This window comes from Vipera ursinii (genome assembly GCF_947247035.1).
Source record: "Vipera ursinii genome assembly, chromosome: 9".
NCBI lineage: Eukaryota > Metazoa > Chordata > Lepidosauria > Squamata > Viperidae > Vipera > Vipera ursinii.
In genome coordinates this window covers 2,956,054-3,028,142 of record NC_139523.1, presented here as the reverse complement: position 1 = coordinate 3,028,142, position 72,089 = coordinate 2,956,054, and the positions used below count along the sequence as shown (strand labels likewise).

Sequence of the window (72,089 nt, the reverse complement as noted above, 5' to 3'; positions counted from 1 at the left end):
TAAAAATTCTCCTTAAGATGATAATATAATGTGCATTTCAATCCTTTCAACCACATTCTCGGTGTGCATATATTATACCTAAAGTTTTAGCTCATTTTGTCATACATACTTTCCCTTGTTTTTCTTCTGTTTTAAATTTCAATTACGGTTTATACATTTTAGCAGTCACATGTCCATCATTTGTAGACAATTCTGTTTCAAACTCAGTCTTGTTAAATGTTATTTAAGATACTGTTAGTTCTCAATTTACAACCATTCATTTGGTAACCATTCCAAGTTACAACGGCACTGAGAAGGGTGAGATAGGACCATTTTTCACCCTTGTGACTGTTGCAGCATCCCCGTGGTCATGGGATCAACATTCAGCCGCTTGGCAACTGACTCCTATTTATGACGGTTGCGGTGTCCCGGGGTCATGTGATCCCCTTTTGCAACCTTCTGACAAGCAAAGTCTGTGGGGTAGACACTTAACAACCATGTTATTAACAACTGCAGTGATTCACTTAACATCTTTGGCAAGAAAGGTCGTAAAATGGGGCAACATTCTTAACAACTGTCTTGCTTAGCAACAGAAATTTGGGCTCAATTTTGCCCGTAAGTATGGTCACAGGAATGAGAAAATACCTCTCTCAGTCTTCTCCTCCTAAAGTTGAACATTGCCTATAATTTCTTTGTAGAGTTTACTTTCTTGTAGCCCTTCTTTTAGTGCCTTGTTCTTCTTTCTATCTTCTCTGCCCTTTGTTTTCACTTTCTGCCACAGACTAGTTTTCCCTTTCAGCAATTGATTGCAAATGTCTTTTTATCTTCTGTAGCACATTCTCCCTTCTGCAGCTCTTTTCCCATTAACTTATTCTGCCATAGGATCCTGCTCGCCCTGCTGTAGCCAGGCGCGTTAGATCACCTGCGGAAGATAAAGAATTTGTTTGTCGAGAACCATTTGTCAGGCCTTATCTGCCAGGAGTTAGTGATTTCCACATCTTTTCCCCTTCAAAAGATCCATGTTGTAATCTAAGAGATTTTTCTTTAAAACAAACAAACAAACAAACAAACAAAACAGGAGATAGGTTTACAGAAGATTGCCAATCTCTGTACTGATGCTGGAACATGTTCTTTGAACGGAGAGATGAAAAGATGTAGGTGAGTCATGGGACACTTTTGGAAATGCATTACATGGTATATTTTTGGAAGACAGATATAAATACTGATACAAGGAGCATGCAGAAGGGGGACAGAAGGAAGTGGAGAAGGATCCCAAACTCCAACCACTGTGTAGGAGAAGACACAAGGAAACACATGCCTCTGGAGAAATGTGTACACTTTTGCAATAAAGCTAATTCAGACTTTATTATCCTAGGACCAAATTAGTAGATCTATTTGCTCTGTGCATCTAAAATGCTGTGCAAACAAACTCTCTTATGGTGTTCTATCGGTCTGTCTGTTGTGCAAATTCAGCCATTGGTAACGAGATGTAAGATTTTAGGGAAAAGGTTACAGTTTATTGAAGAGGAGAGCCAGACAGAAAGATGGCGCTAGCAGAAAAAAATGGGCTGAGTACATGTAGGGAGTGGGTTTTATACCCTCTGGAGCCTTTTGTTTGGAGTTGTTTCCTGTTTCAGGCTTTGTATTTCCTGTGTCACGTATTCTGACCTGAGTCTGGTTGTGCCTTTCTGGCATTCTTGATAGTTGTGGGTCAATCCTATTATGTCCCAAGGGTCATATCCTGCTTCCCTGGAGCTGTGGCTGATGACTCTTTGATTTTTGTTGATTTGTGATCCCATCTTCCTGATTCCAGCCTTTCTGACAAGATTAACACATCTGTAATTCTGCAGACTTGGTTTCTGTTTGGGACAGAGAGACTTGGGAGCGGGGTTGGTTTCTGCTTTTAAAATCCTTTAGGGAAATATATTCTGCCCTTTTAAATATTTCCAAGAATATTTCTTTCTCGGGGGGCTGACTTCCCACATCAGAGAAGTAACCTGGAATTAAGGAGAAACTACTTGACAGTTAGGACAATTAACCAATGGAACAGCTTACCCCCAAAAATCGTGGGCGCTCCATCACTGGAGGTTTTTAAGAAGAGACTGGACACTCACTTGTCTGAGGTGGTATGGGTTCTCCTGATTGAGTGGGGGGCCAGACTAGACCTCCAAGGTCCCTTCCAGCTGTATTCTATTCTAAACATCAGTTTCACTTATGTTTCCCCATTTCCTCAACCTTATTAACTGATATGCAAAGAGTCCATCCCATTGTTTTGGGCCTGGTGTACCCAAACCGGGCAGTCCAGTGATTCTCTGGGATTTCCCCACAACCAGGGAGATGGACAGCAAGAAGGCCTCATAAGGAAAGCCTTCCTTTTTTTCTCCTGAAAACAGACAAGCACAGTCTAAGCAGGAGCAGACTGACCAGCGTACAATCCCCAAGAGATAAAATGTGCTTAGCACCCACCAAAAGCAGCCTATTTGAAATAGTATTTAATTATTTATTTGAAAACGCTCTGTCAATGCTGCTAAGATCAAATGTTATTGCTTGACAAGAGATGAAGAAATAGCCATTTCATATGTTAAACCTGTGTATTGCTTTAAGAGATTTAGTTTAAGGTTGGGAGGGGGGACAAGTAGGATTGCACCATCAAGGCCATCTCTAACTAAAGAAGATAAGACCTTGGCAGGAAACTGATTCTTTAAATTAATTGGAGAATATGATTAATGACAAAATTACAAAGGTGGAGAATTATGTTTTAATATGTTGTGCAAGGGGCAGAGATTTCAGATTCCAGCTTCCTTCGAGCAAGCATTTGCTGGTATATTAGGCTAATAAAGGACTTTTAAGGTAAACAATGCCTCAGTGTCACTTGAAAAGCCCATACATCAGAAACTTGACATACTCAACAGCAAGGAAAATGTGGGAGAAACTGCTTAGAGCAAAAGTTGAGATGAAGAGCAAATGTAAGCACAGGGACAATGCCCAAGGGTTTGTCTTAAGTGAAGGTGGAGCTTCCCAAATAATAGCTGTGAAACAGTTTAGACACATCCAAATAAAACAGGACTCCCAACACAGGGTGATTCCTTGCCACTCCTGACATCTCAAGGCCTTTGGAACATGAAACAAAAAGTTACACATCCTTATTGCCTCAGTTAATCCTCCCAAGAAAGCAGAAGTCTTGAAACTTGCATTGTCTTAACAGGAACTTTTATTGGAAGGTATTGATAGCAGGATAGTAAGGCAGGATCTGAGGATTTCCCACGGGAAACATTACACTAAAAGAACCTGTTCAAACCCCACCCCAACTGTTTATCCGGCCGGTTTGTATTGAGCCAATCCATAGGTGCTAAGTTGCTGTGGGAAAGAATGGATAAGGCGCCGTTCTCAAGGCTGTCAGGTTTCTCTGCAGCTTCTTCCCTCCGCCAGGAGATAAGGCAGATGGCTGGAGGCATATTCCATTCTCACCCCAAGAAGGATACATCAAAAAGGAAGGAACAAAGCAAAGGAAGTATACTGCTGACCACCCTTAGGTTCCCCCCTCTCCCCATTAGAATGGCAGAACCCAAAAAGGAGGGCATAGGAAAGAAATACAAAATACATTGGGGTTTTGATACTTATTCCCAAACTGCAGAATTGACCTCTCAAAGAATTTGCCTTTCAAAAGCTCTGAATCTTTTAGAATAAAGCAGAAATAGCAGAGTTTGTTGGGGGAATTGATCGATAGAATGATTATAGTTAAAGATTGTTCAGTCACAAATGTGGACATTCTGGTAGGCTTATATTGAGATCTCTTGTTTCTACCCCCCTACTCATCTTTCATTTGGTTTTAAAAAAAACAGATTCAAAGTTAAGCCATTTTACTGCCAAAACAACAAGATTCTTACATCATATTACTGTCTCCAAACTCCAAAGGGCACTAACTTTTGGCTCTAATGTACTTCCACAAGCAGTTTTGGAGGGCCACTATAAATAAATTCCATACAAGCTGAGGCTTTACCCCCCAAAAACAAGGGGCTATTGAAACTACAGTCAGGTCCTACTACACTATACCTTCCATAGGAACTCAGAGATCCATCGCATAACACCTCGCCTGATAAAACACCCAGGAAACAGTTTTTTCCCCATGTACAATTATTGTTATCAGATCAGTACGATGTACTTTCTTTGAACGTAGCTAAATTTTGTTGTTCTAGCTGCAAAATCAGGCAGGCTGCCCACTGACAATCCACCCCTAATTGTAATACATTGTTTTGTCTTTTATTATTACGATTCATTGCACAGTCAACTGGATGTTCAGACTGGATTTGGGGTTTTGTCTACCTGTTGAGTCCTTCCCAAGGACTTGGGATAGGCAGATGTGGTCTGTGACCATAATAAAAATTATTATTATTAGCTCATTTGTGACTTCTGCTTTTCCCCTTGAAAATGCTATCTGCAGTTAATCACCCCACTCTGCACGACCCAGTCAGAGCAGGTATCTCTGCATCCAGCAAGCATCAGTGGACTGACTCAGTGCTGTAAAGCAGTCACTGGTGGACCTGGTGTGTTTGTGTGTCCATATTAATTTGTACAATGAGCTGGAAGTAGCCTCTAGACTAGAGGAGCATTTGAACATCCGCCCGTGCAACTCACACAACAGAGGTAATTTTGCTCTTTGAAATCATCCCCTGCCCGATTACATTTGCAACTGCTGACTCTACAACCTATTTGCACCCCAGGACATCTGTCTCCAAAGCTGCTCAACAAGAAGTGACACCACAAAGCCATTTTGTGGACGATGGCCATTTTTCATCCCAAGCATTAGCGTTCTTAATGTGACATCTCTTCCGTCAAGAAGTCCCTCTCGAGTTCCAACAAACAGCTCCCTGGCTGAGCAATTTTGTCCTCTAATTTGGAGTTTAAGTATATTTACTAGGATATCACCCCTTTACTAAGCTGACAGTCCCCAAATTGAATTTCAACTTCTGCCTCAGTATGTCAGAGAAAGAAGTCAGAATCAACTGGAAAGGCTGCTGAGGCTGCATTCCACTAACCATCCTCATCCAGCAAGGGGTTCAAGTGTCTTTTTTGGGGGGTTTGCAACATACCCATTTACCATTTAGAAAGAATTCCTTGTAGATTTGTAAGTGGTAAAAAAGATCACACCGTAGTGGTGTGCTAGGGCTCACTAGATATCCTAAGCTAGAAAAAAAACGTGAGCCAGAATATGTTCGTCCGCTGAAAGCAATAAATATGGCTACTGATGAATGATAACACCCGAAACAGCCAGATTCCCTTTCTCTACTCAGCAAACTTTCCCTGCTCCTTCATACTGATTTTGCCTTTGACTTTCTGATCACAGATAACTTGAAGGCTCTTAGAACGCAGAATAATCTGATTGGAAGGGACCTTGGAGGTCATCTAGTCCAACCCCCTGCTTGAGTGGGAGACCTTGTACTCTTCCAGACAAATGGTGGTCCAATCTCTTCTTCAAAATCTCCAGTGATGGAGCACACACAGCTTCTGAAAGCAAGCTGCTCTCCCTTTAAAATTCTTCTACTCTTTGCATCTTTTTCATAGGCTAGACATAATTAGTTCCCTTAACGATTCATCGTGCAGTTTAGCCTCCAGCCCCCTAATCATCTTTCTTGCTCTTCTCTGCACACTTTTTAGGATATCAGCATCTTTTCTGTATCATGGTGACCAGAACTGGATACAGTATTCCAAGGGTGGTCTTACCAAGGCCTTATAAAGTGGTACTAGCACTTCACGACTGTGTTGGCTTTTTTGGCAGCTGCAGCACATGGCTGGCTCATACTTAAGGGATGGTCTACTAAGATACCTAACTCCCAATTATTGCTGTTGAGCCAGGTACCACATATTTCATACCTATAGATTTGATTTTTCTTATCTACTTTTCTCACCACTGAATTACATTTTGTTGGCTAGGGCTTAGGATTTAAGTCTGTCAAAGTCCTTCCAGATCTTGAGTCTATTCTCTAAAGGCTTATCCATTCCTCTCAACTTGGTTTCATGCAAGATGCTGGTTGACACGTGTTAACCGTAATTAACTCTGATTTTCCCTTGATTTTGTTTTGCTCTTGTTGCAGAAGCATTATTGTCATTAATTTATTATTCAATATATTTTACAGGAAAGGATACCTGTTGATTCAGTAGCAGGTTATAGTGAGCTGTGTCATGTCATCACATTCTCTAGCTGTACAGGTTATTTTCAGTGTCTCTTACCGCAATAATGTTGCAATGAGCTTTCATTCTTGTACAAATTTATCTCTTCTCTTGAGATGTTTGTATAGCTTGGTTAGAAATGCTGTATTTTGCTATCCTGATTACTCAGAACTGCTCCAGGCTATCCTGCATGGTTGGCTGTAAGCAAGAAACGGTTCTGCAGTCTTGAATTTGGTCAAAAAAGAGAACATGGTTTTATAGTGAAATTAAAGTAGCCAACCAAGCTGGTTGTTTTGCCTGATGGGGAAATGATGGCTCCTTAGATAGATACAAACAAAACAAAACAAAAAAGATTACAATAGCTATCGCAAACACAGTTAAGATTTAGAAAAAGAATGACTAAGAGGCTGGACCACTTAGATGAAAGAATGGACAGCAGGAAGGCAGGTACAGGTTAATGAAGAGGAAATTAATTGACCAGAATAAGCAATATGTAACCAAGGAACTATAGGAGGAAAGAGACAGGGTGGTAATTAGTAATTTTGCAAAGCAGATGACTCCAGGGAATTGTTTTACATAAAGGAGAGTTGTGTGTCTGAAAGGGGAAGATTTTTACATTAAAAAAATTAAATTAAATTAAAATAAGCTTCTTTATATAAAAAAGAATTGCCCATTTGAAAGGAGAAGCAATCCACAAGTTGGAGAAAAATAAAAGAGAACAGCAGAAAGGAATAGGATAAAGGTTACCATACTGAATTTGGAGACAACTGTTCCGGATAATTTTTGAAGGATTGAAATTATATTTTAATGAAGAGGAGTTAAATAACTAGCAACAAATAAACAACAGTACAATTAAATCCAACACCATTTAGCATGACAAGCAGACTGGCAGGCATGTAAAGGGCTGCTGCCGGTTTGGGGGGGGGGAGAAGGGGTGAGAAGTATGTGTGGGGATGTGCACGTGACCAACACAGCATGAGTCTGGCAGAGCTTGCAGTGTCTACAAGAGTACAAGGTGTGGAAACTTACCAGAATGACTTGCAACCTTCCCCACTGGCTTCCCCAATGATTTCCAGACAAGGTCACAAGAGGCAATCACAAGATGTGGGACACTGCAACTGTTCTAAGTGTGAACCTATTGCCAGGTCCCCAGATTAAAATCATGTGACTGTGGTGGTGCTGGGAGGATTAGAACATCAATGAATGGTCTTCAATGTTCCAATTGCCACAAAAAGCTAATACAATCCTGGGTTGTATAAACAGAGGCATAAAATCAAGATCACACGAAGTATAAGTACCGCTCTTTAAAACCCTAGTAAGGCTAACCTGGAATACTGCAGCCAATTTTGGTCACCATACAACATATGAAGAACGTCTGCAGGACGTTTGGCTAGTCTACAAAAAAGAAGAAATAGGGGAGTCATGATAGCAGTATCACAGTATTACAGGGGCTGCCACAAAGAAGAGGGGGCCAGGTTGTTCACCAGAGCACCAGAGGGAAGGAGGAGAAACAATGGTTGGAAACTGATCAAAGAGAGAAGCAACCTGGAATTAAGGAGAAACTTCCTGACAGTGAGGACAATTAACCAGTGGAACAGCTTCCCTTCAGAAATCTTGGGTGCTCCATCACTGGAGGTTTTTAAGAAGAGATTGGACAGTCACTTGTCTGAGATGGTATTCCTGCTTGAGCAGGGGGCTGGACTAGAAGATCTCCAAGATCCCTTCCAGCTCTATTCTATTCTAAATTCTATTTTCCAAAGCACCAGAAGGCAAGACAAGAAACAATTGATAGAAGCTAATCAAGGAGAGAAATAAGGAGAAACTTCCTAAGAGTGAGGACAACTAACCAGTGGAACAGCTTGGTTGGGGAAGGGGTAGAACCAGGGTAGGGACAGGGTTGGGAACAACATTGGGGTTGCCCCCCAATAACATTTTCATGCTTTAGCAAACAGACTATTGTCTGAGTACATATGTTAAGTTAATGCTAATTAATATAACAGTAAATAGCTGTAATGTATATGCTAAACGATAATCATAAACGGTACCAGTTGGTCAATACATATCATTCTCCTTACTAATATATATACAAAATAGCATATCACATTCATTTCTCGCTAGTTCATTTTCCTAACCATTGGTAAAATTTATCCCATGTTTTAAAATAAATTAAATCCTCTTTCTCTTTAATCTCTAAGGTTAATCTATCCATTTCTGCACACACTAAAATTTTCTTGATTAAAATCTCTTCAGTTGGTAAGTTTTCGTTTTTCCAGTCTTGGGCAAATACTATTCTCGCTGCTGTCAATACATGCAATATTAGACACTCATTCTCTTTCTCATATTTAGCTCTTAATATTCCTAACCAAAACAGTTCTGGTTTAAGTTCTGTCTGTATTTTAGTCATCTTTTCCACCCATGTATGTATCTTAAGAGGCTAGACAGTCACTTGTCTGAAATGATATTATAGGGTTTCTTGCTTGAACTGGGGTCTGGACTAGGTCCTCCAAAGTCCCTTTAAACTTTATTATTCTTGTCATAAGTACCACTCAAGGGACGTGGTGGCTCAGTGGGTTAGGATGCTGAGCTTGTCGATCAGAAGGTCGGCAGTTTGGCGAGTCGAATCCCAAGTGCCGCGTAGCAGAGTGAGCGCCTGTTACTCGTCCCAGCTTCTGCCAACCTAGCAGTTCGAAAGCACTTAAAAATGCAAGTAGAAAAATAGGGACCACTACAGTGGGAAGGTAACAGCGTTCCGTGCGCCTTTGGTGTCTAGTCATGCCGGCCACATGACCACGGAGACGTCCTCGGACAAGCGCTGGCTCTTCGGCTTTGAAACGGAGATGAGCACCGGCCCCTAGAGTCGGAAACGACTAGCACGCATGTGCGGGGGAACCTTTACCTTTTAAGTACCACTCATACAGCATCTTCATAACTGAATGAGCAGTTGTAACTTGAGAAATACCTGCTTTAAGGTCAGGAAAGAGAGGGCTTTTAGGGACTTTCCTCTCATCTCTATTCAAATCCCATGTTTAATCATCCAGTCTATGAGAAATATGATATAAATAATATATGACATAAGTAGAAGATTTGAGAATTTCAAGATTTGAAACAACTCCAGAAAAACAATATTCTGTTTTCTTAGAAAATGTATGGTTTGGGAGAAAAGAAATATACGTAGTGTTGCTTTATACACTTTTATAGATACAAATGCTTGTTCTGAAAGCTGTTAATTTAAGAAATTAAATTAAAAAGGAATAATTTTTAGATATATTCATTCATTGAATCCTTTAAATTACCTTCATTTCTGCTACAAATGGACATGCAAGCTACTGAATTCTAAAAAAAAAATGTAGCATCTTTTCATTTTTATCTATTAGTACTATCTTAAATCTAAGGATATTTACCTATGTAGAAAGGCTGTATTACTATTATCCTCCTCATCTTTTGCACTACCTTTTTCCAGTGCTTTTTTTGTAAAAGAAAAAGGTGCCGGAACTCACACATGTCATACAACCTGCCTTGCCTACCCTACAAGGTTCCATCCAAAAAAGGTGCTGGAACTCTGTTCTGGGCGTTCTATGACAAAAAAGGAGCCTTGGTGGAGCAGTGGGCTGATGCCTCCTTAAGTAACACCAGCTGCCTGCAATTAGTGCAGGTTCGAGTCCCACCAGGCTCAAGGTTGACTCAGCCTTCCATCCTTCCCAGGTAGGTAAAATGAGGACCCAGATTGTTGGGGGCAATAAGCTGACTTTGTAATAATGCCGCTTGGGGTGTGTGTGAAAGCCCTAACAAGCAGGCATATACATAGAATGAAGGCTACTGCTAAGCTTGTAAGCCGCCCTGAGTCTTCGGAGAAGGGCAGGATATAAATGGAATTAAAAAAAAAAGAAAAGCCCTGCCTTTTTCAATTGGTAACTTGCACTACCATGTTGTTTGCATATACATGCTGTTTGTATGTTTTTATGTATGCTGATTATATTACTTTGTTATTTATATTATGTACACTGACAGCTATGCACCTGAGACAAATTCCTTCTGTATCTAATCACACTTGGCCAATAAAGTATTCTGTTCTGTTCTGTTCTGTTCATATGTGTGTGCTGGAATAGAATAGAATAGAATAGAATAGAATAGAATAGAATAGAATAGAATAGAATAGAATAGAATAGAATAGAATAGAATAGAATAGAATAGAATAGAATAGAATAGAATAGAATAGAATATTATTTATTGGCCAAGTGTGATTAGAAACACAAGGAATTTATTTCTGGTGCATAGCTCTCAGTGTACATATAAACAACAAGATAATATAATTATATATGTGAAATTTGGTCATAAGATATTAATTCTAGCTTTTACATATGCTCCTAATCAGGGTCAGATTGGTTACTTACCAAAGATTATGAATTTTACAATAGAAGACTTCAATAATTGTTGCATTAAAACCTGCAATGTTTAAGAGATTTCAAATTGGAATGCCTAGTCATGGATTTATTGATTCATGTACAATTATAAATCTTACAATGAAGAAACACATTTCATTCAGCTAGATATAAATCCCACTCTAGGATAGATTAAGTATGAAGATTGAAAACTTTTTCAAATTTTTTTCAACAGGTTAAAATTGCCCCCATGCTTATATCAGATCATGCTTTGCTGATTATTATGTTCCAATTAGAAGAGATTATCCCATTTACTTATAATTGGCATTTTAATACTATGTTATTACACAATGCAGCTGCAAGAAAATAATACAAATGGAACATCAACAAGAATAAGGTGGGATGCTATGAAGGCAGTATTAAGAAGGGAGTGAATAAGTGAGATGAGCACATTTAAGGAAAGTAGCATCACAAAAGGCAAGTAAGTTTATTTAAAACTTAACAATCTATTAACAAAGTAAAACTGGATCAGCTACTATATGTAAACTAGATGTCAAGGTTCCAATAAATGAGACACTAATATAAATAAACTATCTGGTTTAGAACTGCAACCAAAGAAGACAGAGAACAGAATAGAATAGAATAGAATAGAATAGAATAGAATAGAATAGAATAGAATAGAATAGAATAGAATAGAATAGAATAGAATAGAATAGAATAGAATAGAATAGAATAGAATCTGAAAAGGACCTGGGAGGTCTTCTACTCCAGCCCCTTGCTCAAACAGGAGAACCTATACCATCTCAGACAAGTGACTTTCTAGCCTCTTCTTAAAAACCACCTGTGATGGAGTGCCCATAATTTCTGGAGGCAAGCTGTTCCACTGGTTAATTGTCCTCACTGTTAGGAAGTTTCTCTATCACTAAGTGTTGCATCTTATGATTTATGATGAAGTGTTGTATTTCACAATTTATGATGAATGTATTTTCATATTGTATATGACCATGATTATCTTACTTTTACGTACACTGAGATCTTATGCCTTAGAAACGAATTCTTGTGTGTCCAACCACACTTGGCCAATAAAGAATTCCATCCTATTCTATCTATTCTATGTATAATAGGGTCGAAAGGGACCTTGGAGGTCTTCTACTCCAGCTGTCTCCATTTGTGCAAGTGGTGAGTACGCACACATGCTGTGAGCATAAATGGACCTGCAGAGACACACAGTCACCTGCTGCTTTCGCAGCCCGGCTCAGAATGAGCTGCAGCCTGGGGGTTGGGGACCTCTGTTCTAGCCCAAACCACTGCTCCTGCAGGAGACCCCGTACCATTCTGGAGAAAAGGCTGTCCAGTCTCTTCTTGAAAACTTCCAGTGATGGAGCACTCACAACTTCTGGAGGGAAGACATTCCACTGCTTAATTGTTTTCACTGTAAGGAAATTTCTCCTTGCTATAAAGGCTTTATTTCTTTGAAAGTATAATTTTCAGAACAAATATTAAACAAATTTAAGTCTGGGGCTAGATTTTGCAAGATAATTCAATATATAGAGAGACCAATTAGATTCCAGATAAGACTTAAGAGTTACAATTATGATTCTATCATGATTTTAAGCGGGTTTAAATGCACCCTGTGGTTTAAAGCAGGGCTCTCCAAACATGGCAACTTTAAGACTTGTGGACTTCAGTTGCATGGCTGGCTGGGGAATTCTGGGACTTGAAGTCCACAAGTCTTAAAGTTGCCAGTCTTAAAAAGAGCCCTGGATTCAAGGAAACTGAGAAGCTTGGGGTGCCAAATTGGCAGAAATGATGGAATCCAGGGGAATTCAACTCAGCTTCAGGGCAAGAAGTGTGGTAGAATATAATACAGAGCTGGCACTGGAATCCTGCTCAATTCACACATATCTATCAGAATTATTCTGCCAAATGTCGGAGAGGCTGTGGGGTTATGGAATAAAATATGAACTTATATTCTTCAACATGAATCTGGGGAGGTGTAACTACCGTCCCTAAACAAAAAACTGAATTATCTCCAGAGTTAAGCTTACCACATTTATTTGCAGGTCCAAACCTCAAGACTGAAATTAAAGAATTACCAATTTCATTTTAGCAAATAAAATAATTACCAAATAATAATTACAGAGTACTGGAAAGCTCTAGACACCATAACACTTGAGATATGGATCATCAAAGCCTCTTCAATTTATCACATTAGGAAAAAAATCAGAGTTATAATAATGAGGCATCAGAAGCAGGAATCACAATTTTGTCAAATTTGGCTGGATTTTATGATTGACCTCAAAGGCAATAGGCTTATATTTCACATATGGTAAATGTCTACCTACATGAACAAGAGAACCTGGAGTTCAGATATACGGTATGTATGCATGCATGTATGCATAGGAGAATCAGGCAAGCAGAAAGTTAACTTTGAAAACTGAAAAGGTGGAGGAGCAGGTGCCCTTTAAGGGGGGGCGAAGGGAGGCGGGTCATCTCCCTGGGAATTCTCAGGGCTTTATGACTTCATCCCTGCAGGCTAAAGTGTCAGTTGGTGACAGTTATCAGAGTGAAGATGCCTTCCTGGAGGTCAGCTGCTCTTCAGTGGGGCTCCCACCTCTGGGGGACCTTCCCTCTTTTTATAGCCAACCCTTAGAGGGGTAAGAGAGGGAGAGAGATTGGGATAGGTTGAAGGCTCCAGCCAAGCCATTAGGAGCTTCCAGGCCTTCTCCATGAAGGTTGGGCTCTTGTACTTCTGCAGTAGATTTTAATGGGCAAATCTATTTCAAGGCCTAGCCCAAACCCTGTTGAGTCTGCTTCCAAGCCCTGACTTCAGAAAGTAAACAGCAGACTATTAAGCTGCTGAGCGGTGCTGAAGCCTTGGTGGAGCTATTGGAACAAGAGGCAACCCACATCCAAAGAGCTATGGTTTCTGTGCAAAAAAGGACCAATAGGCAGCTTTAGTGATGGGTTTGGCTGCTTCCTAGAGGCCTTTGTCTGTCACAGGTGCAGGTCACCAAGGTTGAGGAGCAGGTGCCCTTTAAGGGGAGGGGGGTCATCTCCCTGGGAATTCTGAGGGCTTTATGACTTCATCCCTGCAGGCTAAAGTGTCAGTTGGTGACAGTTATCAGAGTGAAGATGCCTTCCTGGAGGTCAGCTGCTCTTCAGTGGGGCTCCCAGACTCTGGGGGACCTTCCCTCTTTTTGTAGCCAACCCTTAGACGGGTAACTGAGGGTGAGAGATTGGGATAGGCTGAGGATGGGGGTGAGGGCAAGAGGGTTAGGGCAAGGGTGAGTGGAGAGGCAAGGACAGGGAACTGAGTTCCCTCCCTTCACTTTCTCTCCCCCTCTCACTCTTCTCACTCTCCTCCCCTCCCTGTGCTGCTCCCCATCCCTCTTTCCATCACCTCCCATCTCCCCTCCCGCTCCCCCTGTATCCCTTCTCCCCCTCCCCCCATAACCCAACCCCTAGCTGAAGCAAGAAGGGGACGGGATAGCGAGGAGAAAGGGGAGGGAGAGGACAACAAATGGGTGGAGTGGTATGGGGGGGCAAAGGGGAGGAGAGGGGGAGGGGTACTGGTGGGGTATTTGGAGGGGAGGGGGAGGAGGAATATGGAGTTTTCCCTCGCGCACAGGAGAACATTCAGCAGCGGCCCAGTATGTTGCATAACACCAATATGAAGATCATCTGCCCGGAAGTCCTCACCCCCTCCATTTTGCTTCCTCCTCCTCATCCACTACCATCCCTGGCCTGCTCCTCCGGCCTCTGTCCGGCATCGGTGTTGTGCAGCTTCCTAGTGGTGTGGACAGCTACACCTCGGTGGTGGAATTGGCCCACGTGTAGAAAGAGAATCTGCCCACGTGCAGAAAGAGGCCTTGTCCTCCAGGACCCAGGACATCAAAAGCGAATGGTCTCAGCCCGAGGCTGTTCACCTCAAAGTTGCCCACGGGACCCGGCCTAGAACAGACCCCTTCAGAGCCCAAGAATTTGTCCTCCACTGGCCTTCGCATCACACGTCTGCACACCATTTCAGCCCCTGAGCCACCGAGTAGAGAAAAGAGTAAACCCTTTCAGTGCAGGAGCAGGAGCTGCGAGTACTCATTTTCCGTGGGAACTACAATCCTAACGGCATTGAATTCCCCCTCTGTCCTCCACGAGAAAGGGATGAAGCTGACTGTGTAAGAGCGTGCCCCATAGCTCCCACAGCACTAGCCACTCCGGTGCTGACTCCAGTCTCAGAGGTCAGCCCACTGCTGCCACCCCCCGTACCCCCACTTGCAACCGCCCTGCCAGCGATACCACCTGCCCCACAGCTCCAGCACCAGCCACTCCAGCGCTGACTCCGGCCTTGGGGGGCAGCCCACTGCCACCACCCCACCAGCGATGCTGCCCGCCCCATGGCTCCCACAGCACCAGCCTCTCCGGCACTGACTCTGGCCTCAGGCAGCCCGCTCTTGTCACCCCCACCCCCCCCATTCTCAACTGCCCCGCCAGTGATGCTGCCCACCCTGTGGCTCCCACAGCACCAGGCGCTCTGGTGCTGAGTCTGGCCTTTGGGGGCATACAACTGCCACCACCCCCGCCCCGCCAGCGATGCCACCCGCCCCACCACTCCCACAGCACCAGCCGCTCCGGCGCTGATTCTGGCCTTGGGGGGTAGCCCGCTGCCATCACCCCTGCCCCAGCAGTGATGCAACCCACCCTGCGCAGAGTGCACCCTGCGGCTGCTCCGGTGCTGACTCCACCCTTGTGGGACAGACTGCTGCCACCACCCCCGCTCGCAACCGCCCTGCCAGCAGTGCTGCCTGGCTCCCACAGCATCAGCCGCTCTGGCGCTGACTCCGGCCTCGGGGGGCAGCCCGCTGCAGCAATGCCCGTTCACAACCACCCCGCCAGTGATGCCGTCCACGCCGAACCCACCTCCCACTCCTTGTTCTCACTTACTTGAGATGGTGTAGTTGGGAGGAGTGCAAAGTTCCTGCCAACTCGCCTTTGCTGCAGACAACTTGCCTTTGCAAGTTGTCTTTTGGCGCGCTCAGCAGCAATTCCTATTGGCTTTCAAAAGCTAATAGGCTTTCGAAAGCCAATAGAGGGAGTAGCACATCTTGTGCAAAAGCTTGTGTGTTTGTGTGTGTGTGCAAAAAAGGTGCCAGAACACCATTCTGAGTTCTATGAGAACAGGGAGGGGTGGGGAGAAGGGAGCCAGTGAGAGAGGGGAAGGGAGGGGAGGGAATACTTTTTCCCTGCCCTTGTCCTTCCCTCTTTGTGCCCCTCCTGACAGGGAAAATATATGGCCAGGATGTGGGGTATGGGAAGTGCAGGGGAAGGTGTACAGGGGGAGTGGGAGGGGAGGTGGAGGGGAAAGAAGATGGGAGGCGATGGAAAGAGGGATGGGGAGCAGCACAGGGAAGGGAGAAGAGTGGGGAGAAAGGAGCGAGAGGGGGAGAGAAATGGAAAGGAGGGAACTCAGTTCCCTGTCCTTGCCTCTCCACTCTCCCTCTCCCTCCTTCCCCTCCCCTCCAAATACCCCTATCTGTACCCCTCCCCCTCTCCTCCTCCCCTTTCCCCTATACCACTCCACCCATTTGTCCTCCTCTCCCTCCCCTTTCTCCTATCACCCACCCCTTCTTGCTTCACCTAAGGGGTGGCTTGTGGGGGGAGGGGGAGAAGGGATAGAGATGGAGGGGAAGTGGAGGGGATAGGGAGATGAGAGGGGATGGAAAGAGGGATGGGGAGCAGCACAGGGAGGGGAGGAGAGTGAGGAGAAAGGAGCGAGAGGGGGAGAGAAAGGGAAGGGAGGGAACTCAGTTCCCTGCCCTTGCCTCTCCACTCTCCCTCTCCCTCCTTCCCCTCCCCTCCAAATACCCCTATCTGTACCCCTCCCCCTCTCCCCTCATGGCCCTTGCCAGGTCCTCCCCTACCTTTTCTCCCCCACACTTCTACCCTTTCCCCCCAATACCACTCCACCCATTTGTCCTCCTCTCCCTCCCCTTTCTGCTACCTCTCCCCCTCCTCTTCCTGCCTCTCCCCTTTTCCCTATTCTGCTCCCCCTCCTCCTCACTTACCTCTGATAACCTGTATGGATGAAGACATGAAAAGATTACAATTCCCCCTCCCTAATTGTCCCTCCCCCTCCCATCTACCTCCCCTGCTAACTTTTTTGACACCCCCCCCACAACCTTCCTCCTCCATATCCCCCTTCCACTCCTGCTTCGCCCACCCCTCTATGCCTTTCCCCTCCTCCATCCAATCCCCCTCCCCGTCCTCCCCACCCCTCAGCCTCGCTCTCACTTACCTCTGATAATAACCTGCCTGGATAAAGTCATGAAAAGATTAAACTTCCCCCCTCCCTAATTGTCCCTCCCCCTCCCACCTACCTCCCCTCCCTTTGCAACTCCTGCCCAGCCCACTCAACCTCTCTGTCCCTCTATCCTATTCTCCCTGTCCCCCTCCCCCTCATGCTTCACCCCCTGCCTCCCCTCTCCATTTCTCCCACCCTCCCTCCCTCTCCCTCCCTCTCACTTACCTTGGATGATAACCTGCATGGATAAAAACACAATTCCCCCCTCCCTAATTGCCCCTCCCACTCCCATCTACCTCCCTGGCTAACTTCTTTCACCCCCACAACCTTCCTCCTCCATATCCCCCTTCCACTCCTGCTTCACCCCCCTCTATGCCTTTCCCCTCCTCCATCCAATCCCCCTCCCCCTGTCTTCCCCACCCCTCAGCCTCCCTCTCACTTACCTCTGATAATAACCTGCCTGGATGAAGACATGAAAAGATTAAAATTCCCCCCCTCCCTATTTGTCCCTCCCCCTCCCATCTACCTCCCTTCCCCTCCCGCTCCATCTCACCTCTTCATACCCCTCTCCCTCCCCTTCCTCTTCTCCCCTCCCTTTCCACCCCATTCTCTCCCCCCCACCTTGCCTTTCACTCTCCTCTCCTCCCCAGCCCATTCCACCTTTGTCCTCCTCACATTCCTCAACTTTCTCCCCCTCCCCTTTTAAACTTGGTTCCTCCCCTTCCCCATAACCCCTCCCCTCCTTGTCCCCCTCCCCTTGATCCTGACCCTGATTCTCCCCCTCCCCCCTCCCCCTGTCCTCAACCTCCCCCTCCCCCTTTCACCCTTGCCCTAACCCTCTTGCCCTCACCCCCACCCTCAGCCTATCCCAATCTCTCACCCTCAGTTACCCGTCTAAGGGTTGGCTACAAAAAGAGGGAAGGTCCCCCAGAGTCTGGGAGCCCCACTGAAGAGCAGCTGACCTCCAGGAAGGCATCTTCACTCTGATAACTGTCACCAACTGACACTTTGGCCTGCAGGGATGAAGTCATAAAGCCCTGAGAATTCCCAGGGAGATGACCCCCCTCCCCTTAAAGGGCACCTGCTCCTCAACCTTGGTGACCTGCACCTGTGACAGACAAAGGCCTCTAGGAAGCAGCCAAACCCATCACTAAAGCTGCCTATTGGTCCTTTTTTGCACAGAAACCATAGCTCTTTGGATGTGGGTTGCCTCTTGTTCCAATAGCTCCACCAAGGCTTCAGCACCGCTCAGCAGCTTAATAGTCTGCTGTTTACTTTCTGAAGTCAGGGCTTGGAAGCAGACTCAACAGGGTTTGGGCTAGGCCTTGAAATAGATTTGCCCATTAAAATCTACTGCAGAAGTACAAGAGCCCAACCTTCATGGAGAAGCCTGGAAGCTCCTAATGGCTTGGCTGGAGCCTTCAACCTATCCCAATCTCTCTCCCTCTCTTACCCCTCTAAGGGCTGGGGCTCCCGGACTCTCCCGGAGTCCGGGAGCCCCAATGAAGGGCAGCTGACCTCCAGGAAGGCACTCTGATAACTGATAACTGTCATAAAGCCCTCAGAATTCCCAGGGAGATGACCCACCTCCCTTCGCCTCCCCTTAAAGGGCACCTGCTCCTCCACCTTGGTGACCTGCACCTGTGACAGCCAAAGGTCTCTATGATCTACCAAAGCCACGGCCCCTCCTTTGCGCGTGGCCACAGGGCTCAGGACTCTCTCCACTCCTCTTTAACAGCTAGATAAAACTCCTGGGGGAGGTCATCCCCTCCCTGTCCCTCCCCCTGATCGAGACCCTGATTCTCAACCTTACCCTCTTCCTTCTCATCCCTGTCCCCCTCCCCCAATCCCTCCCCCTCCCTCTGCCCCTCCCCCTCCCCTTTCCTCTTTCACCCTCACCCTAACCCTCTCACCCTCACCCCCACCCTCAGCCTATCCCACTCTCTCACCCTCAGTTACCCCTCTAAGGGTTGGCTACAAAAAGAGGGAAGGTTCCCCAGAGTCCCAAAGCCCCACTGAAGAGCAGCTGACCTCCAGGAAGGCATCTTCACTCTGATAACTGTCACAACTGACACTTTAGCCTGCAGGGATGAAGTCATAAAGCCCTCAGAATTCCCAGGGAGATGACCCCCCTCCCCTTAAAGGGCACCTGCTCCTCAACCTTGGTGACCTGCAGCTGTGACAGACAAAGGGCTCTAGGAAGCGGCCAAACCCATCACTAAAGCTGCCTATTGGTCCTTTCTTGCAGAGAAACCATAGCTCTTTGGATGTGGATTGCCTCTTGTTCCAGGGGCTCCACCAAGGCTTCAGCACCGCTCAGCAGCTTAATAGTCTGCTGCTTAGTTTCTGAAGTCAGGGCTTGGAAGCAGACTCAACAGAGTTTGGGCTAGGCCTTGAAATAGATTTGCCCATTGAAATCAACAGGACCACTGCAGAAGTACAAGAGCCCAACCCTCATGGAGAAGGCCTGGAAGCTCCTAATGGCTTGGCTGGAGCCTTCAACCTATCCCAATCTCTCTCCCTCTCTTACCCCTCTAAGGGCCGGGGCTCCCGGACTCTCCCGGAGTCCGGGAGCCCCAATGAAGGGCAGCTGACCTCCAGGAAGGCACTCTGATAACTGATAACTGTCATAAAGCCCTCAGAATTCCAGGGAGATGACTCGCCACCCTTCGCCTTCCCTTAAAGGGCACCTGCTCCTCCACCTTGGTGACCTGCACCTGTGACAGACAAAGGGCTCTAGGAAGCAGCCAAACCCATCACTAAAGCTGCCTATTGGTCCTTTTTTGCACAGAAACCATAGCTCTTTGGATATGGGTTGCCTCTTGTTCCAGGGGCTCCACCAAGGCTTCAGCACTGCTCAGCAGCTTAATAGTCTGCTGTTTACTTTCTGAAGTCAGGGCTTGGAAGCAGACTCAACAGGGTTTGGGCTAGGCCTTGAAATAGATTTGCCCATTAAAATCTACTGCAGAAGTACAAGAGCCCAACCTTCATGGAGAAGGCCTGGAAGCTCCCAATGGCTTGGCTGGAGCCTTCAACTATTGGAACACTTTTCCATTGTGAGAAAATATAAGTATGTTTTCCAGCTGGAGAACCCTTTGGCATCCTTCGCCTCCCTTGCTGGAAGATAAAGCTGAACAATTTCTTAATTGCACTTTGGCAAATGGTGTTAAACTTTTTTCAGTGCAAATTTATACCAAGCAATCTATTTTCTCTGGAGCCACATACTCACTATGCATCAAGCAATACTTAAAATGACTTTTTAAAAATGATCATTTTTTTTGTTTTTCTAGTCCTTCCCAGTAATTGATTTCTGGTTCTTTATGTTGAGCTGAAGTGGCTGAATCGCTCCCCTCCCTCAGGAGACTCTGAGCCACATTTCAGATGCATGAAAAGTCTTGACCTCATTCTCCAAGAAATCAATGGCTGCCATTTTTGTTGCTTTAGATTCCAAAGTTGCATCAACCATTTGACCTCTGAGCCTGGAGCCAGAGATGGAGAAACATCTCTTAGAAGAACAAAGGTGATTGTGGGGAAGAGAGGTGGGCCTTCCCCTCTGAAAAGGAAATCCCACCTTGCGGGAAGGGACTCTGGGACCCCCAAGCAAGGCAAGAGAGTTTCTCATAGGTGGCCTCTCTGCTTACTGAGCCTGGCAGCTTAGGGGAATATCCAACATTTTTGGGGTTTATGGAAATCTGAAGGCAAGAACTTTTGCTGAAGGGTTGTACCCAGAAATGTAGAGCAAGACAGAGTCGATCTACCCCTGATTTAATACCATTTCTAATTAATTATAATTCAATTACTAGAAACAAATTGCATTTACCTTCCCTTTATTTAATAATTTTCCTCCTCTGCACTGTTAAAGAAATTTGCAATTTAGTGGTAATTTTTATTGGGCTCTGAAGGCATTCCAGTAGGTTGAACATTCTGCTTTGAAGTGTAACTGAATGTTTCCAGAGCTGTAAGGCCCCCAAGGCATTATTCTCTTCCTGCTGACCCCTCTGAGAACATGGAAGTCACAGAAAATACCTGTACTGTCCAAGTTCTGAAAGGGATCCCAGAAGAAATGGGATCAGACTGAGATTGTTCACTTTTAGGTGGTCACAAATCCGCTGCTTGGTTATCTTTTATAGGATTTTTCCCAGGTATTGATATCAGGCTGATTGGTCTGTTGTTTATTGGATCAATTTTCCCTCTTTTTGAGGGAAATGAACTTTTTGAGCTATTGCTTGAGGGCAAGAGATGGCAGAGTCCCAATATTGTTAACTATACCGGTCTGTGCTGGTGGTACCATTTCTTGGAGAACAAACAAGGGAGGAGTGAGAGGTAGGAGAAACCAAGGTAGGTGAGAGGCAGAATGGCAAAGCCTCAAAGCATTCCTCCATGATCTGCCTAATGGTGTTAATGGAATAGGCTGGGTGTTAAAGAGCATTGAACTGGGTGAATGCCAAGTTGCAGGTGAGAAGAACATCTATCATTAGTTACATTTCATGCAGATGGCTCACAGAAGGCCAACTGTGTCTGTTTCTTAGTCTGGCCTATCTGATAGGGCTGATAGATTCATTCTTTCACTGGCAGTGTGGCCTCCCTGTGTCCTTGGATGGATCAAAACGATAAAAAAGACATTGAAGGGTCCATAATTTAATGAACAATTGTGTAAGAATGTCTTGGTGCCTCAAGAACAGGGCTCTCCAAACTTGGCAACTCATACGACATCGAGGGCCTTCAAAGAGCTTGTGGACTTTTGCATGGCTGGTTGGGGAATTCTGGGAGTTGAAGTCCACAACACTTAAAGTTGCCAATTTTGGACACCCCTGCTCTAGAGAAGAACTGAAGGCAAGGCCTTGACTCAAAAGGAGCAGCCCCAGGTCTTAGGCATCTCCCTTGGTTGGCCTTCAACATTTTTGAAGTAGAGAAGAAAAGGCACAGGAGGACCACAGGAAAGAAGCAGTTGTCATTTCAGATTGTCAAGAGGTTGGTTGGCAACAAAAGTACAACAGCTTCAACAATGTGCCTTTGACAAATTATTTGGCAACCCTCTCACACAGCTTGTCTCTGAATGATTATCCCAATGCCTGTTGAAAAATCAGCTTCAGGTTTGCATTTATTGAGGCTTTGTTATTTGGGTGGTGGTTGTTGATCACTCCTTGTGATGCAGTTGTGTCATAGAACTTGCCAGGCAAAGTACATTCACGTTCATTCACTCTTCCCTTACTGAACAACGGATTTTTCTTCAAAAATCATAATTAGCGCAAGACGAAATGTGTTTCTGGGTCTTGAATTTTAAGAATCCAGCAGCTAATCAATAGCTCTGTGATTACTCCCTGATTGATATAGCGTTGGTGACAGAGCTGGACCCTTGAATATGGCTCAGTATTGCCCTCAAAAGCCTCTAACACATGGTCCATGCAGGATGGGAGGCCAGTGCTAATTAATTTTGTTTTTACCACTCATGTACAATTTTTTGCATAATAGTTTATCCACTTAAAACTGACCACCATTGAAAGTTAAATCTTGACAATAAAAGTGGTTATGGCTTCATTAAGCAAAACAAGAGTTTATTTTCTCTAAGGGGCTGACTCAGATTTCTGTGTAATTGTGGGATGATGGGCACTTGAAAAAGAGGATTCTGCCTCAGTTCAAACACAGCCCTAGATTACTGTGAGACCACAACGCTGTGTTCAGAAGCAAAAATGATGTGTTTCTGGCCCCACTACAGACCTCTAAAAATCACTGAACAACAAGTCTTTTCTTTTAATTTTTTTTAATAACACTGGTCTTTCTCTGGTGGCTTGTATATTTGAGTCCAGCATGTCAGGTGAATGCAGCTACTGCTTTGTGTTTAGGGTTTAGTGGATTATATGAGTTATTAACCCTTGTGTTTCAGACTTTCACAAACTTATAAAATTTGGTAGAGCATAGACATGAGACTCAAATCCAGAGCTAAAGAGAGATATCCTCGGTAGGACAAAATAATAATAATAAAATAAACCCCAGACGGACAGACTGGGGCATGTTTGGAGTCCAGCTCAGCTTCTACCATAATTCATATTTGATTCTCAGGAACCCTTGAGCAGTGAAGTTAAGCTCCCTTCACAGTCTTCCAGGTTATCCAATGCAGTTCACACAGATTGCTGAGTTCTCAGTACGTGTCATTTCTGAAACAGGATCTTCCTACAGAAGGATGCTTACCTGGACACATAGGAAAAGCTGTCCTTCCACCCACCCACCCCCACCTCCTATTCGGTAAGGAATAAATTGTTTTGTCTTCAGAAAATTGAAGGGAGAAGGGATGTTCAGAAAAGAAGCTAAGGAATACAGTACTGCTGTAGTGTTGCCAACCGAAATATCTTTTTACAATCTGGAAGATCCACAGAAGCAAGCAGGAAGTGCTCCATTTGTTGAATAGATAGAAAGTTCTGAATATTCTGTAAGATTATTTTTATCTTTATGCACAGCAGTTATTAGAGATGGAATGTTACCCCTGGAGAAGGAGGGGGGATTGTGACAGCACCAACAGTTTCCTAGGGGAAGAGGCAGTGGATTCCAGGAGAAGCCGAAATTAACAGACTGTGCAGTCCCAAGCTGGATGGGGAAGCCAAGGCGCCTTCTTGCACTGGCTGAGGCTGCTATGAAGGGATGCAGGGAGGGAGGCCTTGCTTGGAAGACAACCGTGAAAGGTTTCATGGAAAGATAGCAGGTTGTGAGGTTTCCTGCTCCTTTTGTGCATCCACCTACCCCATTATTGCAGAAGAATAATTCCTTCTGCCTGCTGGGATGCTGGCAACCCAGGTTCAAGACTCAATTGCTACATGACGGGGTTTGCCCCTATCCTCATCTGGCTCCTAGCAATTCGAAATCGTACAAATGCAAGTAATGGTAAGTCTTTATTGATTGGCCCTTGGGCCATATCAAAGTGCAAAGTTCCAGCAACACATTATTACTAAAATTTGATAAAAGCAATTTAAAATGGAATTTGATAAAATACAATTGAAAATGGAATTAGGATAAAATATGATTTACAATGAAAGGGGAATAAAATACAATCTAAAATGAAATTATAATAGTGTACAATAATTTAAGATGTAGAGAAAATATGATAAAATTATATTTTGGAGTCGCCCTTGCAATCTACCCCAATCAGTCCCACATATCTCAACCGAACCATTTTGTTCAAGAACTGTGCTGCGTTAACTGTTATTTTCAAGTTCTGGCCGGATGTAAGGTAAGTTGTTTTGATATGGGGATCCCAATGGGTCATTCGTTTGGTATATAGACCAAGATACCTGTCTCTTACCCTCTTATACAGGCAACAGCCAAATAGAATGTGAGCTACAAATACAAGTAGATAAATAGGTACCACTTCGGTGGGAATGTAACGGCGCTCCATGACATCGCGCTGGCCACCGGACTGCAGAAACATCTTTGGACAGTGCTGGCTCAATGGCTTTGAAACAGAGATGAGCACCACCCCCAATAGTCAGCAATGATTAGCGGAATAAAATCCGCAGGGATTTCTTTTTCTTTCTCCTGGACTAAAAAAATTATAGCTGGGCTGTATTGGGCTTCAGTGACCGCAATCTAGACTAGAGAACAGACTTCCTGGGGTTTTGCTGATGTCTTCAGAGGCAAAATGTCGTAATGCTGTCATAACCTTTGGGAGACTGGGGGAGGCAAGGGGGGGCTTCTTGCCTCACCCCTGATTGAATCAGGCCACCATTGGGAACGTTAGTTTCCTCCCGGCTTCACCTCTTCTTTGGTCAGGGAAGTTAAAACACAATGTTCTGCATATGGCAAGGAATGATTCCAAAATTCTCCGCAACTGAATTTTCTGTACTTTTTATGGTCTTGTCTTATCTTTTTTTTCCCCCTTTCTTTTCTGAAGAGGAAAATATTTATTTGTTTGCCACCTATCTCGTTGCAAGGTTACCTTGAGCAGCATCTTTGTGCGTGTGTGTGTGTGTGTAATAAAATCACAATAAAATTACAATAAAAATGCAGGTTATGAATAAAATAAAGCTGTTCTATTGCTCCATTTTTAAAATATATACTTATATTTATATAGTCATGTTTTTGAATTTTGCCTAGGACTGTTTCTTGTAATTGATTCCTCAGATTTCAAGCTCTTTTGCACCATGCAGACCTTTCCCGCCACTCCGAATGTCTGTGTGCAAATCACTTTGGGGGCTTTGTGAGTGCTGATGCTTGTATAGAAATGATGGCATCAACATTTTCTTTCCTCTGATACTTTAATATTTTGCATTAATTAAAAAAATCTTAGCGAAACCACACATACAATCACCTTGATTGCTTTGTTGCAGTGCTTAATCAGCACACATGCATACACAATCATCCACCGGTAAGGTAAGAGATGCAAATGAAGAGACTGAAATCCATCAATCTGTCTGCACCACTTCCATAATTAATTCTGGAACTTCCTCCGGTTCTGTTAGAATTGGAAAACAGAGCAGAGTGAGCAATTAAAACAATAGAATAGTGGAGATGGGGTTTTTTTTCATACAATTTACAGCAGCGCTGCAATCTTCCCCATACGAACGATAGTTGAACCAACTCTGTCATTCAACCATGTCAGCTGAATCTGCACACTAAAAACAGTTGGTGGTAAAAAAAAATCTGTTTTCATGGACGGGTGTAGAAAAAATGGCATGGATAAATCCCTTGTGAAATTAAGGAATTGGATACATGAAGCCCCACGTGGCAGCTCAGTGTAGCCCCTCCTAACAGTCATGCTCAGATAAAGGCCTGTTAAAGCCGGGCTAATGAATTTGTCGTTTCCTGCCATGCAATTGAATGAGCATCCTGGAAGTGTCCATAAAAATCCCTGTCTGGGTTTCATTTGTGAGGCTCAGCATGGAAGATGCCCATTAATAAAGTGACTAAACTAATAGACCAGAAAAATACTGTGGAGTAGTATACGTAGACTTCAGAAATGCATTTGATAAGGTAGACCACAATCTACTGCTTGGTAAGCTAGAAAAAGGTGGAATAGACAACATCACCACTGGATGGATCTGTAGCTGGCTGGCAAACTGTACTCAGTGAGTAGTCCTCAACGGCACTACACCCACAGGGAGAGAAGTAAGTACACAAGGCTCCATCTTAGACCCAGCACTCTTCAATATCTTCATCAATGACTTAAATAAGGGAATGGAAGGGGAACTCATCAAATTTACAGATGACACCAAACCGGCAGGAATAGCCAACGCCCCAGAAGACAAACTGAGGATCCAAAAAGATCTTGACAAACTTGAACAATGGGCCCTATCCAACAAAATGAGTTTCTGTGTGGAGAAAACCAGAGTTTAACTTTTAGGAAGGAAAAATCAAAGGTTTAAGTACCAATTAGGTGAGACCTGGCTCAAAAACAATAACTGTGACCTAGTGGACAATCACTTAACCATGAGCCAGCAATGTGATCAGCTGCCAAAAAAGCTAATATAATCCTGGGTTGTATAAACAGAGGCATTGAATCAAGATCATGCAAAGTACTACTATCTTTTTATAAAACTCTAGTAAGGCCACACCTGGAATATGCAACTAATTTTGGTCACCATACTACATAAAAGATGTTGAGAACTTGGAAAAAGTTCAGAGAAGAGCAACTAAGATGATCCAAGGACTGGAGACTAAAACATACGAAGAACGGCTGCAGGAGTTGGGTTTGGCTAGTCTAAAGAAAAGAAGAAATAGGGGAGACATGATAGCAGTGATCCAGTATTTGAGGGGCTGCCACCAAGAAGAGGGGGTCACATTATTCACCAAAGCACCAGAGGGAAGGAGGAGAAACAATGGTTGGAAACTGACCAAAGAGAGAAGCAACCTAGAATTAAGGAGAAACTTCCTGAGAGTGAGGACAATTAACCAGTGGAACAGCTTGCCTCCAGAAATCATGGGTGCTCCATCACTGGAGGTTTTTAAGAAGAGACTGGACAGTCACTTGTCTCAGATGGTGTAGGTTCTCCTGCTTGAGCAGGGGGCTGGACTAGAAGACCTCCAAAGTCCCTTCCAGTTCTATTCTATTCTATTCATTGAAGGTTGCCACAAAGAAGAGGGGGTCAAATTATTTCCCAAAGCACCTGAAGGCAGGACAGGAAGCAACAGATGGAAACTAATCAAGGAGAGAAGCAACTGGAATTAAGGAGAAACCTCCTGACAGTGAGGACAATTAACAAGTGGAACAGCTTCCCTTCAGAAATCATGGGTGCTCCATCATTGGAGATTTTTAAAAAGAGGCTAGACAGTCACTTGTCTGAGATGGTGTAGGTTCTCCTGCTTGAGGGGGGGGAGGGGGGGCTGGACTAGAAGACCGCCAAGGTCCCTTCCAGCTCTATTCTATTCATTGTAATCATATATGTGAGCCCCACAGAGATGGAGGTAGATATGCACTTCATTTTTGGAGGTCTTGGATGAAATAGGGGCCAAGACAAGCAGCTGTTACATTCACAAACTCAGTCTTGTCATGGCTTCCCTGGGAAAGGTGTTCCACAGCTGGGGCAGCACCATGATGGAGAGGCCCCCTCCTTCTCTATCCCCACACAAGGCTCTTCTCCCTCTGGCAGAGAATCTTTGAGCAGCCAATGCCACCCCAGCCTGAAATCTCAGCCTTAAGTGTCTTCATGAAACCCTCCAAGTGTGCCTGGGGGGATATCAACCCCTTAAGGCTGCTTCTAAAAGCAGCTCCACAGGTGCACAGCTGGGACGCTTGGTTGGTGTTAACCAAGGGTCTCCAAACTTGGCCGCTTTAAGACTTGTGGATTTCAACTCCCAGAATTCCTCAGCCAGCATGGCTGGCTGAGGAATTCTGGGAAATAAAGTCCCCAAGTCTTAAAGTGACCATGTTTGAAGACCCCTGGTGTTAACCCTTTTGAGACTTCCTCAGGCAAACTGGCTGTCAGGAGATCAGAATCCCATTAAATTTGAATCCCCTGCCTCATACGTGGATTGGGTTTCATCCAGGAATCACTTCAGGGGTAGGGACACTACCTTGACTGCCTCCTCTTTTTATTCAGGAAAGTTTTGGGGCAGCTTTTGGTCAACTGTCCTCTGCTGATTAAGGAGGCCTGCAATGTCCTTTCATTCCTTCAGCTTCATCCGCATGCAGGATTCATTATTGTTTGTGAAAAAGAAGCCTCTCCAGACTTGGATTGCAGACTCTCTTGTGCCTCCTGCACTGTGGGCAAAACAATCATGCAGGGCAAATTCATCTTAGCCACAAAGGACTATCACCTGGCAAGTAACAAAGACATTTTTCTTTTCCTGGCCATTGCTTTCAGCAGCAGGCAAGAGTCACTCATGGAAAAGTAGCCCAAGGCCAATATCTCCCGTTCTCCAGGATCGCTTGCTTGTAGGTGTGTGTGTGTGTGTGTGTGTGTGTGTGTGTGTGTGTGTGTGTGTGTCACCTCTGAAGAAGCTGAAGGGGCTGCAGGCTGAATGCTTTTATTGCATAGACTAGTTGGCGTGGTGCCTTCCAAGCAGCCACAAAAATAAAAGCAGGCATAAGTCATTGCTAGCAATCTTGGTCTACAATGACAATACTTCCTTTCCCCACCCCCTGCTTTGCCAATAATGCAATGTACAAGATCATTTTCAAAGGTAACTGCTTATAATAATACAATTTATTCTTTATGGCTGCAGGGCAAGGAGAGTTCTAAATGAGGCATGTCTTCCATTAGAACCCTACAGAAACAAACTAATAGGCTGCAGAGAAAACCATTTGTAAATGTTCCTATAATTCACATGATTCATTAAACAGAGATGGAAAATGATAGCATTTTCCCCAGAAAAAAAAAATCCTTATGGAATTACATGCTGAGACAACTTAGCTCAACTCTTTATTGAGTAAGCCTCCTGTCCTGCTGATGTAAAGATTATAAAGACCGGAAGACATTGATGGTTTCATTTGCTAAATTTAGAATTTTTTTTAGAAGTCATGGTTTTCCCTGAAGACAGACAAATTTTTGATTAATCATGAGATCCACAATGGATCTCAACGATCCTTTGTTGAGCATCCCTGGCTCACACTTAGGCATCTGGGAAGCTGGGAAGAAGCACTGGGGCTGTATCATAATGAGGGAGTTGAGGAGAAGTGATTCACACAGCTCTTGGCCGACTTGAACACTGGGCCCTCTTCAACAAGATGCAGCTCAATGGCAAGAAAAGGTCCTGCACATTAGAAGGAAAAACCACATGCACACATACAGGAGAGGCAGTAGGTATAAGTGAAGAGTGTGCTTTCACTGCCAAAAAAGCTAATGTTGCATCAACAGAGGGATAGTATCAAGATCAAGAGAAATAATAATGTTGCTCTATACCACACTAGTAAGGCCACACTTAGAGTAGTACTGTGTCTAATTCTTGTCACCACCATGCAAAAAATATGCTAAGGCCCTGACTGCAAAGAAGAGCAAGAAAGAAGATTAGGGGCCTGGAGCCTAAATCCTAGGAAGAACAACATGCGGCTCTTTCAGCCGTCTCCTGCGGCTCCCAGTCCTCTGCCATGTGCAGTCCAAAAAAAAGTGGGACTAAAAAAGTTCAACCAATCAATTCAAATATGCAGGTTTTCCACAGGAAGAAGCAATTCTCAAACCTCAACGTTCTCAAGGATGGGATTTCTCCTTAGTGGCAACATGAGTCCAGATTATTTGCCTGTTTATGCAATGATGCCCAGAGCAAAAACAACAAACCCCTAAATGATAAAAGCCGCATCAATAGCCCTCTTCATGGACCGAGGCTCAGTGTAATGAATGTTGAGGAAGAAGATGAGGAAGGACTCGGACAGAGACACAGCCGTTCTTTTCATCAGACTACACACATTTCCATTTTGTTTCACAAAATGGAATGCCTTTTTATAATCTATCCTAGCCATAAACGTACTTGTATAACTACAACGCTTGATATATGACAGCTTTTGCCTGGGAATGCAGAGCAGCGGGTTAGACTAGATGGCCTGCAAGGTCCCTTCCAGCTCTGCTATTGCGTTATTCTGTAAGGATCACCTGCTTGAGCCGGGGGTTGGACTAGAAGACCTCCAAAGTCCCTTCCAGCTCTCTTATTCTGTTATTCTGTTATTTTTTCAAATTCTTTACAGTAAAATCAGATTCCCAGTCAATAAAAGGGCCTTCGTTCCTCTCGAATTTTTGCAACGCTCTTTTTGTTCTACAGGAAGTAAGTCGTTTCTTTTCAAACAGCTCTGGATTTGATTTGCAGTTATGCCTGTAAGTAGTTTGTATGTTATTGGCAAACTGGTTATGGGTCTGTAGTTCCAATGCTTTTTTCTTTTCTTCTTCTTCTGAATTAGGGATGTCCTGTTAGCCTTAGCTGTTATGCCTTTATGCTTTTCCTTCTCTGCTACGAAGTTCACTGAGAACCTGGTTATTTTTATTTGCTTATTTATTAATATTTTATGCTGTCCATGTCCCCTACAAGGTGACTCTGGACTCCGAATGATTTTATGGGACTTATTTCTACGGATAAAGCTTTTTAGCCACATTTTCATTGTCCTAGTGGGAATACAGCTCATTAAAAACCATTTACATTTTTTAGTTACAGTAAAAACATCTAAAAAAACAGTCATACATTTAAAATGTGGCATGAAGCACTTTAAAAACGCTGCCTTGTGAATGTTTCTTCCCTCAAGAATACAGGATACAGATTATTTCTGGGGAGGAAATAGATGAGAGAGAAGAAAGGGGGAACATGTCCTTATTATTGGTAAAGAAAAAATGAGAACTGTTTTCCATGGAAAGCAGGATGTGTGCCCAGAATTATAGGGACTCCCCCTCCGTCAGTGGGTGTTCATTCCATGTGCCACTTTCTCCTGGATGCCAGCGTGGCTGCCACTGGCCACGATTCAGGCTGGTGCCCGTGAGAAGGAATGGCTTTGCCAGGGTTCCTTTTGAAACTGACTGAATTCTGGCAAGAGGCTCGGTGAGGTTTCTGCCAACAGCAGTGTGGAATTGTTGTTGTATCCATTTTGTGGGCATAAGGTAAATAAACCTACTCAAAGTCTTGTGCATCTGGGTTTTTTCTTTTTAAAAAAAAATGATATATTTCTCGGAAGAGGTCCTTTGAGATATTTCTATGAAGCCTCATAAAATCATTGCCAGGCTATATAAAATGCTTGTTTGCACCCCGAATTAAGGGAACATAGGGCCATAAAAAGGAAGGAAGTACAGTGCCAACTCCGGCCATCAGATAGTTCTATCATCCCAACTTCTGCAGAATGGAGAAAGAACTCTCCACACGGCAGGGATGAACGAAAGCGAAGTTCTCCCATAAAAAGAGAGGGGCAAAGTGATTGCAGTAGAAAATCCCTTTTTGCAAAGGACAGTTTGAAACAACGGCATGTAGTTTAAGCAAGCTATTATGAGAACATGATGGAAAGATTCCCAAAGTTAATCAGACCAATTGTTATCCATTCCAGTAGTACTTAAAGAAGACAATCCAGTCTAGAAGTTGTAAAGCAGACATGTCAAACTCATGACGTATCAGAGCTTTTTGGCCATTGCCGGCAATGGGGTGAGCGCGGTTTCTTCATGACGCATCTGGCCCATGGTCCGGCAGTTTGACACCCCTGTTGTAAAGGATAGCAAAATGAAGGAGATGGGAGTGCAATATTCATCTGTTCTCTCCATTGCTGGTGAACAGACAAGAGCAGGAAACAAGATCCTGGTACTGAACCACTAGGAAGATAATATAGAGGAGGTCCTCGTTTAGTGACAAACTCATTGTAATGGTATGTAGGAATGACTTGAGGGACAAGAGTAAGAGATGCTGCCTAAGGAATGATCAGACAAAGTGGGGAGAAACCAACAGTTGCTTAAGTCATGGAAATAAACTTAGGAAGGAGATCTAGATGACCAGGCTGAGCCTGAGGGGGAGGGGGGGTTAAGTGCGTCATCAGTCTGGAGTTCCTTCATGCCCACAAGAGATCTAAGTCCAGCCCACCTTGAATTCTGTTGACTCTTATCTACAAGAAATTCATTTGGACCGTTAGTGGTTCAGATTCTTGTCGAGAGTGTTAGCATGCAATAAACCTGTATTCTTTTGAACCGCCTCAGCTCCTGATTTCCTGCACTTGACAAGAACTGCCCTACTTGGTCAGGCTATAAAGGAGACAGGAAGATTAGTACTTTCAGAGTTGCAAGACTGATGTCAGCCCTCCAAAATAAATTGGACATGAAACATGAACATTGAGTTAATTCCACTTCTACAGATCAGGAAAGGCTACCTGGCATTTGAGGCTGTTGGGTTTTGTTGTTTTTTTTCTAATTCCCCAAATGAACTGATTAAAAGGCTCTAGGTAGGTCCAGAATCTGGTCAGTAACAAGATTCTTGTCACTCTGGAGAGAACCACACTTGCTGCTCAATTATATATATATGTAATCTCCGGGCTTGGTAATTAGGTTGCAAATGTTTTGTCTCCATTCGGGGGACATCTTCAGTGCGGTTTGAATTGTGTTCGGTGTGTGTGTGTCTGTGTGTCTGTGTGTCTGTCTGTATGTGTGTGTATGTGTGCGTGTGTGCATGTGTGAGTGTGTGAGTGTGTTCACCAGGAAAGTAACCTCTGCAAATCCTGCTGAAGTTGCATCCAATGTACTTCTAGTTCATTCTTCCTAAATCCTTACAAGCACTGCCATTATTTTCACCAAATTTCCTTTTACATTTACTGTGTGATTCTAATTTCCCTGGTGTGTGTTTTGAACTCATTTCAGTTTTTCTATAATAACATTGGCTGTTTTCAACTTCAAGTTCTTTTGAGGTACCAGATTTTCCTTGTCCCAATGGATTGCTGTTTAGTTACATGTGATGCAAACGTGGATGTGTCCAAATAAGCACACTGGAATACAGCCTGCTCAGCAGGTATTTGCAGACACGCACACACCGCAAATGCTAGGCTGATGGTCAGTGGTCCACAAAAGAGGGAAGCTGTTTGAGCCAACCCAGCTCATTCCAAACAGACCTCAGAGATCAGCCTATGGAGATTCCCACTCATCCAGGTCATGTTTGTCCCAAAGGTGCTTTCCCAAAAGGCAACTAAATTTTCTTGGTTTTTTCCTTGAAAATCTTTGCTTCTCATCCAAGAAGCTTCTTCAGTTTTGAATTGAAGGAGCTTTGCTAGGCATATGATTAAGCCTACCTGGTTGGGTTGTAAATATATAAGCCATGATGTATGATATCACTTTAAATGTGATGATTGGCCAAGGGTGTGTTTGCCTCCCAACGGCCATAAGAGGGAGCTAGGGGTGTAGTTTCTCTCTCTCTGCTCTCGCTGATTTTTCACTGTTAGTTACTCTGTTACTGCTATTGTTGGTTTGCTACTGTGTTAAACCAGAACAACTGTGTTTTGACCTTTGGACCAGTAAGAAGACTTTGTATTTGGAATACTCCTTGGACTGTTACTATTGTTTATCTGTTCTTTACACGTGTATGACCTGGACTGTTTATTTATGACTGTGCTTTGTATTACACCACAAAGTAAAGTATTTTGTTTTTTCACACCTCAGTGTATCTGTGTGGTTACTGTGTGAACTTTGTTGCTCTCGGTACCTTTTTTGTCTGTGCAACTTCTTGTTAGCTCAAGGAGATCTCTGCACAATTCCTGACAAGCTTCCTGAACGAGGAGTGAAATGTTTTCAAGGAAGTCCAGTTGCCTTTTGAAAAAAATACACCTTTGAGTCCTTAGGGGCTTTGGGGCTGCTGTGCATGTAATAGTCACCCCAAGAGGTGATTCAAAGCAGATCCTGCTGTGAGGGGAATATGCCCCATTGAATTGGTCTCTGCAGCACAAGGACACTTGACCAGCCCTGTAAAAAAAGGGGTGCTACCTTTACTTTATATGCTATGTCAGTTTTGGGCTGGGCCAGCATGCTCTGTAACTTCAGCCAAACTATTTAAAGCATCTTATTTATCAAATTTATTTATCAAATGTATGGGCCACTCACCTTACCCCAGGGTAACTCTGGGGGAACTTGCAAGATTAAAAAGGTAAAATTATGCAAATAAAATGCTACACAAATATAAAAACACAAAATTCAATCGCTAAAAGATGGCGAAGGAGGGAATAGGATGAGCAGGGAGTGGGTGGGATCTGATATTAATCTATCAACCACTCCTAACCCAAAGCCCCTCCTTTGAAGCCCCTCCCCAGCCCCAAACTGAATTTCCCCCCAAAGTATCTCAGGGACCACGGTGGGTCCGATGCTGCTAAATACCTCTCCAGGAGGCCTCCCTTCCTTCAGAGGCCGCTGCTTCCGGGCCTGGCTGGAGAGAAGGAGCCTCCGTGGAGCTTCACTGTAGCCTAGAATGGCAGGAGCCACGCACAGCCCCACTCCAGCTGCCTGGCCCAGGCCGCCTCCTGGCATCCAGCCCTCAGCTCTGACTTCTGGGAAAGCAGGCAGGCAGGCAGGCAAGGGTTACTTTTCCTCCGCTCCTGTCCCCTGGATTAAATGAAGCAGAGAAAGCAGCCCTATCATTAAAGAGCTCCACCAGTCAGGAGGAAAAGAAGAGGCTGTTTCTAATCAACAATGCTAACCCGATAATGGAAGGAAGCCTTGAGTTTAATGGCTTGAAACTTTCCAGCCAAGCTGGCTCTCCGCTGATGTCTTCGGATAAGAGTGCCAGGCCCTCCGTGCCATTAGATGCATCAGCACCAGCCTCTCGCTGCTTAATTCACAGCTTCAGGACATTTCATGCCGGCTCTGCCAAGCGTGTGAACAGTTGCTGGGACAGACGATCCCAGGAGAAGTGAGTGCCGAGCAAGAAACGGCTTCTGGGGAGGCAGCCTGACACATTAGACTCACAGCCTTCTTGGGGGGGGCAAAGGGGGGGCAGAGATGGGGCAGCCTTACAGAACAGGGCTCTCTCTCCTTCAAACGGCAGCCCCCAAACTTACTTAGCAGCAAAAGAGCAATTCAGCCATCTTTTGACAAGATTGATTATTTTTTAGCACTGCATGGGGAAATGTTGCAGCTCAATCCTGCGTTGTGTCTGGTCCCAACTGACTTGATCCTGACAATTCTTTTGTCCTACAGAGCCAAATCTGCCCGACTACGCAGCAGAGAGATAGCATGTCATTTGCTCTTTGATTTCTGATCATCTACTTGAGAATCGTAGGTTATTCTCTGCAGATGGGAAAAGAAACTCTTATCAGGAAGACAAAATGGGACATCAAAGCAACAGTTGCTAGTTGGGGAAAGCATTCTTGGTTTACAAAAGTTACCTTTCAACTTGAAAGACGTGGACAATATGTCCAGTAGCTCTAGAGATTCTTCCATCAGAAAATTTCCCAGACAGAATTAATTCTGCAAGCAAGTTACATAATAATACATGCTTACATTTTTTAAAAAAAATATCCCAATATTTTCCTGATTGTTAGCACATTCTTCTCTACGGGGTGTTTGTCACTGGTCTTTGGCAAGACAACAAAATCCTTTCTCCGAAGCTTCTACAGATGTGTCAGAAGCTTCCTTCTCTCGCGCCTCCCTTCAAACTTCGTCCATTTTGACAATCTGGAAAACTGGATCGGGGAAACAGGTGCAATCATAAACCCCCACCTGTCACTCCTGCTGCATGTAAAACAAATGAAAACAATGATGGGGGAGGGGTACTGAAAGCCCTCTCCCGGCTGGTGGAACCAAGAGGAATGTGTGCAAAATACAGATAAGGGAGATGAACTCCGCCCTCCTTCCTTATCAACCCTCCCCATTTTCCACAGCAGGGACGTATAATTTGGTGCCTTAATCACAGAAATTGGAGTGGCAGCTGCCGCCTTTCAATGAGTTGGTTGCTGGAGCTGACCCCCCTCCCCCGCCTGCATCTAAAATGGAATCTTACTTCCCGAATGCATTTTCTCTTCTGCTCTTTTTCTACATCTTGATGGTGTGTAATGAAGGCAGTTGGCAATCACGCATCGCTGTAAGGTACTGGTTGGTTTGGAGACGCACATTTTTTTTGTTGTTGTTCCTGTATCTGCCCATGCTTAAGAAACTGAAATGTGATGCTGTTGTTTCCCTGCATGGTATCGCAATGCCAAGGGAGCCAGTTTGGCATGGCAGTTAGCTGGGCTAGGAAGTGATGGAACAGGAGCCAGTTGGGTGACTTTGGACCAATCTCCCAGGCCTGGGCAGAAGAAAACAACAACAGGGGCAAACCACTGCCCAACATCTGGACAAGGAAACTGCAGTCAGAGGAACTGAAGGGAGGGAGGGACAATGAAGCAGGATCCACTTTGTGCCACAGAGGATCTGTCAATAACTTCTCAAAGAGCATTGTAATACCAGGCCAAGAACCAAGCTCTTTATAGTCCAGCTTAGAAAACAAATCCCCTTCTACTTTTGACAGTTGGTGGGAAGTAAGCAAGCCTTGGAAATTATTTAGAAATATGACTTTCCTGCCTTCCTTCCTTCCTTTCTTTTTCTTTCTTTCTTTCTATTTCTTTCCCTTTCCTTCCATCTTTTCTTTTTTTCTTTCTTTCCTTTCTTTTTCTTTCACCTTCCTTCCTTCCTTCCTTCCTTCCTTCCTTCCTTCCTTCCTTCCTTTCTTTCTTTCTTTCTTTCTTTCTTTCTTTCTTTCTTTCTTTCTTTCTTTCTTTCTTTCTTTCTTTCCTTCTTTCTTTCTTTCTGCCTGTCTTTCCCTTTTACCCAAGAGACAGATTTGCCTACAAGGACTTCATTTCTTATGAGTAGTTGTGCCCTAAGGCATTCGAGTCTATTTGGTTTTAGGCAGGTATGCATTAAATGAATAAGACCCTTTAAAACGGGAGACAGTACTCACATTATTAAAATAAAAAGGGGAAACTTCAAAAAAAATTACCTTCCTTCCCATGCAGTCTTGATAAAAAGCCCCTGAACAGCTTGGTACCTCCAGTCGATGCAAATTGCCACACTGAGAGTCTGTGCAATTTTAATCAAGATTATGGTTGGGGAAAGAACAATAGCTTCTCTCTGTGTTGTGATCCCAGTGAAAATTGAGAGGTTTCTCCTGCAAATAGGGTTTATTTTAAAAACATCCCAGCATGGTTGCTAACCAGACAGACAAAACCATGTGTGCTTTGAAACCAGATAAAAACATATGCATTTCTCTTCAAACATACAACATTTGGAAAGGAAAACGGACACGTGCAAAATGCTTTCTATCACGGCTACATCTCAGTTCTGAAACTGGCTCAGGACAAGGGCCATGTGAAGGCTCAGGGTCTCCCTGTAAAGTTTTTATTATTACGCTACACCTACTTATTGAAACGCCCGCCTGCAATTTTAGAAGTATGAATTGCAGGGTGCTTTGCAAGCATGATCAAATCACAGAGCTCCCCCCCCAGCCCTGCAGAGCCCTTATCTTTAGAGGAAACGCAATATTCTAGGAATGTAGAATAGGAGGCTGGAAAAGGTGGGAAATCAAACCCACACATCCAGCCCTGCTCCCCCCTCAACTCCCCCTTTTTGTGTTACAAAGAGAGAAAGGATTCCATGAGGGACTGAGGGAATTCTGACTTGGTAGAGACAAAGAACATGTTTGTACACCTCTCTGAAGGGAATCTTACAGGAGCCCCCACCTGCTTCCAGAGTTGTGGCAAGATTCCCAGGAAGTCTTCTCCTCACCGGTGGGGGGGGGAGTTGGTGGGGATCTTCTCTCTGTCCTCTCCTCCATACTCCTTGCTCGGCAGGGTGGCTTTCTTCTCCTCACCCTCCCCCCCCAGCTAACAAAGCAGCTGTGTGGGGAGCACTGGACTTTTGAAGGACCCACCACATGTGGCCAGGTCGAGCAGCCACAGGGATGGCACCATTTGCCCCCCAGCTGGATAATTTCCAGGAAGAGGAAGCTTCTCTCCACAGAGGCCCTTTGGAAATTGGAGAGCAGGAGATGACTTTCCATGCCAGCTCCACCACCCTACTCCGCAATTGCTGAATTCATATGCAGGCTCTTTGCGCCTCATAAATTTTCATCTTGGCATCGTTTCTTGTTCTCCTTTACCGCATTTTCAAAATGTAGGTTACCCCCTTTGCATTTTAAGCAGGCACAATTGTATCTAATGCCAGGGATTTTATGGCCACTAAAGCGCTCCTCAGTTTGATGAACTGATCTCATGCGAGGTAAATTATGTCACTCATCGGCTTTGTCAGTAAATCAAGGGGTGACACTTTCCTGATTTGTAAAGACTGAAGGGAAAGATTCACGTGGAAAAACGCAGAAGGCAAGGTTAGATTAATAAGCAGTTTAAAGAAAATGTTCCCCTTTCAACGGATACAGTGCATCCAGAATCAATTCTGGCTCTCTGACATTTTGGAGATTTCTATCTGAGCATCCATAGGAAGTCTACCATATATTAAACATTTTATGGAAAATTCAATCCAGGATTTATTTTTTTGCTTCACAGTAATTGACAACATTTTCATGCCATTTGATGCTATGAATTTATATCAGGTCCCATCAATTCTGACCCTCGCACACACGTCTATTCTGCTTTGGCAGCAGCTGGCAATAGAGAGAAAAGTCCTGCTCCCATTTGGGTCTCCTGCACAGCTTCTTCCAACACCAGAACTGGAGACTTGCAGCCATTCCTGGCTCTAGGCAGAGCCAGTGCCGATTGATTGGAGATGCCCACCAAGATCTAGGCCTTTAGGTCTGCATCTGTACTCTTTGTTTCTTGGAACTTTCTTAACAGGATAGGCAATTTTGCCCTCCTTTGCCTCATCAAACACAAACTCTATGTTTTCCCCTGAATCAGAAAAGGCCTTGACCTCCTTCCATCCCAGTCCAATATTGCCAGCCTCAATTCTTCTCTTGGGTTGTGCTAAATAACTGGATTCTGGATCTTCAGAAAGACGGTTGGGGTGCAACACTTCTTCTACAGAGCAGAAAGGAAATTTTGGTGGGGTCTGATTTTTCAGTGGGCCGAGCAGCTACAATTAGAGTGGTCCTGAGACTCTCATCTTAAAAAATGCTTATTAGTAGCAGATCTCCAAAGAAAGACAGCTCAACCTGAAAAGCTGAGAAACAGAAGGCAGACCACATAGCCACAAAAGGTCTCCAGAAAAGAAATGCAAGAGAAGGCACCAATAATGGGCCCACTCTTCCAAGTTCATCAAAAAGGCCACCTGGCCAGCAGCAGCAGGAGATTGGCTGATACCCAAGTCAGTGTCTTCCTTGTTGGTTATCAGGAGGCTATTATGATAACCTGGACCAGGGGTAGGCAACCTTGGCTCTTTTATGAATCGTGGACTTCAACTCCCAGAATTCCTGAGCCAGCATGGCTCAGCTTGGAAACCTCTCCCTTTCCCCTCAGCATGGCTGGCTCAGGAATTCTGGGAGTTGAAGTCATGGACAGTCAGCTGGAGAATTTTCCAATCCAGATCCTTGAGAGAGAGAAATCTAAGATAAATCCCCCTGGGAGAAAGGCTGAGTCTCCATAAAATGGCAACCAGTGCCAACTTTATCCAGGGTCTGATGTTACAAGGCAGCTTCCCACATTTTTTGTAGGTGGCCTTTCCTCTAGGAAGGAAACCCTCATCAAATTACACCATGATTTGTAACCGTTTTCTAAGAGTGAGACCTAGTTGTGTTACAAGAGGCTTGCCCTCTCCTGTAGAATTAGGAATCTTTATGTAGCACCAGAACAATATCATTGAACACCACCCAAGAATAACAGGAGATTATTGGTAGAAGGTTTATTTCAGCAAAGCAAGCCTCTCTCGTTCATTCATTTGCTCATTCATTCATATCATACCTACTAAAAAGACCCTTCTTGCTGGTGAAGTGGCAAAAGCCTCCAGAGCACTCTTTGAGAGGAATCTCAATACACTGGAAATAGAATTAAACCTTTTCTTTTCTGCTTCCCCAACTTCTCTTTTATGTACAATGCTGGATTCCATCTACCTCATTTATCAAGGTGTGACAGATGCCCATCTGGAGGAAATGTCCCTTCCATGGCCATTCTGTGGTCAGAGGATTTACAAGAATCTTATCAAATGCGTTGAAAACATTATCTGTTTCTTGCCTTGCAGCATCTTGCAAGTGATTGAGCTTTGCACTGCATTCCTTTCACATTCTCGCTCCAACTGAACTTATTAACTCTTCCGTGTTTGGCCATTGACTCATCCTGTAAGTCAAACCTGGGGCAGATTAAAAATAAGGGTGACCCGTAAATGGGGGGGAGATGTGAAAAATGGATGTGGAGAAGGATCAGGGCAGATGCAGAAGAGTGGCAGAGTGAGGGCAGAAATGAACTGAGCAGCTGAATGAAGAACCACAGAGAGAAAACCTCCAGGCAGCTCAATTGAAATAGAAGAATACAGACCATATGAGGCTGGTGAAGAGAAAGCAAAATGCCATACCATTGCCTCAAGAGCTGGCAGGAGAATTGAGTCCAGGAGGAGCAGAGCTCAGCTATGCCAGCTTTCGGCTGAGGTGGGGGGAGGGATCTGCACTTGTTCTGGTTCACAAATCTCAGCAAGGAAGTATCCAAATACATCAGTGGACCTGGAAAGTTGGCAAGAGGCCTCATGACTTCTATTTTTTTCCACAAAGCAACTTTTCTCCACTTCACTCATGTTAAAATGGAACAACTTTTGAATATCTCTGTTTAATTAGTTCAAGATTAAGTACACCCAAGTCTGCATCAACAGCGGGGTAGTATCAAGATCGCAAGAAGTGATCGTGCCACTTTATACTGAACTGGTAAGACTGCACTTGGAATTTTGCGTCCAGTTCTGGTCACCACAACACACAAAAGATACTGAGATTCTAGAAAGAGTGCAGAAAAAAGCAACAAGGCGGTGAAGGGTCTGGAGGCGACACCATACGATGAATGGTTGAGGGGACTGGATATGTCCAGTCTAAGGAAGAGAAGGACTATAAGCGACATGATAGAAAACCACCAATATTTAAGGGGATGTCACAGAGGAGAGGGGGGGGGTCAATCTATTCTCCCAAGCACCAGTGAGCAGGACAAGGAATAACAGGTGGAAGTTTATCAAAGAGACATTCAATTAGATTTAAGGGGAAAAAATTCATGACAGTAAGAACAATTAAGCTGTGGAACAAGTTGCCCCCAGAAGCTGTGGGTGCTCCATCACTGGAGGTTTTCAGGAAGAGACTAGACAGCCTTTTCTCCAGAATGGTATGTGTCTCCTGCTGGAGCAAAAAGGCTAGAAAACCTCCCAGGTCCTTTCCCACCTGTTATTCTATGTTCTATGGTCTATTTCTGGCTGTGACCACTGCAGTTTGTAGATATAAATGTAGTTGTTATTGCTTTGTGTTCAGTCTTGACTTAATAACCAATTTCTCAAAATATATAAGATGTAGAAGTAACAGAACCAGGGAGCTTTGTCCTGCTTATTTAACTCCAAGTATTGTAACAGCCTCTCTATCAGCGTGCTTCTGCAAGAGAGAAAGCCTAGAGATAGAAGTCCTGACATTCATCCAAGCGCCCACATAACGGCACCATTGGTGCAAAGTAAGAGAAACAACTGAGTAAAAGGTCTCAGGCCCACTACCTGGTCATGTGAAAGTTGAAAAGTAGCTTCCAAATAAGAATATGATTGAAAACTTGTCAATAGCTGCAGGCCTCATCATACTATGCATCAAGGCCAAGACAACTAAACTCTGTAATCTGAAATCAGCAGGAACAGCTGAAAACCAGATGTCCATTGCGGTCAGTCTGCTTGTGTGAATCTTCATAATCTTCAGCAACTGTACCTAACACTCCAGGATGAATCTTGTGAAGCATCGGATAGCACTGGATAGACTGAATGGATAGTCTTTGCATCGAAGGGCACCCCAAAGGTTTGAAGACCACCAGCTACAAATAGTTCTTCTCTTCCTTAGGAAGGGATAGTTGTAGACATGGTAGTCAAAATTGCCTCCTGAGGAACCTGAATACTGTGATGTGATGGAGTTGTGGAATGAACCTGCCAAATTAGACTTAAAAATACAAAAGGAGAGGTCATCCAAAAGGCACGATTAATAGGAATGTAGCACAGGTGTTGCTGAGCAACTGGGTGGAATCGGGCAAGCGTTCTTTTTAATACTGTATGTGTGTTGTGTGTTGCTCTCAAATCTGTGTTTGATCAGTTCTGAACATTCACTGTTTTATTGCTCCTGAATCTATTGAGCCTCTTTTACTTCTGAACAAATGAAGTCTGCTCAGTTCTTAATTCAATAGCTTCAGTCTGTTTATTCAGACACTTAGTTATCATGGCTACAATCCAGAATGAACTCCTTCCAAAAAGAGGAGAGGAAAAATCCCAGGGTGGTGGGGTGGGGTCTCCACATCACTACAAGATTTCCGCTTGAAAAAGAAAAGATTTTCTCCCTATCATCCCTCCCCTTAATTGTCGCTGAATTCTATGTATAGTATACACTTAGTGTTCATACAATTAATGAGCTTGCTAATCAGAATATCATGGGAAACTTTATCAGTGTTTTGGGGAAATGAGACATTTTATATCTATAGCAATTCCCACAATTCAACTGATTTTAAAAAAGGGGTCAAGGTTGCTTTATTGTCCAAGAGGCTTATGGTGCAGTCTCTGTGTGATCTCTTCAAGAACCCTCTCAGATATTAATGTTGATAGATTGGTTTTTACATCCTTGGATCCTCCTTTGCCCCTTTGACAAATTCTGGAAATCTGATGAAGTGGACTAACTCAAGGTAGCATTGTTCCTCTCTGCTACTTCCTCAGATTTCCAGAATTTGTCACAAATAAAGTGTGTAAGTAAGTCCTTTCAATGCTGTAATATGAAATTTCTTTAGGTGGCAAGTTAAATGCATCTGATTTATACTGATTTAAGTTTAATTAAATTGGTTAATTAAATTAATTATAATTCATTTACAGTGATAATTATAACAATATTAAATTGATTTAAATTAAATTGAGCATGAGTTTTATCAAACGCAGCTTTCAGTTATGCACATTTTTTCTGTCAAATAATTTTACTGCATTTTACAAAGCATACACATAAAAAGCAACATAAACTAACAATCAAGAGAAATGTTAAAAAGTAAAAAAGAGAATAGGAAGAAAAGTATGAAAAAGTATAAAGAAAAACCCAAATATGAACAAAGAATGACTTCTGACTTCTTCCAAGGATATAAAGAAAGCTTACATTTTACTCTTAGTTTAAGGCGATAATAAAATGTCCATTTTCCCCAAAATAAAAGGGGAAATGCAAGAAAAAAATTCTTTTTCTCCCTTTTCAAATTTTATCATCAAATCCATGTGTCAAAATCACAATCTCCTGCAAAAAAATATCCACAAAATCCTTCCAGTTATAGAGGAATTCCTTCAGTGAGTTTTCTCTCACGAGGGCTGTTAACTTAGCCATCATTGCCAGTTCTGTCAGCTTTATTAACTGTTCTTCTGTTGTGGGTATCATAGGGATCCTTCCAAAGCTGAGCATATAAAAGTTGTGCTGATGTTATCGTATATAACAATAAAACACCATGTGATTTTTCCACTGCTTTTATCCATAAACCTTAACAAAAAAATTCTGCCCTGACTTTTACATTGATTTTTCAGATTTTCTGAATTACTAATTTCCACCCAATGTTGCTTAGCTCTTTTACAAGTCCACCAAAGGTGATAAAGGTTTCCTACTTGAGTCTTACATTTGCAGCAACTATTTAAGGATGCTCTGTATGTTTCAGCCTCTTTATCTGTGGATAAATACCATCCTTACATCATTTTGTAAAAGGTCTCTTTGGGGTTATAACATAACATAAATTTTAGGTTTTTTTATCCACACATTTTCCCATTGATCAATTGGTATCTTCCTGAACAGTGAGAACAATTAACTAGTGCAAGGGTAGGCCACCTCGGCTCTTTTATGACTCGTGGACTTCAACTCCCAGAATTCCTGAGCCAGCATTGCTCCGTATGGAAACCTCTCCATTTCTCCTCAGCATGGCTGGCTCAGGAATTCTGGGAGTTGAAGTCCACGAGTCATAAAAGAACCGAGGTTGCCTACCCCTGAACTAGTGGAATGGGTTGCCTTCAGAAGTTGTGGGTGCTTCCATCACTGGAGGCTTTTATGAAGAGACCGGACAGCCATTTGTTTGGAATGGTATACCCCCTCCTCAAGCAGGGGGCTAGACTAGAAGACCTCCAAGGTCCCTTCCAACTCTGTTATTCTGTCTCATTTTGTTATTCTGTTATATTGATTTTTTTGGTCAGTTTATCATAGAATTTTAACTAATTTGTCTTCTGTTGTCAATTTTAACAAAAGTATATACATTTTTTTCATAAGGTGTTCATTGTTTGTACACAGTTCTGTTTCCAAAATAGTTTTATCATTTCCAAAATCATACCGTTTCTTATCGGCTTTAGATCTCTCTGAGAGTTGCAAGTACAAAAACCATTGGCAATTGAAACCTTCTAACACCAGGTGTTCTCTGGATTTTAATATCATGTGTGCAGTGTTTCAATAAATCTGAGTTATGCACCTTCTCCACGTTCTTCACCATTACAAGCTACAGCACAAGGTCCCTTATTAAAAAAAACCCCCACCTGAAATAAAAGTTGGAACGTTTCATTTTTTCTTTGGTTGCCTATAATTATTTTGCTTCATCATTAAACAACTGGCTTATTATTTTCTCTTCCTTTTATATTGCATATATCTTCAGAAACCATTTTGGCTCCATCATTATAGTTCCAAGGACAATTTAATTCTTGCCTTGCAAGGCCAAAAGAACTCTGAAAAGCATTTAATGAGGAGAGAGATCTCATTGGCTACCTGTTCAGGTCAGCATCAGAGCGGTTATTGTGCAATTCTGTCCTTCCTCTCCATTCTCCACATGAGGAACTGAAGCTGTAATGTATGGGTCTAGTTACGGTACAAGAACTACAGGAGGCGCTGTTGCTGGACAGCTCCGGTAAGGAGTAGCACTGGCGGGAAAACCATGGAAGCCTATTGGCTGACCGCCAGGCGGGAAACCAAGGTTTGAACCTATTGGTCAGTGCCCACCTGGACCAGGTATAAAAGGACCCAGGTAACCCCAGTTCCCCAGTCTTGCTACTACAACCTGCCATCCAATAAAGATTCTGTTGCAGCCATCGCCTACGCATCTCATTCCTCTGTGATTTAACAGTGGCGACAAAGGTGGGATCCTGCTTCAGTAGCCGCTAGATGACCGCAGAGCAGCCGCACGCAACTGGTCAACTCAGCGACCGCCGCAGAGGCACCCGCACTCAACCGGTCAACCCAGCGGATGCTCAGAAGCAGCCGCGCACAACTGGTCAACCCAGCCAAAGTACTTCAGAAGGCTTTGAAGTGCTTTTTAGCAATTCAGATTTTCTTCAAGAAGAATAAAGGAAGATAGACTTAAGATTCAGAAGTATCTTGACAGACTTTTGCATTGGGCCCTATCAAATAAAATGCAGTTGTGTGGTGAGATTAGTCAGGTTCTACATTTAGGTAAGAAAAACCAAAGGGATCTCAGTGTCCTAGTGGACCACAATCTGAGTAGGAGCCAGCATTGCCTGAAGCAGTCAAAGAGGTCAATGCAGTCCTAGATGGCATCAACAGAAGGACAGCATCAAGATCATGGGGAAATCATAGTACTGTCCTATACTGCTCTAGACTGAGGCCACCCTTGGAATACTACATCCAGTTCTGGTCACCACGATACAAAAATGATGATGACACCCTAGAAAGAGCAACAAAGATGATAAAGAGTCTAGAGGCTAAACCGTATGATGACTGGTAACAGGAACTAGGCATTTCTAGCCTAAGAAAGAAAAGGATCTGGGGTGGCATTGTAGCTGTCTCCCAGTACTTGAGCAGCTGTCACAGAGATGAGTGGATTGAGTTATTCTTTAAAGCAACAGAGGTCAGAACATGAAGTAATGGTGTGGAAGCTTGTTTAAACCTAGAACTAAAGAGAACAGTTAATCAGTGGAACAATTTGCCTTCTAGAGTTGTGGGTGCTCCATCACTGCAGATCTTCAGGAAAGGATTTGACAGCCATTTGTCCGGGATGCAATAAGGTCTCCTGCCTTGGGCAGGGAAGGGAACAGATCTTGTTCTTTTAAAACTAGAGGCAGAACTTCAAGAAAAGAGAGCAAGAAATGGTGTTCCACATCACTGGCTTCCAGACTCTGATTAGTATAAGATTTCCAGGAAAAACGAATGTCCAGGTAACAGATGGAGCATCTGTTTTCAGGACCATCTATTCTTTGTAGGAATAGGAAGAACCACTTTAGCTAAGAACTGGATTAGTATTTTTTAAAATATACAAACATTTTCTCTCATACAATTTTTTGTAATTTGTACAATTTATGACAATATTATTTAGCCTATTGAGAATCTTCAAGGAATCTCTAAGAATTTTGCATCTCATTCTAGTCCAGGGGTAGGCAACCTTGGCTCTTTTATGACTTGTGGATTCCTAGCTGGCTCAGGAATTCTGGAGGTTGAAGTCCACGAGTCATAAAAGAGCCAAAGTTACCTACCCCTGTAAATCTAGTCTCTTTGTAGCAAGTTTCCTTGAATTTTATAACAAATCACTGCCATCTTGTGGGCTGCAAGATCCTAACTTTCAGTTTTCAAACTTTCAATTGGATCCCTTTTTTCTTCCATTCATTTGCAAGTTGTTAGTTCTGCTGATCAGAACAACCATCTAGTTATTTTTTCCCCTACATTGACTAAAGGTAAAGGTAAAGGTGCGTGCTAGTCGTTTCCGACTCTAGGGGCTGGTGCTCATCTCCGTTTCAAAGCCGAAGAGCCAGCGCTTGTCCAAGGACGTCTCCGTGGTCATGTGGCCGGCATGACTAGACGCCAAAGGCGCACGAAACGCTGTTACTTTCCCACTGTAGTGGTCCCTATTTTTCTACTCGCATTTTTACGTGCTTTCAAATTGCTAGGTTAGCAGAAGCTGGGACAAGTAACAGGCGCTCACTCTGTTATGCAGCACTCGGGATTCAACCTGCCAAACTGCCGATCTTCTGATCGACAAGCTCAGTGTCCTAACCCACTAAGCCACCATGTCCCTATCTACATTGACTACCTGAATGTTAATATTTAAAGCTAAAAGGAGATCTTCTACAATTTTATCTTTTTTAAAAAATAAAGCTTAATTTCCTTAATTTCCTGTGATACTGGTTCATCTCACAAGGGGGAGAAGGGATGGTATCTCTAGTTGCATGCCTCAATCATGTGAAACCAGCATATGGCATTGATTGATTGATTGATTGATTGATTGATTGATTATATTTATATGCCGCCCTTCTCCCTAAGGACTCAGGGCAGCTCACAACAATAAAAACTAAAAAAGAACATGAAAATACAAAATTTAAAAAAGAATTAAACAGTAGATATGTTCAATACATAGTAATTTAACCCCATAAAACCAAATTTAAAACCATAGTCAGTCCAGGCCCGATTGTTGAAACATCCATGTCTTCAGGTCACGGCGAAAGGACCGAAGGTCGGGGGCCATCCACAGCTCCAGAGGCAGCTCATTCCAGAGGGTCAGAGCACCCACAGAGAAGGCTCTACCCCTAGGGGTCACCAGCCAGCATTGCTTAACCGACGGAACTCTGAGTAGGCCGACCCTGTGGGAGCGAACCAGGCGATGGGAGGTTGACAATGGCAGCAGGTGGTCTCGCAAATACCCCGGGCCTAAGCCATGTAGGGCTTTAAAGCTAATTACTGGCATTATGGCAATTATCTCAGTTTTAGCTTTTTAGTTGCCAGAACAGCAGCAGAAAGACACCCCCTTTCCCACACCAGGGTCAGGAGGAGGATACTGGGTGAGGAGTCTTATAGATGGGGACAGCCCTGTTGCTGTCCCGAATTAGAGTAGAGGGGCTCAGGGCCATGGTGGCAAACCTATAGTACGCATGACACAGATGGCACGCAGAGCCCTCTCTGGGCACGTGCACCGTCGCCACAGTCCTAGGCCTTCAGCTGGGTTTTATAAAACCTTTTCACTTTAGGCCTCCACCGCCATGTGCAAAAAAAGGAAAAAAGGTTCAATCAATCATTTTCAACTTCTTGCAGGGAAAAAAAGATCTCGCAAAAATGGAATTGATTGATTGAACTTTTGTAGTCCCACCCAGTCTGCCATTACCATCACAGCCACACCCACCCAATGGGCCACGCCCACCCGGCACCCGACGATACATAAGTGGGTTTTGGGTTGCAGTTTGGGCACTCGGTCTGTAAAAGGCTCACCATCACTGACTCAGGGTATGATGGCTCAGAGGTTTTCTGGAAGAGGAGATCAAAACCACTTCCACCCTACAGCTCTGGCATGCTGCCTCACTGCTCTTTTAAGGATAATTTGCCCCACATAAATTGGCATGGCAGAATAATTGTGGGCAAACCCTGTAAGTCTGGAAAGGTGTTCTGGGACATTTTTTTATTCATACTTCTGGCAGAGAACAACCTTCACAGACAGTTCCTCTTGTCCTAGGGGAAAAGGTCCTAAGAAAGGATGGATGTGCCAAGCTAGGGCTCCTGTGAAGCCTTCAGGGTGACCTGACTCCTTTCTTGTCCTAGAGAATCTAATTCTGATTTAAGGGCCGTGTGCAACACTCATTACAGCAATCTCTGTAACACACCAGTAAGAAAGGAGTGGGCGCCACAAAGGGCTAGCCCCTTTTTAAGTATGTGAAAGTGGTTCGTTATTGAAGGCGCTGTCCTATATTTTCCACATTATTAATTTTTTCAGTATAACTGTAGCAGAAAGCCTGCAGTAGCGGCATCAAATCTGCCTGTGGTTTCCTTCAGTTTTCTTATTATTTTTTTTCTGCCAAGGCCGAGTCAGACAAGAAGGGATTGAAGAAGTGGAGCAGCAGCAGAGCCAGCACATAATCCTTGAAGTTAATCTTCTCCAAGCCCGCTTCCACTGGGTTGTTCTTGAAACTGGTATTGTGCTAACTGGGGATGCAGTAATTTCCAGACGACACCAGGAAAAAACCCCACTTGCTTTTCTGCTTGCAAGAATGCCCACAGGAAGGCAGCTGCCAGCCACAAAAGGTACATCAATGTGAAATGATTAGAAATATGAAAATACGTCCGGAATCTTCCTTACAGAAAAAACTAACAGAAGAAGCACAAGAGATACAGTGAGTACCTATCTGACTGTTCTGTTCCTTTTCCCAAAGACCACATTTTGTGAAATGCTGTTCAACAACTGAGAGTCAAGGAGGTTAGGGGGATCCAAAGGACATTAGGGGGATCCATGGGCCACTCTTTCATTGATCTTTGTAAACATTGCATGGTGTCGTATTTTTCATTCCAGTCCAAAGATGTGAAGTTTATCTCAGCTCGTGACGGGATGCACTTCTACCACCCAGATGTCCACCAGCATTCCCAACACCCTTTTCCAGGAGTTCCTGGACAGCAACGTAATGAATAGCCAGTAGAGAAGGTCCAGAAACAGTCCTGACTGATTGGCTGACACAGAAAATACACTTTCTTAAATGATTCTCAGTTCCCCGATTCCTGAGACCTAAATCTGAATCCCAGTTGCAAATCCAATCTCTGTTAACTACCATGATCAGATAAACAAATAATTGTTTTGGTATGCTCGGCAACCAGCCTGCATTTATGGCTGTTTGCAGCATATGACTGAATTTTATGACATTTTTGCCAAGAGTTGGCAATTACTTCTGGTTTTCAGGCAAAATGCCCCCACAATGGATTTGCAAACAACTATGGTGTTAAGTGCTTCAAAAAAGGTAATAAAATCAATAGGTGACCCACATTATGACCATTAAAATTCATGATCATAATGGGCAGGCTGTATCAGAGTCATAAGTCAAGGACTATCTGTACAACATTATTTGAAGGGACTAAAGAGCAAAATTATTAGAAATAAAAGAAACATAAAGTTGGTTTATTTGATCAAGGCTAAAATAGATACGTTTTTATCTCTGATAAAACTTAATGGACTGTCGCTGACACCAGGACTGAAATGATAGCTTGTGTGGATTGGTTTATAGATAAGAAATGGGATATGGGAAGATGGGATAATTTATATAGCAGATAATGTGTATATTTTTGATGAAAGTGGGAAGTCACTGCTTTATATTTTTCTTTTCTTTTCTTTTTCTTTGCCATTATTTTTTCTTTCTTTTTTAATTTTCTTTCTACTTTTTCTTTCCTTAACCTTATTTTTTTCTTCTATTTCTTTTCTTTTATTCTTTTAATACTTTATTTAAACTATTATTGAATTGTATGGTAGAATTCAGAGACCTACTGATATACTCCTCAGTTGCTAGTTCCTATGTCTGAAAACTTGAAATTTTAAATTAAAATAAAAACTAAATTACAGAAGTGCTCAAATGTTATCTTAAAGGTGACAAGTTACTAAAAGTGTTTATAGTTGTTATGATGAAGGTGACAAGTCACTTCCTTATATTAGCTGAGATCCTGTACAGAATCCTCAAGCTCCCTGGCCTCAAGACATGGACCATCCATAAGGGTGAGAAGAAAATACACACACATACAAACACAGAGAGAGAGAGACAGAGGGGGAGGGAGAGAGAGAGAGAGAGAGAGAGAGAGAGAGAGAGAGAGAGAGAGAGAGAGAGAGAGAGAGAGAGAGAGAGAGAGAGAGTGTGCATTGGTCCTTCTTTGGAGAAAGTCTTCACAAAATGCCTGAATGTGTAACAGTTGCTCTCGTAGATCCTGCACTGAGCAGGATTCTGAGAAAGCATCTTCTCTTGCAGAGCATGGAGGCACTGTTGGAAAACAGCTTCTTCTCACTGAGATGGGGAAGGATGATCAGCAGCAAAATGACTGCCAGCAACTGGAGTCCCTGCCACAGCTGGTGGTTTGTTGTGGGGCAGGAAAAAGGGGCAGTTTTGCATTCCCTGTCCCTGCAGTTATGCATTACTCTCCTATTCCCATACTCCTGAATGTTGTCCAAAGTTCCTACAGCCTGAGTTTTTCAGTGTCCCCTTTCTTCTCAAAAGGAGGCCATGGAGGTATCTGGAGCAAAGAAGCAACCTTGAGGGGTCCTTGGTCTTCTCTCTGAGCTTGGTTGTTTTTTGCAGTCGTTTCATTACCCAACTATGTAACATCATCAGTGCATGTAACCATGATGTTACCTAGTTTGAATAATGAACTGTCTGCCAGAAAGCAACCACGCTCAGAGAGCACCAAGCAACCCTCATTTCAACCCTGAGCTACAAATATTCTTCTTTATCGAGAAGCAACCGTCCCCAGGGATGGAGACCTCTGCTCCACCAGCCCCATTTCAAGGCTCAGTCCCCTTGGATGCAAGCCTTGAGTAGAAACGGTTGCCCGGGAGGAAGCCTTCACCAAACCAAGAGCCATAACTGGCCCTTTGGACTGGCTTTGAGCTCTGGTGGCTGCACTTAATTAGCCGGCCACCAACAAACATCATTTACAAGACCCAAACACTTCAAGCACCCTGTTAAGCTGCCGAAAAACATCGATCATTTAATTATAGACCAACTTCAGCTTATACCAACCCAGAGATGAAAAGCAATAGAGCAGCTGTCTATGAATATTTTACAATGAAATTGCTTTTCCTCTTTCGCATCCACAGAGGTGGCATCGCAGGTTGGGCAGACAGAAATCCATCCGTGGAAAAAGGGCTGCTTGCCTTTCTGCAGATCAGCTTCTTCGGGTGCAGTTCTCTGTGTGATGGTCCTGAATTACAATTCCCCCCCCCGATACACACACACACACACACACACACACACCTCTGTGGTATCTGCATCTGGAGATGTGGAGTTGTACAAATCTGTGAAGGACAAATTATTTCAGCTTTTGGGAAGCAACCAAAATGAATCTAACCTTATTCCCTTTAGCCGGTGCCAAAGGCTGTTTTCCAAGGATATGGAATTTAAGTTGCCATTTTGCATGGCATGTATTGTCCCCATGGTGAGATATTTTTTATGTTTAGCCATAGTTATGGTCACATTTATATCAAACTAAATACTGTATAATGGAAAACTAGAAACCATTAAATAAAACCTTGGAGCCAGGAGGGTCATGCATCCCCTCTCATCACGGAAAGGAAGCTTGTGAATGCTGTCTGCTTTGAGGGGAGTGGGCAGGGGTCCTTGGGTTTATTTGACTGGGATATCCCTCTTTTATGGCTCAGAGTAAAATTCCCCTCTGGTTCTCCCTGCAAAGGGATGATAAACAGAGCTGTCAGTTTGGCTGTTGTGGCCCCTGGGCCCAGCCAACTGCACAAATGAGACGCAAGGCCGGCAGGCCACCTATGGCTGCTTCTTCAAACATGAGATGCCCACCACCCTGAACCAGGCCTACTTGGGAGCTAGCGATGGGATAAACAGGTAGACAGGGCAACTACAAGAAGACTAGGAAGGCTGAGTTGAGTGTGAGGAGGTCAACTTTCCTGTTGGAATGCCAAGGAGCTCACGCTTGGTAGCTGTTCAGGAAACAAAGGTGGGAGGGTATCTGGCCTGCGATTGCTTTCAGGTCTCTAGAATGGAAAGAAAATGACATTCAAAATTCAGGACGGTGCTTTTTGTCAAAGGGAGGGGCTTAGCTAGAAGGAGAGCCGGGGATTATGGCAATCTGGCTTCTCTATGCAGCCCTGCAGCCCAGGGGCAAACAAACAAGAAGTGCCTGCTTTCTTTATCCAGGGAAAGGCTGCCTTCAGCTGGTGAATCACAACCAAGCCCAGAGCAAGCAGCATGGAGTCCACAGAATCTTGTAGGCCTCCCAATTTTGAAGACCCCAAATTTCTGTCTCTGGACTTGAAACTGGCTGTTCATACTTGGTGTTCAGCCAGGGTTTATTAATAAAAAAATAAATGACAGATGGCTGGGTTTGTACCACCCATAAACCACACAAATCATGGTTTATAAACTTGTTTTTTGTAATAAAGCCAAACAACACACCAGAGGATTCCCCAGAGTGGTTCATTCTGACAGATTGAGAGTTGGCAAAGAGAAGGACTGTAGCAGAGTCAGGGGAAATGTAATGCCACTGGCTCCCCAGCAGCAGCCATTCACAAAACTATTCGTTGGGTGCAACCTTTAACAGAATATAACAGAGTTGGAAGGGACCTTGGAGGTCTTCTAGTCCAACCCCCTGCTCAGGCAGGAAACCGTATACCACTTCAAACAAATGGTTGTCCAATCTCTTCTTAAAAACCTCCAGTGTTGCAGCACCCTAACATCTGGAAGCAAAGTTCTACTGATTAATTGTTCCAACTGTCAGGAAATTTCTCCTTAGTTCTAGGTTGCTTCTCTCCTTGATCAGTTGCTTCTTGTTCTGCCTTCAGGTGCTTTGGAGAATTGATTGACTCCCTCTTCTTTATGGCAACCCATTGTGTATTCTCGAACTCATTGAAGCATGGAGATACATTAAATGTGGAGCATTTATGGCTAAGCAGTCTGTATGAATCAAATAAATGACACTACCTTTTCAATTTCGGCCAGTCTTAGAAGTTAAATAGGGCTGGATCTGATTAATACTTACAGTACCACTGATTATCTATCAGAGAATCCCAGGCCTTAAGATTTGTCTGGGAAATTGAAAAGAGGCCTTGGAAATAGTGTAAGTGTCATTTGTGAGACATGATGAAACACACACCATCACCATGCAAATAGAGGATGGAGCTTGTATTGGTACTTCATGACAATACCCCTTTTTACATTTCACATCATGGTAGTTGAGAAGAAAAAGGCAAACAAATTCCATATGCCAACATATTGTCCCTTGGCTTCCTCAGGGATTTTATCCTATGCTCTTTATGTCCCATGTGTGCTGCAGCCGCCAAAAAAGCCAATGCAATCCTATGGTGCATCGACAGAAGAATAGCATCAAGATCGTGAGAAGTAATAATATCACTTTATACTGCACTGATAAGTCCACACTTGCAATACTGCATCCAGCTCTGGTTGCCACAACACAAAAAAGATGTTAAGACCCTAGAAACAGTGTGGAGGAAAGCAACAAAAATGATAAAGGGCCTGAAGGCTAAATCAAATGATGAACAATTGAAGGAGCTAGGTATGCCTTGTTTACCAAAGAGAAGGATTAGAGGTGACAGACTTCCAACATCTGAGGGGCTGCCCCAGAGAAAAGGGGGTTGGCCTATTCTCCTGTTGTGAATCCTCACCAGCCCCTGGATCCGGCAGCTGAGTCTGAAGACTCAGAGGAGGAGGAGTGGCCTGGAGTGTCATCAGTCAGAGGGAGGCTCTAAGGAGCTACAAGATTTACAATCTGACAAGGAGCCTGGCCCCTCTACTTGCGCTCAGGCTTAGACACAGCTGTGCTGGGAAGCTGGGGGGAGGGAGAGAGTGACAACTCACAGCTGGGTGACATTCAGGATGCTCATAAACACCGGCAGGCAAAGAGAGCAGGACAAAGGAATGCAATGGGGCGGTTCCAGAGGTGAAGGAGCAGGTATTAGGAAAGCCACGCCTTGGATGCATAATAAAAGGGGAGGTGTGGGAGGTGCCAGTTGCCAAAGGCAACCATTCAGGTTAAGAATCAAGTTGCGATGAACTGTGTTTGTTTTTCCTCAAGTCTGTGAGCAATTAAAAGGGGTTTGGGTTTGTCCTGCGGTTTCTGCCTGCTTTATTTGAAGAGGGGTTTTCTCCTTGTGAACTTAACAAGGAGCTTAAGTAGGCTGGGACAGAACATCTCCAAAGCCCCTGAGGAGAGGCCAAGAAACAATGAGCGGAAGCTCATTAAAGAGAAACTTCCTGAAAGTAGGAACAATTTAGCAGTGGAACAGCTTGCCTCCAGAAGTTGTGGGTGCTCCATCACTGAAGGTTTTCAAGAAGAGACTGGACAACCATTTGACCAGGAGCAGGGCTTTGGATTTGAAGACCTCCAAGGTCCCTCCCAGCCATATGATTCTATGTTTTATGTCTCTGTGCCCCAATGTCCATCCATGCTTCTTTGAGAACAATATCTGGGCAGCTGATGAAGAGGATTCCTGTGTTTTTGGAGCCCTGGGAGAGATGCCAGTCCTTTTCCTTCTCCCGGTCATTGCAAGACGAGGCAGGAGAACTCTCTGTCCGGCAGACTCCTGGGTGAGATCTGGGGTCTCCTGGCATGAGGACTGCACCCCCAGGCCATCTCTTGGGGACAATTGTGAGCAGCCCACAGATTCTGCTTCCAAACCAACTGGCTTCAGGGAATTGCCTAGTTCTCCCTTCATCCTTGCTGCTGCTCCCACATTCTCCCCAGCACATTCAGAGGGTTCCCTTCAAAGGTGAAGGAGCCAGGATTATGCCTGCTACTCCTCCCTCCCTCCCCTCCCTTCCCTTCCTTGTGTACATATTCCTCAACACTTGCAGATTTATTAATTAAAAGCATCTTAACAGAAGCCCGCCTTGCTTCCCTTCTGGGAGACTTCGAGGCTTAGTTGTTTTATTAACAACCCGAGATCAAAGTGCTTAATTTATATGCATGTAAATAACAAAATGCACAAAGTCGCTCAATGAGGGACTGACGAGTCTGTGGCTGCTTTTGTATAATGCATCGTCTGTGGATGGTGGGGAGTGTTTTTGAAACACAAAGGCATGTTCAGGATCAATTAGTTAAATACATTGCTTTATCCAGGAAAAACACTTAGAGGAACATGAAGGCAATTTTAGGAGAATCAAATTTACATTTTCACTCACTTTCTGCACTGGCGTCAAGTCTGAATGCCACAGAAAGTCTGTCTTTGCTGCAGCGACAGCAGCTTCTGCTGCTGCTTCTGGGCAAGCTCGGGCAGTTCAAAGTTTCATTTCAAGTTGGATCTGGGTTTAGATGTTTGTCTCAAATTCTAAATTTCCCTCGGGTTCTCTTTTTCCCCAGAGAGACCCGGCTCTGGGCCCAGAAATCAGAATGCATGAGGAACTTTTACTTGGCGCAGTGCAACAGTTGCTGACTTTCCTCACAGAGGCCACACAAATGCGGGGAGGGGGTGCTCTGATCTGCCTTTCCCCACCACCCAGGTTTGATTCAAGGCAGGCTGAGCGAGGGCCATGTGCACGAAGCCCCTCACATGGGCTGTCCTAGCCAGATGTGCATGCCACTGTCAGAACTGCCATCTTCAGCATAGTGCTTTGCTGGCATCCTGCCATAAATTGTTAAGGGGCTGGGGGGAAGAGGAAGTAGGCAAGTGGCACGTAGCAGGTAGAGATGAACCAAAGAGGAGGGAGTGAGAGGTTTGATAGAAGCTAGAGGTATGAGAAAGGGACGCATGGCTCAGTGCGTTAGGACGCTGAGCTTGTCGATCAGAAGGTCGGCAGTTTGGCGGGTCAAATCCCGAGTGCCGCGTAACAGAGTGAGCGCCTGTTACTCGTCCCAGCTTCTGCCAACCTAGCAGTTCGAAAGCACGTAAAAATGCAAGTAGAAAAATAGGGACCACTACGGTGGGAAGGTAACAGCGTTCCGTGCGCCTTTGGCATCTAGTCATGCCGGCCACATGACCACGGAGACGTCCTCGGACAAGCGCTGGCTCTTCGGCTTTGAAACGGAGATGAGCACCGGCCCCTAGAGTCGGAAACGACTAGCACGCATGTGCGGGGGAACCTTTACCTTTACTTTACCTAGAGGTATGAGAACCTGCCTGTTCCAGTGTTCAAGGCCACAAAGCCTGGAAAAGGAATGTGAGCGGCACCAAACATCCAAGCGGTTCCCAAAACACCTACAAGGCACACCATTGGCCAAAGACCAGCTCGTCAAGGGCTGGGATGAAGGGGAAGAGTTTGTAACCTTTTGCACAGGGAGTTTAGTTCTAGCCAGATTTTGCTGCAGCCAGTAATCCTTAATAAGAGAACCTACCACTTCAACCAAATGGAATTGAGGGTCTTTCTTTCCTAAGGGCCTAGCTGGGGCAGGTCTGACAGTCACCCTGCTAAAGTCTTCTCTCTGCTTTTTCCTCCTGACCTTTCCTTTATGTACACATTTGGGAGACTTCCTCTGTTGTTGGCAGCAGCTGGTTGTCACCTCCAACGCCCAACTGGAAAATCACAAAGTGGCTGAATTGGCCCCGCGTGTTTTACTTATTTATTTTTATTATTTCATATGGCATAGGAGAATACAGCATTAATGCATAAAAAGTCACCAAAACAGCATATAAAATAGCAAAATATAAAACATCTGAGCAGTGAACCATTTTAAAAACACACAGCACGAGCGACGGATTAAATTATGTATAAAATTGAATTATGTATGCGCAATTACTGGTGTGGCTAAAGCGATGGCCGGCTACATAGATTGTTTAGCCATTGGGCAGGGCTGCCTTGCAGACTAGCCTCCTCGTGGTGCACCCTGGGCAACGTGACTTTGTCACAGCTAGTCTGCACATTCCGGCCGGTGGACCTCACCAGGATTTCCCAGCAGGAGGAGGCAGCATGAATACTGAGAATAAAAACACGCCTTTAATGAAAGACTGTAAATTATCCAGATGTTGAGGCTCGCACAGCATCTTAAACAAAAATGGAATGAAACCCACTTAGCAGTGTTAAAAAGGGGCCCAGCTAAGCAAGGGTCAGTGGCGCTGGTCAGTCTGACCCAAGCTACTTAGGAGGGGCAGCGAACCCAGCTGAGTCACCCTGGCCTGGCTTCTGGGTGATTCCCTCACCCTCTTCCTTCCTTTGACTCCCACTCCCGAGGTCAGGCTTTGCCCAGGCCTTCTCGCTCTACTCAGCTCCCCACCCCTGATGAGGGATGTCCTTCCTTCTGGCCTGGCCAGGGTGGGGCTCCCCCTCTGAGGCCAGGGAGAGTTCTTGCCAGAGCCAAAGAGGCCACACTTGTTGCAGGGGGGCCTACAGTGAATGGCCGGTTCTTTCTGTGGCTGCCATCTTGTTGCCTTGCAGAGTTTGTTGTGCCATGTATGGTTGAACATTGATTAATCCCACCCTGAGATTTTGGAGGTACCACAGGCAAAAAATATTTATATAGATGTTGATGATCCTTCCTTCCTTCCTTCCTTCCTTCCTTCCTTCCTTCCTTCCTTCCTTCCTTCCTTCCTTCCTTCCTTCCCTGTCTCTTTCCCCTTCCTTCCTTCCTTCCTTCCTGCCTGCCTGCCATTCAGCTAATGGCATCTACCTCCTTTGCAAGAGGGTGTACAAAACATTCTGGTAAGAATAAGGGCAATGTACAAAATGTTTAGCTACTCCATTTAATTTTTTTAAAATAATTTGTTTCACTACTTAGGCATTGGCTTTCCCTCCCTTTTTGTAACTGATCTGGAAGTAATCCATTTATTTTTGTCATTACTCGTTGTGTTTGCTCCCCACTGATTTAACAGCCCAGCAAAATGCCTTTAAGACCTTCAGACAACCTTTCAAGGCTGCAGACTTGCTGATTTTTCAGGAACGGGGAAAGGTGCCTCGTTCTAAATGCGCTCGCAAAAGGCCACTCTTCTGAAAGCTTCTTATTGCTGTCAATGGGAGGCCGAGCCGCTCTTTTCTGCTTCCAGCTTCTTCTCCCTGGGGCCTGCGAGGAGACCCCCCCCTTTGAAAAGCCCCTTTCATCCCTGCCCTTTCCCTCGGCTGCCCGGCCTGCCACCTTCCACGTGGCTGCCTCCAGTTTTCCATCCCTGGAGAAGAAAAGGAGAAACTAAGCAAGCGAATGGATTTTTCATCCCAGGCTCATTTATGAACATTTCTTTTTAAAAATCCAAATACACGCAATGTGTGTACATTGTCCTCATTAATTCCCGTTTCCCGGGGTGGTTTCCTGGGGCGCGCCATGAGAATGCAGATGGCCCCCAGCCTTCTCCCAGAGTGACATTTCTCAAACCCAGATGCAGGCCGTCATTTGTGGGGTGTATCTTCTCTGCAGTGGGAGAGGGGGCACGATGGGAGCAAGCCCCCCACGCAGCCCGGCTCCAGGAGCAAATGCAGGAAGCCCTCAAAAGCAGAGGGAGCCCCCCAGGATGTCCCCAAAAGGGAGGGAGGAAAGGAGGGAGAGAAAGCCCCCTCGAGGGTTTCCTGGGAAATAAATGACTGCCAGGCAGAATCAAAACCCTCCTGCTGATAAGAAATGGGGAGGGAAGAACTGACAGCCATCTGGTGGCCCTGTAAAAAAGGAGGGAGGGAGGGAGGGAGGGAGGGAGGAAGGAAGGAAGGAAGGAAGGAAGGAAGGAAGGAAGGAAGGAAGGAAGGAAGGAAGGAAGGGTTGTGTAGAAAGAGGGAGAGAGAGAGAGAGAGAGAAGGAGGGCAGAAGAGGGAGAGTGTCAGAATCCATTTATATCCCATTCATAAATCCCTATCTGTATGTTCTAAAATCTTACATCCCTCACTGGATTCTGCCATTCCCAAGGAGGAGAAGAGAAGATGTTAATTGGCCATCCCTATCCACTAGATGCAAGGTTGTTTATTCAGCCTGCCTGGAGGCCATCATTAGACCAGGGGAAGAACCTTTGAACTGAGAAGAACAAAGAAAGAGGGAGGGGGAGAGATTCTGGTTTGTATCTCCGATCAGAATTTGAAGGGGAGGAAGTAAATGTCGTAAAGGCATGGAAGATCCCTTTTCCCATGGAAGGTCTTGACACCTGAACCTTAATTGATCCGGGACTGACCAAATGGACTGAGGGGAGGGGGTTTCACTCGGGGACACTTTAAAAATACCAACCCGTAACACAGTTTTCAGATCCTGTCTAGATTTCCCACTGACAATCATGTTTTAGTAAAAGTTCCTGCTTGGACAATCCTGTCTCCAAGAGTTCTTCTTTCCTAAGACGTGGATTGGGGTGGGACCTTACAGAGAGTGAGAAGAAAAAAGAGGAAGGGAGGGAGAAATATAAAGCATGGGAAGGAGAAAGAAAGGGAAGAAGAGGAAGAAAGGGAGGAGAATAAAGGGAAAGAAGGAGAGACAGAGAGAGAAGAAGGAAGCAATGGAACAAGGAAGGAAGGAAGAATGATAGACAAAGGGAGAAAGAGGGGAGGCGAGAGGCATGGAGAAAGAAGACGGAAGAAAGAAAAAAATGCTACTTTTTCCTCTAACTTTTGTCATCCAAAAGGTAGAGCTGGAGGCCAGAGAGGCAGCTATCCTGGACTTAATCCTTACTAGCAGAAATGAAATGATAGAGGTGCTGAGCTTGCAAGAACTTTGAGGGAGAGTGACCACCTCATGTTGGAATTCAACATAGTGCAGGCACAAGAAATAGAATAAAGTCAAACAAGTGTCAGACTTTAAGAGAGCTGAATTCAACAAACTTAAAAAGAGAGCCATGGATTAAAGAGGAAAACAACTCAATTTCTTTCCAGTTTAGCACAATACCACTAAAGAAGGACTCTCTGATAAACTAAAAGACAAAAAGGACAAGTATAAAACATGGAAAGTGGGACACCAACAAATAGCCTGAATCTGCAGAGATGACATTGAGAAAGCCAAGGCCAAAATGAACTAAGACTTGCAACAAATGTTAAAAACATTTTTTTTAAAAAAAGGTTTGTTTCAACATGTAAAAAACAAGAAAAAAGATAACGAAATTATTGGTCCATTAATGGGAGAAGATGGCATGGAGGTCGCAGATAGCAGGAAGAAAGCTAAAATAATTCTTTGCATCTATTTTTACCTAAAAGGGAGGGGGGAACAGTCCAACCTATCAAAAACAGTACCTTAGAAAACAGATTAGAAATAGAAGACAAATTAGACAAGAAAACAGCAAGACGATACCTGTCCACCCTAGACTAGTTCAGGTTACCAGGACCAGATGGATTACATCCCAGAGTTCTGAAGGAGTTGGCAGATGTGATCTCGGATCCACTGAACCAAATCTTTCAAAGATCCCAGAGCCCTGGGGAACTACCAGAGCTGATGTGATCCCAATCTTCATAAAAGAAAAATTATGGATCCAGGAAATTACAAACCAATCAACCTGACATCAATGTCTGGAACATCCTGCGAAAAAAATAATCAAGCAATGGATCTGTGAACACTTTGAAACAAGCAAAGCTGTTACTAGAACATGGATTTGTCTAAAACAAATCATGCCAAACAAATCTTATTTCATTCTTTGACAAAGTGACTAAATTAGCAAACCAGAGAAACTCTGTGGATATAGTTTACTCAGACTTCAGTAAGGTATTGACAAAGAGACCAGACCCTACTTATTGGCAAAATGGGAAAATGTGGGTTCGACAGCATCACCACCAGATGGATTCATAAGTGACCGACCAACACATAGTCCTCAGTGGAAGTACACCTAAATAGGTATTGCCTTTGTGGGAGAAAAACCTATAGGACGGACACAGAACAGCTGAGTCTCCAAACACCTTAGGGAGGATTTGTGCAGCTCCGTGAATCAGCCGTATTCCAAAAAAAAGAGAGAGAGAGAGAAACAACAGGTTGTCAAAATAGAACTCCAAGACTATAAGACACAACTGGTGGCAAACTGGTTATAAAAAAGCAAAAGATGCAAGTAGACTCACTCTGTTGGGTTTCACCCACTGAATCTCAGACGGCTTCAGCTACCTGACCAACTTCCTCTCAAGACGTTCTGCTAAAAGCTTGCTTGGTTGCTAAACAAGGGCTGCAATACTTGAACCTCTTGCTATACTTGCTATACCTCCCGCCCTGGAGGTTTTCAAGAAGAAACTGGACAGTCACTTGTCTGAAATGGTATAAGGTCTCCTGGCTGAGCAGGGGGCTGGGCTAGGAGACCTCCAAGGTCCCTTCCAACTCTGTTATTCTGAAACCCCAGTCAAGAGTCTTTCTTCAGCTCAGCCAGGCCACAGAATGGGGAGCCTCGCCCTGTCCTGGGCAGGGGGCCTTGAGGAACCCTTCCCCTTTGGTAGTGTTGGAAAGGAGCAGCTGATGGCTTCAAAAGCACGGTCCATCAGATGAAGCCTGAGAAGAGGTAAAAACAGGGTGGCAGCATTTAGCATGAGCAATAGATCCTCCCGTGCTATGTAGCATGTCGGGCAGCAAAGGATTTCCATCTCCAGTCCAGGGCGAGAAATTCAGCGGTGTTTAGAGTCTTTAAGTCTTCCATGAACATTCTTTGTTATTTATTTCAAGGGCGTCCTCTTGGTCATTTGGCATTGGTGGTGGTGGTGGTTTTCCATCTCATTCCATCTTGGGCATTCAATTGTTCTCCATACAGTAAACAGAGTGGTGGCAGGCTCTGCCAATCCCAAATTAAGGGTGGAAGCTTTCTTTATTCCCCCCCCCATTCATTTCCACGTCCTTCTGCTTGGGGCGATTTCCTTGCCACCCTGCACCAGTCCTGCTCTGCGGCTCTCCACAGGGCTGACTTTGCCACTTATTCCTGAATAAACAGCCTTTTTCAACTTGACTTTTATTCGCTTGATAAGGTCTCTCCCAAGGTGCCAAGCAGCTTCGTCCAAACACAGCAGAAGCCATCTTCTCTTTGGGGCTCAGGAAAGAGACCTCTTCGTGATCCCCTCCCCACCTCTTTCGGCTTCCAGAGTGTCTTGTGTAAAATAAAACTCCTGCGGGGTTTGTGCTACTGTTCTTTAATCTGACATTTAAATGGATTTATGCATTTGATGGGGTGGTATTAAAAATAAATTAGATTAAAATGGATTCTCCATAAAAGAAAAGGATTATGTCTGTTAAACTACACAATGTTTGAGCCTGGTTGGATGTGCAGGAGAGCCCCAGCAGGCTTCAGAGTGAGATCTCCAAGCTTAAAGGTATATTTTAAGCATAAATCCTGCTCTGCAATAATGTCTCCTTAATTTGAAGCAGCAGAGTTGTGAGTACCTAGAAATGAACAAAGGGATCCCTAGAAGCCAGCATGGATTTGTTAAAAACAGATCATGCCAGACAAACCTTATTGCCTTTTTTGATAAAGTGACCAAATTAGTGGACCAGGGAAATACTGTGGACATAGTTTACTTAGACTTCATAAGGCAATCGACAAAGTAGACAGAAAAATGTGAGATAGACAGCATCACCACCAAGTGCATTTGTAACTTGGCTGACCAACCACACTTAACGTGTAGTCCTCAATGGAACTATAACTGCGTGAAGAAAAGGGTGCAGGGGGTACCACTGGATACACTGGTTGCTATAGGAATTGACCAGCTGGCTTGTCACCCAGGTCTGATGTCCTAGGCCTTCAATGGCAAACCTTTTAGACACCGAGTGCCCAAATTGCAACCCAAAACCCACTTATGTATCATTGGGTGCCAGGTGGGCATGGCCTATTGGGTGGGCATGGCCAATTGGGTGGGCATGGCCCATTGGGTGGGCGTGACTGCGGTGAGAACAGAAGACTGGGTGGGACTAAAAAGTTCAATCAATCAATTCCAACTTTGCGAGATCTTTTTTTCCTGCAAGAAGTTGAAATTGATTGATTGATTGCATTTTTTTTGCACATGGCGGTGGAGGCCTAAAGCGAAAAGGTTTTATAAAACCCAGCTGAAGGCCTAGGACTGGGGCAATGGCATGCGTGCCCACAGAGAGGGCTCGGCATGCTACCTGTGGCACCCGTGCCATAGGTTCGCCACTATGGTCCTAGGCTGAAAGGAAGTGACTGGCCAGAAGTCACCCAACTGGCTTTAATGCTTAAGGTAGAATTCACCATATTTTTAGCCTGGTGCCCTAACCACTAGGCCATGGGTTGGCTCTGGAGCCACATGCGGCTCTTTCAGCCTTCTCCTGCAGCTCCCAGTCCCTCCATCATTTGCAGAGAGAGATACACAGAGAGAGAGGCACTTGCGCTTCCCTTCTCTCTCTCTCTCTCTCTCTCTCTCTCTCTCTCTCTCTCTCTCTCTCTCTCTCTCTCTCTGTCTCTCTCTCTCTCTATGTGTGTGTGTGTGTGTAAAAAAGAGAGTGGCCTCACGCTGTTCTCTGACTAGTTTATTGGGCGGGGCTCCTGCCTTTGCTGCATCTCCACAGGAAGCAGCTCTCTCTCTCTCTCTCTCTCTCTCTCTCTCTCTCTCTCTCTCTCTCTCTCTCTCTCTCTCTCTCTGTCTCTCTCTCTCTCTATGTGTGTGTGTGTGTGTAAAAAAGAGAGTGGCCTCACGCTGTTCTCTGACTAGTTTATTGGGCGGGGCTCCTGCCTTTGCTGCATCTCCACAGGAAGCAGCTCTCTCTCTCTCTCTCTCTCTCTCTCTCTCTCTCTCTCTCTCTCACACACACACACACACACACACACACACACACACACACACACCCTCACACTGAGTGGAGGAAGAGGACTGGCAGACCAAGGGCAGGAGAGCCAGCCCAATAAGAATGTGTGTCAACTTGTCGGAGAACAGCGTGAAGCCACTTTGCCAGGTGAGCAGAAGATCGGAGGGAGAGGGGGGGAGGGAAAGAGAGGGAGAGGGAGGGAGAGAAGGAGAGAGAGAGAGAGAGAGAGAGAGAGAGAGAGAGAGAGAGAGAGAGAACTCATGCACAGCAGCCTCTTTCTTTTTAATTAAATTCCTCAATCAAGTCCCCCCCCCCCCGTGCATGCACGAGTTTTGTGGCTCCCAGTGTTTTCATTTCTGTGGGAAACGGGTCCAAGTGGCTCTTTGAGTGTGTAAGGTTGCTGACCCCGGCACTAGGCCAGACTGGTTCTGCCTAATGCCTGCATGAACCCAGGATAAACAATGTGAAGACGTGCTGTTTATATTGGGACATTATTGTTGGTGCCACCATAGGAGAAACTGGCTTTAACACATTCAAACATCTAGAGCCAGCTCCCGTTTTGTCCAAAGCTTGGTGGTGCTTCTATTAATAAATAAAAATCACATGTTTCCTTGTATCCCTTGACACTTGTATCCCAATAACATGCTTGCAAAGGGATCTGCTTCCAATTCCCTTTTTCCCTGCATATGGTAGATGAACAGATGCCCTCTGTAAGTGGGGCAAAATACCATCACCAAATTTGAGGCCAACACATAGTGACAGAGTGCCAAAACAGAGCCTCTAATGGAGATTTCATTGATATTCTAGCAGTAACAAATGAAGTAAAAAAATTATATTTGCAATTTAGATATACATTTATAATCTGCTTGTTAAAATTTCAGATTTTACATTCTGTGTTTTGTATTTTACCCCACGTTCCTTTTTACTGAAATATGGCATGAATGTGCCATACAATAAATAAATAAATCCCTGGATAAAAATAAAGTTGGTGGCAAATTTGAAGTCTCCTACTCTAGTATGGAGGTTCTTAAGAAGAGAGTGGACGGTCACTTGTCTGAGATGGTATAGGTTCTCCTGCTTGAGTAGGGGGCTGGACTAGAAGACCTCCAAGGTCCCTTCCGGCTCTATTCTATTCTATTCTATTCTATTCTATTCTATTCTATTCTATTTTATTCTAGTCTAGTCTAGTCTAGTCTAGTCTAGTCTAGTCTAGTCTAGTCTAGTCTAGTCTAGTCTAGTCTAGCAGACCTCCCACCTAATCACAAGTCATTACTTGAATGGATGTTGCTTCGCAGATATACATCCTTAGAAAGACTCTTTGATGGCTTGTTAAAAGGCTCTAAAGCTTGCCTTTTAACTAGGCTATTAATTGCTAATTTCTGTTGTTAGTTTTAATGGTTTTTAATTGTTTTAAGTGTTTTTAATGTCTCAGGATTCAGACATTTTTATTATCAACTGCTAAGAACCGTGGGTAGCAGACTGCAATGGGAGGGGAGGCAGACCTTGGGAGGATGGGCCAAGGGCTGCTGCCTAGGGAACAGTCAGATAAGAGACAACATAGCCCGCAGCTGGATAGCGGGTCAGGGACTAGGATCCTCCTTAATTTCTCAGGCTCTAAAGGAGATAGCAGGAAATTTGTACTTTCAGACTTGCAAGATTCTAAATGTAGCTTTACAGTAAAGTAGAATCGGCTCATTTGGCCCTGTTTCCTGTCTGGTCTACCTGGGACACAGGCTGTATATTTAAGAAATAAATTGAATACTTCCTTTGTTAAAACTACTAGTCCATTCCAAGCATTAAACAATGAGTAGCAGGGAAAATTCAGAATCAGAAAACCCCCTGATTTTCATGCAGATTCCAAGAGAAAAATGTTTGCTAATATTTCCCATTTGAAAAACCCGACTTTGAAATAGTAAAAATAATTTAGTTTATTTTCAAACACCTTTTTTCCTCCCAACAATAAACATTTTCCCTAATGTTTCAGCTACAATAATGTATTTGGCAAAGACCACAAATCCTCTGTTAAGAGACATACCTAATATAGATATATATATACACACACACAAACACACACACACAGAGAGAGAGAGAGAGAGAGAGAAATCACCATGTCACAGCAGGGCTTCACACTCTTCAGGCAAATAGATTTAACAATTCTGTCATTTACTTTCCAAAACTGATAAAAGAATTGAAAATGTCTGGAGCAGAGGTTAGCTTCCAGTAATTATTACCACTGGTGCTCTTGACTTCACACCAAGGAAAGTGCTTTGCAGGCAGTGGGTGTTCTATCAAGTACTGCATATAATCTTGACAAACAAGATTTGCAACTTCTCTGCAAGCATCCTTGCCAGTGGTGGGATTCAAATAGGGGAACAACCAGTTCTCTGTGTGGATGCCGCTTCCGGAAGTCCATTCTGGGCCTGGGCAGCAAAAAATTAGCTACCGGTTCTGCCGAAGTGGTGCAAACCAGCTGAATCCCATCACTGATTCTTACCCATCACTTCCAACTCTCAGATTTGGAGGATCCTGGATTATGTGTGATCTATCTGGGGACGTAGGAAGTTGTACTTCCAGCTTCAATAGGGGGAGTTCTGATAATCTTCAAGGCCCCTTGGACAAGCTGGAACAAGACGCAGCCTAGCTGTGCACAGACAAAAACTGCACAACCAACATTTAGGATTGAAGATCAACAAAGCTTTTGACAGGACTGAAAACATTATACAGGTAGTCCTTGATTTACTACAAAAACTGAGCCCAAAATTTATGTTGTTAAGCAAGATAGTTGTTAAGTGAGTTTTGCTTCATTTTACAACAGTTGTTAAGTGAATCGCTGCAGTTGTTGAGTTGTTGGCTTCCTGTTGACTTTCCTCATCAGAAGGTCACAAAAAGGAATCACGTGACCCTAGAGCACTGCAACCGTCATAAACACATGCCAGTTGCCAAGCATCCAAATTTTGATCATGTGACCAATGGTCACAAGTCGCTTTTTCCCCATTTTGTTGTAACTTTGAACAGTCACTAAACAAATGGTTGTGAATCAAGGACTACCTGTAATTAAAAAACTGAGAACCCAGCTTTAACCCCTTCCCCCACGGGCGCATCACACTGCCCAGCCCTTTGCTGGGTCCAGCTAAGGTCTGCATGTTTCCTGATGTTCCAGTTTAGGAGTGTTGTCACCATTATTTCTAATCCCTGAATCGCAGTAGGCTGGAGCTTATTTTCCTAGCTAGTTGGCAATCTTTGGGCACATTGAGTTAACAGTCTTTAGAAGTAGACGTCTGGAGTGTATGAGCCAAACCTTTATAGCTCCCCGCCCAATTTCTCTGGGTGGGAAGTCAAGGTAACCTACCAGCCATCTGTTCTAATTGGACCTGCTGCCAATGGAGGCATTATAAATATGCAAAGCACCGAGAGAAGCAACTTCCTGGTGGATTATCTGGATAACAGTACTTCTAATTTTTCATTTGTTTATGTGACTTGCAGCAGTGAATCAAGTATTGGGGTGGCATCTGGAGGAGCTGAATTGAGACAGATGAAATGCTTTAAACAAAACCAGCCCGTTGCAACAAAACAGCTTGGTCTCTCTGGCTCAAACCCCTTTCATCCTTTCAGGCTGCCTTTGAAAAGATTTAAGGTAAGCAAAACAAAAAGAGACGGAGAAGTTCTCAGCTTTTCCAGCACATGCCTGGAGTCAAAGCATCTGTCTCTGCCACTGATCCTGGAGGAATAGTGCTGGATAACCTCATGGAAGTTGAACTTCGACCCATTCAAAGGTATCAGGTTGAAAAGGGGAAATAGAAGATTCCCTTGTACAAACTCCATTAAAATGTGCTTATTCGTTGTATTTACATCTTACATGGTAGCTGCCTTAAGCATCTCCTCTGATTTTATCCCCACAAAACTCCTGAAAGGCTGCTGGGGCTAAGATAAAGTGAGCGAAGTACCCCAATCAAAGAGGTATCTGAACTGGAACATTCGAGTCTCACCAGTAGGGAGAGGAATCTGGGTTTCCTAGTTGATCATCAGTTAAGTATGAGCTAGCAGTGTGCTGCAGCCGCTAAAAAAGCCAACACAGTCCTGGGCTGCATCAACAGGGGGACAGAATCCCTGCCAACTCCTTTAGAATTCTGGGATGTAATCCTGCTGGTCCAGGTGATTGGACCTTGTCTAGAGTGGATAGGTATTGTCTTAGTATTTTTCTTGACTATTTTGACTTGGATTCCTACTTTGTTTTTTACAGTGTGGGTTTTGATAGGTTGGACCAATATTTTCTTTTGTGTAAAAACAGGTGCAAAAGAATGAATTAAGCAGTTCTGCTTTCTCCTTGCTGACCGGTACCTCCTTGCCATCTTCTCCCATTAGTGAACCCATCATTTCTTGACTATTTTCTTGGTTTTTTTTACATGTTGAAAGAAACTTGTCTAAAGCTATTTTGTATTTGTTGTAAGTCTTAGTTCATTCTGAGCCTTAACCTTCTTGACTTGAACAGAACAGAGCAGAGCAGAGCTGAAAGGGACCTTGGAGGTCTTCTAGTCCAGCCCCCTGCTCAAGCAGGAGAACCTATACCAGTAGTGGCAAACCTATGGCATGCATGCCAGAGGTGGAACTCAGAGCCCTCTCTGTGGGCACGCGCACCGACGCCCCAGCCCTGCCTCCCTCTACGGCCCCCTACTCACCAGTAGCCCTCCCAGAGAAGAGTCACCAAGGACATGGCAGCCAGGCAGAAGGGACAAGACTCCACCCTCGCAACCCATCACGCACAGATGATGCTGCAGGGTGTGGGTGGAGGGTGTGGCTGCCATGACACTGCAGGACCACCTGGGTGATCTGCTGCAGCATGCCGTGGAGGTGGTAGGGGGCCCTGTGGCCGGGCGGGGGCAGGGGGCAGGGTGGGGCTGGGCTGGGGCAGTTTTGGGGCACTCGGTTTCTAAAAGGTTCACCATGACTGACCATTTCAGACAAGTGAGTGTCCAGTCTCTTCTTAAAAACCTCCAGTGATGGAGCGCCCACGATTTCTGGGGGCAAGCTGCTCCACTGGTTAATTGTCCTCACTCTCAGGAAGTTTGCCCTTAATTTCAGTTTGTTTCTCTCTTTGGTCAGTTTCCAACCATTGTTTTTTGTCCTGCCCTCTGGTGCTTTGGAGAATAATTTGACCCCCTCTTCTTTGTGGCAGCCCCTCAAATACCGGAACATGCTAACCTTAGTTCTTCTTTTCGCTGGACTAGACATAACTGCAACTTTTCTACCTATAATTAAGCCTCCAGCCTCCTAATCAACTTTGTTGCTCTTCTCTGCACTCTTTTCAGAGTCTCAACATCTTTTTTATATCGTGGCGATGCCAGGAGCTGTGTTTCTCCCCCAGGTCTGAATGGGCTTTGCAGTACTCAGAAGTGTTTCCAGGTTGTAAAAAGGGGGCAGGACTTCAGTTGCACCACTGTGACACCATCTTGACTTTTCTGACCCCTCCCCTCCTTCATGGCCTGCTTATGTAATTTTTGCAATGCACTGGAAGAGTTAATGGAGACTCCCTGGGAAATGAGTGTTCGGAAACTGGGTTCAGAAAAGACGGCAAATGGATCCGTTCAGTAATCAGGTCAAGAAAAAAGCTCCTGAAAGGCAACTTAGGCCAACTTCAGAAACTGGAGCTCCTAGGTGCCTGCACTTTCCCACCTGCATGGATGTGGTCGCTTGGTGTGGCACTGAATAAGGGGGGGGGACTATGTCTGCATTTCTCCTATTTCTAGTCTGTCCCCACTTTAGGCAAACCAGCTTGAAATGATTTAGGGAGTGGAAGAAGAATAAAATCCTGCCAAGAGGACTGGAAAATGTCTTGGTGCTCTCAGTCTGGTCCAGGCAGAGAATTTGTTCCGAGTGATTGTGACTCTGGAGGCCTCCCTTGATTCCTGGGCAAGGCAGGAGATGCTCCCGAAAATGGATGTCTGTTCAGAGGTGGGAAAAACTTCTGCCAGACTGACTAAGGCGAATTGCTGTGGGGAAGTTCTGGTGCCCAACGGATGCCTCTTGGGGTGCTCTCCAGAGCAGTTGAAGCTAAGCTTTCCATGGTTGGGAAAATAAGTGTCTGAAAAAGCAGCAAGCAAAGGGGAAATGTCAAAATTAGCAATGCAAAGCATACAGTAACTGTGAGAGGCACCTAGGAATCCTAGTGGACGGTCACCTAGGCATGAACCGGCAGTGTGCTGTGGTTGCCAAAAAGCCAAAACCCAATGTGGTCCTAGGCTACATCAACATAGAACAGCATCAAGATGTGATAATACCGCTTTATATTGCACTGGTGAGACACACCCTTGGAATACTGCAATCACTTCTGGTCACCAGAATACAAAAAAGATGCTGAGGCCCTAGCAATGAGTGCAAAGGCCAACAAAGATAGTGAGGGGTCTGGAGACTAAACCATGTGATGAATGGTTACAGGAACTAGGTATGTCTAGCTAGCCTAAGGAAGAAAGGGACTAGGAGTGACATGATTATGGTCTTCCAATACCTTAGGGACTGCCACAAAGCATGGGGGTCGACTTTTTCTGCAAAGCACCCGAGGGCAGGACAAGAAGCAATCGGTGGAAGCCCATTAAAAGAGATCCAGCTTAGAAATAAAGAGGATTTTCCTGACAGTGGGAACAATTAATCAGTTGAATAGCTTGCCTCTTGGAGTTGTGGGTACTCCATTGCTAGAGGTTTCCAAGAGACATTGAATGGTGTGATTGAAACTCACCTGTTCTCTGGGTTGCAACGCTCATTTGACTGTACCATCATGGCCTCCAGCTTTTTTTCCATGTGCTGCAGACTGTCCTGTATCCCAAGAATTTTTGCCACCTTGGAAAGGATGGGAAGTTCCCACTTTGATTGAAAAGGATGTTTTTGCTTTGGAATGTGTCACATCGTGATTTGTAGTTTCTTAGGTTTCAGTGTGTATATTATTTTATTTCTATTTTTTATTTTAATTCCATTTATATCCCGCCCTTCTCCGAAGACTCAGGGCGGCTTACAAGCTTAGCAGTAGCCTTCATTCTATGTATATGCCTGCTTATTAGGGCTTTCACACACACCCCAAGCGGCATTATTACAAAATCAGCTTAACTGCCCCCAACAATCTGGGTCCTCATTTTACCTACATGGGAAGGATGGAAGGCTGAGTCAACCTTGAGCCTGGTGGGATGCGAACCTGCACTAATTGCAGGCAGCTGGTGTTACTTAAGGAGGCATTAGCCCACTGCTCCACCAAGGCTGATGTCACATTTATTCTATTGTTCTTGCCCATTTTAACTGAAATTATTAATTCAGGGAACAGCATACCTCTGAAAATGTCTGAAAATGCTATGTTGTGTACCTGCAAAAACCTCCAGAGGAAGAGAGTCAGCATCTGAGCAAGCAAGAATTCCGAGCTCCCAGGCATATTTGGGTCGCTCAAGCTGAAACACCCAAAGGCCTTGAACAGCATTTAACCATCCTTGGTGGGGGGGAGGGGGAGGAGGGACCAGGGGGGGCAACAACAGCAGGCTCAGTTGGGAGTAGCTTGGGTTCCTGACCACTCTGCTTGGATCTGCTGAGCAATTTCAAGCTAGCATCTTCTGTGTGTTCAGACTACCCCAGGAGCTGCTGACACAGTTTTTACAGAGGAGTTATTGAGTCCGCCATTTACACTTATTTATTTATTTATTTATTTATTTATTTTATTAGATTTATATACCGCCGGTTTACAGGGCATTTTAAAATCACACCAATACAAAATACAAAGTTAAAAGACAAATAAAGGATTAAATTATCCCTGAAAATAAAACCTCAGTTAAAATTCTGGGCCAGAGAGCTCGAAGAGCCAAGTCTTCAGGTCCCGGCGGAATGAACGCAGGTCAGGGGCAGTCCTGAGCTCCGCGGGCAGCTGATTCCAGAGGGCAGGTGCACCCACAGAAAAGGCCCTCCCCCTGGGTGTTATCCGCTGGCAATCTTTTACCGGCGGCATCCTGAGAAGACCCTCCCTCTGCGAGCACACTGGACGAAGGGAGCTTGATGCCGGCAGCAGGTGTTCCCTCAGATATCCCGGACCCAAGCCATTTGGGGCTTTACAGTTTGGTTTGGTACAGCAACGAAACAGGACAGGTACAGACTCCAATGGATAGAACTGCAGAAAGAAGAAATGCAACCAGCCTGCCCTCCATAGAAGGCCCAAGTATTGCCTAGGTCAGGAGGGTAGAGAATGTACCTACAGAGCCCTCCCACCC

At 44.4% G+C, this 72,089-nt stretch overlaps 2 long non-coding RNA genes across 4 annotated transcripts; one reads left to right on the top strand and one right to left on the bottom strand.

Moving 5' to 3' along the window:
- Nucleotides 1–23,695: 23,695 nt before the first annotated feature.
- Nucleotides 23,696–34,974, bottom strand: LOC310644240. The gene is made up of 3 exons (XR_014493246.1): nucleotides 34,376–34,974; nucleotides 34,056–34,280; nucleotides 23,696–25,267 (listed from the first exon to the last, which is right to left on the bottom strand). It is a non-coding gene; the product is annotated as an uncharacterized lncRNA (long non-coding RNA).
- A 729-nt stretch (nucleotides 34,975–35,703) lies between these two features.
- LOC310644239 lies at nucleotides 35,704–52,687 on the top strand. 3 transcript variants are annotated; one of them, XR_014493243.1, is made up of 4 exons: nucleotides 35,704–35,762; nucleotides 48,598–48,819; nucleotides 49,085–50,774; nucleotides 51,362–52,687. It is a non-coding gene; the product is annotated as an uncharacterized lncRNA (long non-coding RNA). The 3 variants fall into 3 exon arrangements; XR_014493244.1 differs by having other exon boundaries at nucleotides 49,085–52,687; XR_014493245.1 differs by having other exon boundaries at nucleotides 48,598–48,908; nucleotides 49,085–52,687.
- Nucleotides 52,688–72,089: the final 19,402 nt, after the last annotated feature.